Here is a 60,745-nt window from a genome sequence, read left to right on the forward strand (position 1 = left end):
AAAAGTACTGTCCCCCTTATCATGAGGACAAAAACATACAAAACTTAGCCTAGTGTCTAAGTGCACATTACTAGTGCTTAGTAAATGATATTATAGTCACCAAGGCAGCTTCACACACAATCAGATCAAGAATACAAACCTCCAAATGGGCTCCAGGTTGATGTCAAATGTCCCTCCTCCATGGGGATCCCAGATTAGCTGGTGGCTGGAGGATCCCAGGGAGCCCATGATTGACATTGAATGACAGGCTCTCTCAACTTTCCTTGTCCCCAAAACCTGTCTCTAGTCCACACTGCGCAAGTGCTAATGAACACAGAGAATGGAGCCCCCTGCTGACCTCTCTGGAGAACTTCAGGAACATCTGTGAAAAACCAGAAGCTCCTCCAAACCCCTTCTAAATTGGGCTACGTTGCCACACAGCATGGTATAATCAAAAAACCTTACTAGGGACTGCGGATATAGATCAGTTGGTAGAGTGCTTGCCTTGCATGCACAAGGCCCTGGGTTTGATCCCTAGCACCACAAAAAACAAACATCAACAACAACAACAAAAAAAAAAACCTAACTGAGCATGGTGGCCCACACCTGCAATCCCAGCAACTCAGGAGGCTGAGGCAGGAGGATCCTAAGTTGGAGGCCAGTCTGGGCAATTCAGCAAGACTGTCTCAAACGAAAAGAAAAAAGTCTGGGGATGTACTTCATGAAGTGTCCCTAGGTTCAATCCTCAGTACCAAACAAACAAACAAACAAAACCTAACTGGGGATTCCAATATTATACTACAATATGAATTTAATATTAATTCCAATATTATATTATTCCAATATAATATATGTTATGTTCTTATAACTTCAGAATATAGTTATAGGGGCCAGATATAGCTACTTAGTTAAACAAAAAAAAAGCCATACCAAGTCTAGGCCTTTCAGACACTGGACACCCACCTCCTCAGGGCAGTGAACCCTGAGAGAAGAGGAAATGGAGTGAACTCAACAGCCCAGCTGAGTGCCTAGAGAGCATTCCTAGGCTGCTGTAGCACTGGGAGAGGGACCAACCGAGTCCATTATTCTCCCTGAGTTGAAAAGATAGAAGTCAGAGGCGGCTGAATTCACAGAGCAGAGTAATGATTAATGAGAGAGAGCGAACTGCACACACCTCCAGGATGTCATCTGAGCTACGTACTTATTATGGTTTTGTTACCAAACAAAACCTAAGTAAACCCTCTAGCATCCCTTGCTCGTAATTGACTTAAAAAGCACTGATTTTGGAGGTCACACAGCTGGATAATACATTATTAGTCTCCCACGAGCTTTACTGTAGATCACACCTCTGATGTGTGGGTTATGATGATAATGGTTGCCTAGGTTACCCTCCAGGACCCAAGGCCACTTCTGCACAAAATACTGCCTCTTGGCTCCTGCCTACAGATGTCCTATGGGTGATTGCAAGAGGATGAAAATGCGTGGCAGCTCTGTCTTCACGTTGTGTCTGTCTCCTCTGTTGCCTTAGCCTTTGGGTCAGATTCGATTCAGTGGTGCACAGAGATGAGTTGATCCTTTGAGAAATTCTCTGTTCAAAGCTATTAATAGAGGGTTGACTTGACCTAGACCTGCCTAGTCCTCTGAAAGTGAAGATGCCTGCCTAACAGCAGACCATGAAAGGAGTGAAAAGAGGGGGCTCCTGATTTCCTGGAAGATCTCTGCCTATTCCCCCAGAGACATGGATATTCATGTCCTTTGTTAGCCTGTCTCTCTGTTACCCCTCAACTCCCTGGAGTTGAGAAGCTGATTTGTGAACAAAACCCTCTCTCCTCCATTCTTTGGCCTCCAAATAAAGACATTCTTCCTCCCAAGACACCTTGCTCAGACACTGGTTTTTCCACGGGATGAGCCTCTGAACCTGGGTTCACTACAGTTTGGATCTGGACTGTCTCCCAAAGGCTCATGTATTGGAGTCTTGGTCCCTAATGTGACAATCCTCTGAAGTGAGGCTTGGAGGAAGTGATTGGATCCTGAGTGCTCCGATCTCATCAGTGTTTAATTTATTGATGGATTCATAATCTTTTGTTGTTGGTGGTAGTGATACTAGGAATTAAACCTAAGGGTGCTTGGGGCTGGGGTTGTGGCTCAGTGGTAGAGCACTTGCCTCGCATGTGTGAGGCACTGGATTAGATCCTCAGCACCACATAAAATGAATAAATAAAGTGTTGTTTCTATCTACAACTAAAACAAAAACAAAAGAAACCTAAGGGTGTTCTACCACTGAGCTACATTCCCAACACTTTTTACTTTTTTATTCCAAGACAAGTTCTCACTAAGTTGCTGAGGCTGCCCTGGAACTTGCGATCCTCCTGCCTCAGACTCCCAAGTCACTGGGTTTATAGGCATGCACTACCTGGATTCATAATTCGATAGCATCATTGAGAGGTCATGAAAATTTTAGGAAGTGGGGCCTAGTTGGAGTAAGTAGGTCACTAGGGGTGTACCTTTGAAGGCTATATCATGTCCCTGGTCCCTTCAACACATGTTCTCACCCCACCACCACCTCTCTGCTTCCCAGATGCAATGAAGTGAGCTGCTTTACTCCAACACATACCCTTCTACCATGTCAGCCTCACCAGAGGCCCATAAATGTTCAGACCATGGACTGAAACCTCAGAAATGGTGAGCCAAAATAAACCTTTCTTTCTTTCAGTTGATTATTTCAGCTATATTGTCCCTGTGACAGAAAGTTAACACAAGGGTCAAAAAAACCCTAGTCTAAGGACAAATCTCATCCTGCCTAACAAAGGTTAAAAGCAAACCCTGGAAGGATCAAACTGGTGCCAAGACATGAAGAGTTCCCAACACCTCAGCCAAGTAACCTAACTGCTTCCCAGAACAAAGCTCACAATATTTAAAAGTGACAACTTTCATTTATGATTGAGTGAGGAGATCTACAAATCCTGTCCCCAAAAGCAACTACAGTCATGTGCATCACTGTCACAAGGGGCAAAAAAATTGCGACGGATGCAGTCGAGGGGGAGAAATAAAGAATGTCCACACGCTTCTGCTCTTTTCAAAGCTTTATTCACTCAAACCACTCAATACAATTTCACCCTATAGGTTCTTAATCAAGAAAATGACAATCCTTAATGCTAGACACTGCAATAGACATAATCAATTCATAGCAAACAATTCTAGATTAATTCTAAGTACTGCAAATACACTTAATAATGACAGGCTAATGACAAACATTCCTTCTGCGTGCTAAGTCTCAAGCCTTAGGCTCTAAGTCCAGCAGATGCACACTCACTCAGACCGCAGTGACCAGGTCTGGAACCAAGGCAGGCTTTTCCTGACATGGAGTGGATGACCAGTTGAGGAGAGGGTCATAGGGAGAAGTTGAGGCTCTCACCAGGGTCCAGATGAGGCGGTAGAGTTTGAGAGCAGTGAGGATCACACAGAGGATCAGGAAACGATGACAAGTGATGGGATATCAGTCCAGGCTCTCCAGCTCAAGTGCATCCTTGTTTCGGCTGGCTGAATTGGTTCATCAGCTCTATTATTTATACGAAATTTGGGGGCTTTTGATCCCCCCTTTCAATCCTTATCAGCTAACACCAGATTTCTCCATGACATCATTTACTCTGGGGTCAGAAACATCTGGTCTGTTGGTCTCCATCCTGATCTTCTCGCCTTTCCCTCTTATCAGGCAAGGACAGCCTGCCAGAGGCTTCATTCTGTTTATCAGGGTGAGGGGAAGTGACTTGTTTATGTCTGAGGCCATACTGGAGGGCTCCATTAGGTGTTTCTAGTGAGACTGCAGGTTTCAAACTGGAGTTTTTAAAATGGAGTTGCTTAGGCTCAGGCCTAAGGCCATCCTCACAATCATAATCAACCACAAACTGAATACACAACAGTGGTCTCATAAGATTATAATAGAGTTGAAAAATTCATATCGCTAGCCAGGTGTGGTGGTGCACGCCTGTAATCCCAATGATGCGGGAGGCTGAAGCAGGAGGATTACAAGTTCAAGGCCAGCCTCAGCTATTTAGTGAAGCTCTAAGCAACTTAGGTAGACCCTGTCTTAAAATTAAAGGGCTGGGTATGTAGCTTAGTGATAACATGCCTCTAGGTAAATCCCCAGTGCCAAAAAAAAAAAAAAAAAAATCTTATCACCTACCATTTTTACTGTACCTTTTCTATATTTAGTTATATTTATATACACAAGTACTTACCATTATGTTACAATTGCCTCCAGAGTTAAGTATTCAGTACAGTAACATGCTGGATAAGGTTGTAGCCTGGGAGCACTCAGCAGGCAAGTAACAGGTTACACCATCTGGGTTTGTGTAAGTACACTCAATAACCTTCACAAGACAATGAAATCACCTAATGATGCATTTCTCAGAATGTACCTCTGTTGTTAAGCAACACATGCTATAGAAAGTTAGACTAGGATTGTAGCTCAGTGGTAGAGCACTTCCCTAGTACGTGCAAGGCACTGGGTTTGGTCCCCAGCACTGCAATAAATAAATAAATAAAGCTGGACAGCCAGGTATAGTGGTACACGCCTATAAACCCCGAAACTTGGGAGACTGAGGTAGGAGGATTGTTAAGTTCTAGGCCTTTGGGGGGAAGATTCTTCTGCCCAGAGGAATCCAAGCCACCCTAAATAGCCACTCTAAATCTTAATATCTTAAATAATTAAACCACCCTAAATCTTTTTTTTTTTTTAAGAGCGAGAGAGAGAGAGAGAATTTTTTTTTAATATTTATTTTTCAGTTTTCGGTGGACACAACATCTTTATTTTATGTGTTGCTGAGGATTGAACCTAGCGCCCCACGCATGCCAGGAGAGCGAGTTACCGCTTGAGCCACATCCCCAGCCCCACCCTAAATCTTAATATCTCAAATAGTTAGCAAATAATAAAACACAAACACTCAGAAATATATTTACAAAAGCAAAGCCCCTAATAGATCTAGTCCACATGGGTTCTTGAATTAGACAAAGACAAAATGGCTCCGGTGGTTTATTTAAGGGGGTACATCAAAGGTAGGGGTAAGGTTTCAATGGCGGAGTGTTGCTTTGGGTTATCTTGCAGTCAGCAGGTTGATTGAAACTTGGCAGGCCACACCCATCTCAGATGCTGCATGGGATCTTAGGCAGAGCTTGAGGGGGAAGTTCACCTGCATCAGGCAGTCAATCCCTGTGAGGGGTGCCATGGGGAGTTCCCAGTGCCAGACTTCTGCCTCAGGAGGCTAAAAGGTGACAAAGTCCACACACAGCCCACAGAAGGCTCATGACACAGGCCAGCCTCAGCAACTTAGTGAGGCCCTAAGCAACTTAGCAAGACTCTGTCTCAAAATAAAAAGGGGTAGGAATGTGGCTCTGTGGTTGGATGTCACTGGGTTTAATCCCCATTACCAAAAATAAAAAATAAGCTAGACAAAATAGGTAAAACCGTTTCATTACTATGAATTGGACCAAAGGCATAAAACCATCTGAGAAGACTACATGCTTGATCTCTACTCAACTCTAAATAAAAGCAGAGGGAGTCTGGGGTGTCTCCCCTGGGCTCACTCCCTCTCTGCCTTTCCTGCCATAGTAGGTGCAGCGCTGACCTTGAGGATCAGCAGATTCACTGCTGAAGGTGGGGAACTCATTTGATCTGGAAATGTGGATAACACCCGTGTCCAGTGATGTCAGAGGAAATGATGAACTCGGGGACGAGAGTGAAGTGAGCCAGTGGGTTTGCTCAGTCAACTTGATGTGTTTGCGGTTGAGGCAAACACCTTCCTGGGCAAGTCTGTGTATTTTTGCAGCAGAGAGCAGAGAAAGCCCAGCTACCACATGGGGCTGACTGACCGTGAGACTGCCTACACAGAAAAGACCCTCAAGGGCCCAGCAGAAGTTCAGTTCAGACAGACTTGAAAATAGCCTGAACTAATCAGGTGTGTGGTACACACTTGTAATCCCAGCAACTGGGGAGGAGGCTGAGGCAAGAGAATCACCAGTTCAAGGCCAACCTTAACAACTTAACAAGGCCCTAAGCATCTTAGAGAGGCCCTGTCCGAAAATTAAAAAATAAAAATGGCTGGGATGTAGCTCAGTGGTAAAGGGCCCTTAGGTTCAATCCCTGATACCAAACAAACAAAACACACACACATACCAAAAAAAAAAAAAAAACCAGTCTGAACTTTGTGCTCTCCTACCCACATGTAGATCTGTTGGCAGAGGACAGAATTCTCACTAGCTCAGGGTTGTCAGTAAATGAATGACAATTATGCTACATCAACACGAGGTGTTCCTATAAATAGAAACTTAAAAAATTAAGTTTCTATTAAGTTTCTTTCTATTTTTTATTTTGAGACAGCCTCACTAAGCTCCAAGGTTCTCTCTAAGTTGTTGAGGCTGGCCTTGAATTTATGATCCTCCTGCCTCAGCCTTCCAAGACAGTAGGATTGGTAGCGTGGGGGATGATGCAGCAATGCCTACACATCTGGAAACCAAAACCATGGGGTGCTATGGCTGCTCTGATCCTGGGAATTCTAATGTGGTTAACAGGAAGCATGTCAATCCAAACTAAAAACATATGTTGTTACAATGTTCGGGAAATTTCCCAGAATGAGATTAAGAATATGACCAAAAAATGTCCTGAGATTTGTTTTAAGACTAACATTACCAAGAATATAAGTAAACACAAATACATAGTCCCAGACCAGGATTTCTGGGAAAAGCTTAGATTACAAGAACTTTTTGCTCCTCAGTTGATATTTTCTACTAGTTGTCCTGATCCAAAAGCGCAATCTGTGCATAAACCTAATTACAGGAAAAAAATTGTTGTGTGAACAGTGCAAGGCCCACCATTTATAGCTTATTTATTTAAAGGAAGACTATGGTACCCTCCTAGGGGCAGGGAAGCTAATAAGAATACACTCCCCGGGGCTGGGATTGTGGCTCAGTGGTCACCTAGCACGAGCAGGACCCAGATTCGATTCTCAGCACCACTGACGGACCCTCCCTTGCCATTTTTGGGGATGTATGATGAAAATGGAAGGTATGTAGTTAATGGAAATGGAAAATGGACTGACGTGCAGAATCTGCCCTTTAGTCAGAAGTTACAAAGGTTCAAAAATTGGTGTACCTTGACCAAAGAACAAAGAAACTCTTTAGCAGTTTAAAAGGTTAACCATGGTTTATAGAAGATCAAAAGGAAAAGCAAAAATAGAAGCGTGATCTATGTTCCATGTAAAAGTAGAATGCATGCTAGCGGTTGTGGAACTCCCAAGGAAAATATGCAAATCAGGAAAATCAGGCCACAAGGCCACATGTTAACCATCTGAAAAAGTGTATTTAAGAATAAAAGGCTCCACAGGGAGCAGCAGATCTTGCTGAAGACTGCTTGAAGTTACAACCACTTTCCTTGCGGACGCCACTCTTCCTTCAGGACTCCCTGAATCTTGCTAGGGCAGGACCCCGGCATAGGATTACTACAGGTATGCACCATCCGCAACTGGCTACCCCATCTCAAAATAAATAAATAGATAATTTTTTAAAATAAAATTAAGTCCTGACACAATGGCACATGCCTGTAATCCTGTGACCTGGGAAGCTGAAGGAGGAGAATTGCAAGTTTGAGGCCAGCTTGGCAGTTTAATAAAATTAAAAACAAACAAACAAACAAGACTGGGGAATGTAGCCCAGTGGCAGAGCACCCCTGAGTTCAATTCCTACAAAAAAAAAAAAAAAGAGGAGCAGAGACTCTAGTGATCACCAATGGGAAGGCAGATTTAATAAACGAAGAACAAAGGGGCTGGGATTGTGTCTCAGCAATAGAGCACTTGCCTAGCACAGGCAGGACCCAGGTTCGATCCTTAGCACCACATAAAAACAAAGGCATTGTGTTGTGTCCATCTACACCTAAAAAAAAAAGAACAAAGACAACAACCACCCAAGGGGAAGGGGGGTAATCATAAGTATCACATTTACCAAAGGCTTTCAAGCAATTATTTAAAATATGTTCACAGAACTAAAATCAATTGTGTTTAAGAATCAAAGTCTGGGAATGTAGCTCAGTGGGAAAACACTTGCCTCGAATGAGAGGCCATGAGTTTAATCCCCCGTATTGGGGGTGGGGGGAGTCAAAGGAGGAGGGACAGGGGTATATCTCAGTGGTAGATGAGATATACTTAACATGTATGAGGTCCTGGGTTGAATCCCTAGACCAACCTCAAACAGAAGGAGGAGGAAGAAGGGGAATGGGGAAGGAGAAGGAAAAGAAAGAGAAGAACGAAGGAGAAAGAGGAAGAGGAAGAGGCATAATAATGAAATTGAGATTCATACTATATGGGGTGGACCTTGAAAATATATTATGTTACGCCAGGCATGGTCTCAGGAACTCAGTAGGCTGAGGCAAGAAGATCAAATTCAAGACCAGCCTGAACAACTTTGCAAGACCCCGTATCAAAATTTAAAATAAAAAGAACTAGGGATGTGGCTCAGTGGTTAAGCAACCCCTGAGTTCGATCCCCAATACCAAAAAGAAAGAAAATATTATGTTAAGTGAAATAAGCCAAAATCAAAAAGGACAATATTGTTTGATTCCAGTTATATGAGGTATCTAGAATAGGAAAATTCATTGACACAGAAAAAATGGGGGTTACCATGAGCTGAAGGGAGGAAAAAAATAGGTAGAGTTTCTGGTTATAATAAAAAAAATTCTGAAAATGATAGTGTTACTGGGTGAACAACATTATGATTTTACTCAATGCTACATAAATGAACACTGAAAGATGGCTTTAAATGGTTTAAAAAAAAAAAAAAAGGTGAGGTGAGGTTGGGGGACTTGGGCAGAGAAGGATCCCAAAGCTGGAAAGTAAAATAATTACAGTAAATAAAATCACTAGAGGGGCCTAACAACAGAATTGAGGTGAAAGAAGAAAAAAAATCAGCGAACTTAAAGATGAATCAGTAGAAAATAGAAAACGATCTAATTTGAAGAACAGACACAGAAAAGGCAAAGAAAAATGAAGAGATGCCAGTCATGGTGATGCCTGTCTGTAATCCCAGTGACTCAGGAGACTGAGGCAGGAGGATCAAAAGTTTGCAAGCTTGAGGCTTAACAATTTACCAAGTCTGTTTCAAAAAAAAAAAAGGTCTTGGGATGTAATATAGTACCTCTATATTCAATTCCCAGTATCAGAAGAAGGAGAAGAAAGAGATCCCATCAGCTCAGGAAGCTGAGACAGGAGGATCGCAAGTTCAAAGCCAACCTCAGCAAAAGAGAGGTGCTAATCAATTCAGTTAGACTCTGTCTCTAAATAAAATATAAAATAGGTCTGGGGATGTGCCTCAGTGGTGGAGTGCCCCTGAGTTCAATCAGGGGGCTTTTAAAGAGGTGACTCAAAGACTATATTCCACATGTTCTCTGCTGGAGTTGTAATTCTCTTGCTAATTTGAGAGAGAGTCATTTCTGTGATCTTCTGGTACCATCCCCAAAGTCTGGATTACTTCATTCCTATGGTGGGTATGTACTCAAGGAGAGAAAAATCTGCCAATGATGCAGAAGAAAGGTAATTCTATTTCCTCTGAGATTAGTGAGGGGGAAAGATTAGGAGGGAACAGGAAGAGAGGAAAAGAAAGAAACCCGTCCATTTTAAAAATAAGTTGCAGTGTAGGGCTGGGGATATAGCTCAGTTGGTAGAGTGCTTGCCTCAAATGTACAAGGCCCTGGGTTTAATCCCCAGCACCACACAAATAATAAGTTGCACTGGCAAAGCTGCAAGGGCTATATTCAAAGCATAAAGTAGACCACTGTTACATTATCCCACTGTCTATTTCTACATTCCATTTCTATGGAAAAATGGATGACAATATCTCCAAACTGCTTCTGCTGAAAGGGGGCGAAGTTGGGGGAAGTAAACAAAAGTTCTTGTTCTCTATCAGGTGGGTATGGACAGTTAAGGGCATTCAGCATCAGAGCAGTCCAGAGATGCACAGTGGTAGATGGCAGGTGACTGGACAAGGCATACAGAGGGCAGGGATCATGCAAATGGCCAAGGTGTCATGACTTTACTGCATTCAGTTTCCTTTTTCTCAAAGTAGACCAAGATATTTCACGGGAAAGCAGGGAGGTGAAACTCCAAACCTTGGTACTTGTGTTCTGACAAAAGAAGATTTAAAGTCAAGACATCAAAAGTGGGCTGGGGATGTGGCTCAAGCAGTAGCGCGCTCGCCTGGCGTGCGTGCGGCCCGGGTTCGATCCTCAGCACCACATACAAACTAAGATGTTGTGTCCGCCGATAACTAAAAAATAAATATTAAAAAAAAAATCTCTCTCTCTCTCCCCCTCTCTCTTTAAAAAAAAAAAAAAATACACACTTAAAAAAAAAAAAAAGAAAAAAAGACACCAAAAGTCATGCAAGAGGCAGGGTGCCTGTAATCACAGTGGAGGCTGAGGCAGGAGGATAGCAGGTTCAAAGCCAGCCTCAGAAGAAGGAAGGGGCTAAGCAACTCAGTGAGACCCTGTCTCTAAATAAAAGACAAAATAGGGCTGGGGATGTGGCTCAGTGGTCAAGTACCCCTAAGTTCAATCAATCCCTGGTACCCCCCCCAAAAAAGCAAAAGTCATGCAAGAGAACTTTATTAGAAGTGAAAGTGAGGTGAAAATAAAGTAAAAGAAGAGAGAGACTTAAACAAAATCACTCTCGAGAGAGAATGGGCCATCTCCAAGCAGAGAATGATTAAGAATACAATGCTGTCTCCAATTTTATCACTGTTTGATGTTTACCAGAAGAACTGAGGACCACTTTCTGTATCTTCCTTCACATTGGGTGATGAGGGCTTTCTTTGTTTTTGCTTTTTAATATTTATTCTTTAGTTGGACCCAATATCTTTATTTTATTTATTTAATTTTATGTGATGCTGAGGATCGAACCCAGGGCCTCACACATGCTAGGTGGGCACTCTGCCTCTGAGCCACAATCCGGCCTGGGTGGTGGAGTTTTTGATCTTAGTTGGTCCTCTCTAAAACTGTTATGGTGGACATCCTATTTAGAGGGGCTTCATCTACAAGTCAATTCCATGTTAACGTAGACACTGGGGTCAATAGCTGGTCAGAAATTACCTTAGTGTGCTTGTGCTACTAAAGGAGTCTTTCCTCCCAGACAATTGGAGACACTTATAGCCATAATTCCTAGCTTTATGTCAACATCAATGGACCCTATCAAGAGTTAGTTCTATTAATCCTTTTCTCTTGACATATTTCCTGATTAGCTCCTTCTGCTTCTGTTTATTTTCTACAAATTAACTACTACACTTTGCTTTCTTATTTTCTTTAGAAGTATTTTAAAGAAGATCCTATAGTAATTTAAAGAACACTTGAGAACTTGCCTGCATTTCACTGCTCATTGCTAGCTACTACCTAACAGATGGAACAATCCAGGTAGTTCAGGGAAAGAAAACAGGAGTTCCCTGAAGCAAAAGGGACTTCAGCAGCTGATGGGACAGTCCCTCGGTCCCTCTCTTTACACACAGGAATAGCTCCTCTGATTCGACCTGAGTCACATTCACCCATCTCCTGACTTTTTGGCAATCAGTTCTCAAAAAGTTCACCTTACACCCTCAGCATGGAAGTGGGGTTCCTTGGAAAGCCAGGCTTACCCAAGCAAGCTGGAATGGGGACTGCTCTTGGGTCCCGTCTGGGTTGCCAAATTTGTTGTGGAAAGCTTGGTCCTTGTCCCCAATGCCAATTCAGTAATAAGGACATGATTTTGAGAAAAAGATTTATTGCTTTTGCTTAGCAAAAGAGAAACACGGTACTTCTGTCAGCAACTCAGGAGGCTGAGGCAGGAGGATCATGGATTCAAAGCCAGCCTTAGCAATTTAGTGAGGCCCTTAGCAACTCAGTGAGACCCTATCTCTAAATAAAATATATAAAAAGGGCTGGGGATGTGGCTCAGTGATTAAGTGCCCCTGGGTTCAATCCATGGTACCAAAAACAAACTTGTGATCCTCCTGCCTCAGCCTCCCTAGTTGCTGGGATTACTGGGATTACAGGTATGCATGCTATGTCCCAGGCTTGAAAGACTGATTTAAAAAAAAAAAGAAAGAAAAGCTTTGACCGAAATAAAATATTTGCAAAACAAATGGCTCCAGAGGTGGGTGTTTAGCTCAGAGGAAGAGTGCTTGCCCAGTAAGCCCAAGGCCCCAGAGTTCAGTCCTCCACCCTGGGGGGGAGGGGAACAAAACAGACTCATACATGGAATAAAGGGTCTCTCACAATTCAATAAGAAAATTACCCCCCAACACACTTTTTTAAAATATTTTTTTTTAGTTGTAGTTGGACACAATACCTTTCTTTATTTTATGTGGTGCTGAAGATCAAACCCAGAGCTTCCCATGTGCTAGGCAAGCACTCTACCACTGAGCCACAACCCCAGCCCCTCCCCACCATTTTTTCCATTGCTGGTGATCAAGCTTAGGACTTCACATATGCTGGACAAGTACTCTACCACTGAGTTACATCCCAACCCTCCAATTTTAAAACAGGCAAAAAAAAAAAAAAAATGAATTGACACTTCACCAAAAATTCTGACTTTGGAGTCACACAGATCTGGCCACTCCACTGGGAAGGGGTGGTGGATGTGTGGAAGGCATTAAGAACCTGGCAATAAAACAAAAAATCCCAGAGGCCCTCCTTTTTGGTCTGGCTCAAGAGGAAACTCCCCAACACATAGGAACAGGGGAGAATTGGCTCATTTCCTTATTCAGTCATCAGCACTAAATTTGTCCCAGGCTACTGGTGGAGACAGACAGGGAGAAGATACTTTAGGTGTTGGGTCACACATCTGTTTTACAGGGAAAATGGGAGATGCAATCATCAAGCTGGGAAGTAGGGAGCAGGAATCCCAGAAAGGGACTAAGCCACTGTAGGCAGTTAATTGGTCTTTCCCAAATAATCAGAAGAGAGAAAGAGATCTCTGGCTAGGCCTGGAGAACTAAAATCTTCCACCCATTCAGGACTAGGATGGAGCTGGCGTGTGATGGAAAAGGAAGAAGGAAAGCAATGGCGGATGGGACTGGAGGGCAGGCTTGGGCAAGGTTCTGGAAGAGCTTCCCAGTCAGCTTCCGGCTTTTTTCGTTTTTCTTTTCTCCTTTTCAGTACTAGGAATTGAACCCAGGGTTTCTTTCACACTTGCTAGGCAAGAGCTCAGCTACACCTTCAGCCCGGCTTATAGCTTTTAGACCTCAGCTTCAGAATAGTAGGGAGTCATTAAAAGTTTTAAGTGAAAAGCAAGGGAAACCACCTGTGATCCTCTTCTCAAAACCCAGATAAAATAAGAGAAAATATGACAAGCTGAAATTGTAGCAATAATCTACAAAATACCTAACTAGTACTCCTTAAAATATCAAGGTCAGCAAAAACAAGTCAAGACTAAGAAAATGTTTCTTAGAGGAGGCTGAGGCCACATAACAATTAAATGTAATGTGGTAATCTAGAAGGAATCCTAGAACAGAAAACAATAGAGAAAATCTAGTACTAGTGAAATAAAGTGTGAAGTTTAGTTAACAGTAATTTGCCATACCGTGGACAAGTATTAAACAATAAAAAAAAAAATGGAGTACTTTACATGCAACACCACAGATGAGCTTTGAAAACATTATGCTAACTGGACACAAAAGACCACATACTGTCTGAGTCCATTTATCTGCAATGCCCAGAATAAGCCAATCTAGAGACAGGAAGTAGATAGTGGTTGGAGGGTGCTGGAGGGTAAAGAGGGGAATAATGGGGAGGGACTACTGATGGGGCAGGTTTCTTTTATGGTACAAAATATAAAGTTCTAAATTTAGATTGTGGTGATGATTGCAAAACTCTGTAAATAGACAAAAAAGTCACTGAAGTGTGTGCTTTAAATGGGTAAATTCAACCTGGTTTGACAGCACACCTATAGATCTGGCTACTAAGAAGGCCAAGGCAGATGAATTTTAAGTCCCAGTGCACTTAGTGAAATCCTGTCTCAAAAATAGTAATATTGGGCTGGGAATAGATAGTTTCTGTAGCATGTGTGAGGCTCTGGTCTTGAACCCCAACAAGAACTCTCACAAAATAATGTTGGGTTTGTCTTAAGCAAACAATAATAATAATTATTATTATTATTATTATTACTGGTACCAGGGTTTGAACCCTGGGGTGCTTAACCACTCAGCCCATTTTACATTTTATTTTGAGAAAGGGCCTTGCTAAATTACTGAGATTGGCTTTGAATTTACAATCATCCCATCTCAGCCTCCTGACGCTGGGATTACAGGTGTGTGCCAATGTGCATGGCTCACAAAAAGATGTTAATAAGAAAAACTGAGTGAACTCTGGACTACTGTTGTAAATTTTCTGTAAATTGAGAAACTATTCTAAAATATAAAAAGCTTACTCAATAAATAGGAAGGCATCAAATTAAAAAGCTGCATAGTAAAGGAAACAGGAATGTGAAAAGAGAACCATAGAATGGGAGAAAATCTTTACTAGCTACTTTGCTGACAGAGGATTAATATCTAGAATATATAAAAAATTCAAAAAAGTTTACACCTGGGCTGGGGTTGTGGCTCAGTGATAGAGCACTCCCCTAGCACATTTGAGGCACTGGATTCGATTATCAGCACCAATAAAAAATAAATAAATAAAATTAAGCTGCAGGAATGGGAAGGACAGTAGAATGAGATGGATATTATAACCCTATAAATGTACAATTACACTACTGGAGTGACTCTGAACCATGTACAGACAGAGGAATGAGAAGTTGTGCTCCATTTGTGTCCAATATGGCAAAAGGTATTCTGCTGTCATGTATAACTAATTAGAATAAAAATAAATAAATAAATAAAATTAAGGAAAAAACAAAAAACTTTACACAAAAATCAAATAATCCAATTAATCAATAGGTGAATGGATTAAACATTTTCCCTAGTTCCCTAGTTGTTTTCTGTTCCAGGATTTCTTCTAGATTACCATAATACACTTTTCTCAAAAGAAGAAATACAAATGGCTAACAAATATATAAAAAAATGTTCAATATCACTAGCAATTACAGAAATGCAAATCAAAACTACACTGAGATTTCATCTCACACCAGTCAGAATGGCAGTCATCAAGAATACAAATAAAAGCTGGAGAGGATGTGGAAAAAAAGGAACACTTTTACACTGCTGGTGAGATTGTAAATTAATTAGTACAACCACTTTAGAAGACAGTATGGAGGTTCCTCAAAAGACTAGATGTGGAACCACCATATGACCCAGGTATACCACATCTTGGTATTTGTTATGATGAATTAAAGTCATCATACTACAGTAATACATGCATACCCATGTTTATAGCAGCACAATTCACAATAGCCAAACAAAGGAAGCAGCCTAGATGACCATCAACGTATGAACAGATAAAGAAAATTGTTTTCCCTCATATGCAGAAACTAAAAAAAAAAAGGAAAAGGTGAGGGAACATTTTATAAAAATCAAAGGGAGATCAGTTACAGAGAGGGACCAAGAGGTTGGAGGGAGGGAAGGAGGATGTAAGGGATAGTGGTCAAATTATATTGTTATAGGGTGTGCATGTATGAATATGTACAACCAAATGCACCAAACAAAAAATGGTAGCTAGGCATGACGGCATGTGCCTGTAGTCCCAGCTACTCAGGAGGCTGAGGTAAGAAGATCCTTTGAGCCAGAGTTCAAGATCAGCCTGGGCAAAGAGGGCCCCTTCTTAAAAACAAAACCCAAAACTTATTCAAATAAAATTATAGTCACATTGGATGCAGTGACACACACCTATAATCTCAGGAGGCTGAGGCAGGAGGATCAAGAATTCAAAGCCAGCCTCAGCAACTTAGCAAGATCCTAAGCAACTCGGCAAAACCTTGTCTCTAAATTAAATATTTTTTAAAAAGGCTGGGGATGTGGCTCAGTGGTTAAGCACCCCTGGGTTCAATCCCAGGTACGAAAGTAAGTAAAAATAAATAAATAAAATCATAGCCATTAACTAGCTATATACCTTTAATTAATTACACACATGCGGGGCTGGGGATGTGGCTCAAGCAGTAGCGCGCTCGCCTGGCATTCGTGCGGCCCAGGTTCGATCCTCAGCACCACATACTAAGATGTTATATCCGCCAAAAACTAAAAAATAAATATTAAAAATTCTCTCTCAAAAAAAAAAAAATTACACACATGCACACACACACACATTTTTGTTTAAAGCAAAGGGGTGCTCAGTGTGCACCTTGGGTTACAAGGCCCACATGGCAAGAAGCTTTCCCAATCCTAGATGCTAACAGAGTTGTATGGGGCCACAGGGAAAACTCAGTAACTATTAGATGGCTTCCCAGGAGAGGCATGCAGCTGGGTGGGTGCATGTTCATTTCCTATTGGGGCTGTATCAACTGACCACAAACTCAGAGGCTTAAAACAACACCAATTTATTCTTACAGTTCTAGAGGTCAGAAGTCCAGAGTGGTTTTCACAGGGCTAATGTCATGTCAGGGGGCTGCATCTCTTGGTGGAAGTTCTAGAGAAGAATGTTTTCTGCTTTTCCCAGCTTCTCCATGCCACCTGCATCCCTTGACAAATGGCCCTTTCTTCCATCTCTGCAGCCAGTGGCATGAAGTCCTCCCCTCTCTCTTGCTGACCCTCATGACTTCCCTCTTTTACTCATAAATTCCACTGTGATTACATTGGGCTCACCTCAATAATTCAGGGTAATCTCTCTTCTCCAAATTAACTTTATCACATGTCCAAGTCCCTTTGCCATGTAAGGTAGCATTCACAGGTTCTGGAGTTCAGGACACAGTTAACTTTGGGGGCCATTATTTTGCCCAATTCACATCAGTGAGGTGCATTCAGGAGGCTATAAGGGGAAGGGGGAGTCAATTTTGGATAGCTGGAGTCTGAGGTGCCTATAGACATCCAGAGAGAATCGCCCTTAATCTCCACATATTCATCAAATACTGACTAGGCACTTCTTAGGAGCCATTGGCCTGTAAAGGAGAATACTATTTCTTACAGTTTAAGAGACCTGCTTTTCGCTTCTGAAGATTTTTTAAATCAATTACCTTTTAATCAATGACACAACTGTAACTGGCATCTTTTCTTTCTTACTGACACTCAAAATATCCTACTGCCAATGGTTTCTTGGAGCCAAGGAAATTCTGATCTCAGCTGACACTGAAGGAGGCCTTATAGTATAAGTTGGAGGGCTTGAGAGAATATTAAGTGGGCTGTGGGTATGGCTCAGTGGCAGAGCATGTGCCTAGTAATGTGGCCCTGAGTTCAATGCCCCAGCCTCATAGGCAGAGGCAAGCCAGTATCCCCATCCAGTTTGGCCCCTATCTTTTCTAACTCTTAGCCAGGTTCTTGCTACCCTGGGGCTCCTTTTTATCCTGTGCTCTGGTGCTCAGATCCCTTGCAATTAACAGACTCCATCAGAGCCACACAATGCTCAGCTCTGCTGCCCCATCAGGGTGGAGGAACTGGCCTCTCTCCAAGTATGCCTCAGTCAGGCCTGGTGGTTGTCAGCTGAATGAAAACTTCTAAAAGACCAATCACCTAGGCTACAGGCCATCTCAGTCAGTATCTTGGAGAAGTGTTTTACAACTCCCCAATAAATTCCAATGGGCAGCCAAGGTGGAAAAATGGAAAATCAATCTAAGTTGGTTCAAGTGAGGTGAGGTATAAGGCAGCACTGGTGGGGGTGAGGTCATTATATCCAGGCAGTAGAGTGATACCTGTCTCCTCCCACCAGCCCAGTTATCTGTTTTCTCTAAGTACTAGTCCCGGGCAAGACATATGTGGGAGCCCAGGAAATGTAAGCTGTAGAGTCTCAAAGGCCAAGCAAAAAAGGCTTTGTGCCAAGAAAGGTCTGGGAAAAGAAGCCCATTGGGTCTAGGCCAGCTTTCTGGTTCACTGTATGACTTCCAGTAAGCTGTTGCCCCTCTCTGTGACTTTATAAAGCATGACCGGCCCAGGTGGACCTGAAAGGCCCTATAAGCGTCACACAGTACACAGTTCACACTTCACCCAAGTGCAGTGAGAACTGCTACAAAAGATAGAGGAATCAGATGAGGAAAGGTATTGGTGCTTACCTCTGGGACTCTGGATGATCCTGACCTACCCATCCCACTTCTGTCTGACATCTAAGGAGATTAAGTGGGAAGACAGTGTGTAAGACTTCCTGCTCACCTTCAATAGGGTTCCAAAGTCTTCCAGATATCCCCCCCTCCAGGCCTAAAATCTCTGGTTCTGGGGCTCTATGACCTGGGAGATGTAAGGACAGAGAATCTGAGGTCCTGAAAGTCAAAGACCTAAGAACAGGAGAACAAAACTCCCCAGAGAAGACAGGAGAATAGAGTGTGAGAGATTCTTACATGGTGAGCAGAGTCTGGATAGGCCACAGGACACCTGAGAGGTACCAGTTATGCCACTGAGGGTGGTAAACAAAGGTGAGGTGGTCTAAGATATCAGAAACTTCCAAGGAGGAACTTCACGGAAGGAAACACTCAAGGACTGAAGCAAGGCCAAAGAGGCTATGGAAAAGGCCCCTGGCTTTTGGCCATTAGCACAGCCAAGGCCCTAATGCACACTCAACACTTTTATTGGGAAAGGGAAACTGAAAAGCAGCCTTCAATATCCTCACTGCTTGAGGCAGCTGGGCCACCTCCACCAAGTCCAGGGAAAAAGGGACCACCAAATTGGCCCTCAGCAGGCTCAGGTGTAGAGGTCAAAGTCAATGCGTTTGGAGTTATAGAACTGACCACCAGGGGGGTCCAGCTTCCGACAATAAACACCATCCGGGAAGTAGCCTTCATTCACCCAGGTCTGCAGGAAGAGAGGGCAGAACTGGAGAATGTTGATAGGAGTCAGGGAAGGGAGGGACAAGGCAGAAGGAGGTAGGAGGGGCTTACCTGCATCTGGGCACTAGTAAAAGGCCCATATAGCTCGGCATCTCCTGTGTTCTCCCACTTATATTCCCACATCACATCCACCAGACCATCTCCTGGTGATTCTGCTTCTAAAATAACAGGCAAAGCCATTTGGGCCTCAAGTGCCCTGCCTCCTGCCCACAACACCCCTCCTCTGCCCTTCAAGCTCACCTCCTTTCTGGGTAGGGGTCGGGGTCTCGAGCTCTCCCTCTGTTACTTCCTCAGCAAACATGTCCAGGGAGGGTGTAGGTGTGGGGTCATGGGGACCCTGAGTCCGGCACCCCAACCCCTTTAGCCGCATAGCCAATCGCTCCCTTGTTTCCTGGTATACACCAAGGTTGCCTCGGGCCACCATCTGGTCAGCCAACCCAGAGAGCCGGTCTAGGCGCTGGGGGGAATTGGGCCTCCCAGGCCCCTTGCTGCCCCCTTTGCCTCCTCCCCGGGCCCCCAGACGCCTGAGTGCCCCAGCCACTGTCTCTCTTGGCAAGAGTAGCTCCAAAAGTCCCTCCAGGAGGGCTTGGGCACTCATTGGTGTTTGTCCCAGGCCATCCTCCTCCTCTGAGTCTGAGGCCTGGCGCTGATCAGGTGGCCGCTCCCTGATTTTCACCTGTAATAGAAATTATTACCCACCAACTGCCACTGGGGGCCCAGGCCCAGGACTTGCCACCCCCAGGCCTCAGCCATGCCAGCCCCTGGGCCACACCCAGTCAATGTTGTCCAGCCAGCTGTCACGGATCTGAGCATCCCGGTTCAAGAAGTAGTTGCCATCAGCATCAAAATGGCCTTCCTCCATCTCTTCCTGCAGGTTGAAAGGTGTGATCCGCACACCTCCTTCACTGGGGAGTGTGGCTGCTTCCTGACCTGAACCAAAGATACAATTGCTCTATGCTATGTGTGTAAAAGACAGGAGCGCCCTTTGCTCCACACTCCAAAAGCCCCTACTTGTCCCTCCAACACAGTCAATTCTTGGATATAGCTCACCTTCTACATCCTCGGAGGCCAGAATGTCATATTTGCTGGATCCCTCTTCATCATCGTCTTCCTCATCACTGTCCAAGGAGTGTTTGCCTTTGAAGCGGCTCCCAGGACCCCCTGCCCCAGCCACAGGGTCCACTAGCTGTAAGCAAGAATCAGCAAGTTAGAAATGCAGATTACTGGCTAATTACCCATATACTCCAGGATATGGTTCCAAGCTAAATATTTTCCAAACCTATACCTCAAGAATGTGGAAAAACTTTTTTTTTTTTTTGACATCTCTCACTCCCCAGTTCTTTCTCTTCAGGCTTTTAGTTCTTCTTTTTCCTTCATACCTCCCCAGAACACAAGAGTCTGGTCACCTCACCTTCTTCTTGGGAACACTGATTTCATCCTCCTCATCCTCATCGCCCACGCCCTGGAAGGTCACTTTCCTCTTTGGCATGATTGGGCAGAAGGACCTTTCTCCAGCTGAGCCAAAAGAAAGGATATGAAAGTAAGGGAACTGGGGGCGGGGGAAGCTCACCGCGAGTGGGCAAAAAAATAATTTTCAATGGCATATGCCAAGTCGCGTTTGGGAAGGGAGCGAGTACAGAATCAAGAGTTGAAAGGGAGCTGGCAGCCAGGACGTCCCCTTGAAATTTGGTTTGGCTTCTGAAAGAGTTAGTGAGGCAGAAACAGAAGGACAGAAGCGCTAAGGATGCCCCTGTGGACCCTATGGGGTCCCCCATGCCGGATGAAAGGAGCCAGGCTTCCCACGTCATCATCCCCATATCAGTCTAACGCGACCGGGCTCCACTGTCTGGAGACACCCGGTCCCCACACCCGCAGCGTCCACAGAGCCCGGGCGGGCCCAGGACCTGGCGCCCTAGTCGTCCCGTTCCTCCTTTCGCTGAACTCCTAATTCCACGCGGCGACTCCCCCACCAAAAACTAGTCGGCCAGCAGAGCCACAGGGATTCAGGCAGTCTCACCCGCTCGCGCTCACCTGGGAATCCAGGAGAAAAAGGAAAAAAAGGAAAGATGCTTTGGCCAGGGATACATCCGGGGTATCGGCCTCTATCACCCGGAAGAGGACTGCGGAAGGCGCCAGAGGCCGGAAGTGGCTTCACTCCAGTCAGTGGATTAACTGCAAGAGCGGGCGGAAGTGCGCGGTGAGCTAGGGAAGAAACCCTCGCTGTCTTCCCTGTCAGAAGTGACGTAATCCGCGTGGCTGTAAAGACCAGAACAGTGGATATAAGAACGCCTAAACCATGACCCGGCACGAGGGACGACCGGAAGAGACTTTGGTTCCTTCATACAACAGGAGAGCTCTGGAGAGAACGTAGAGCGCATTCTACTTAGAGGGGCGCCTACGGTCTGGATGGAGGGACAAGAGTCCGAGCAGGGACAGTGAGTTCCTGCTCCAGTTTAAATTTTTGCAGGCACAGTTCGAGTCGCCCTTCCCCCAGGACTCTGCGCCCCTCACCATTTCATTAGACACTCTGGCTTCCCACTCCTAATGTCCAGCTGTCAGTCTTCTCATAGTCTGAAAGCCGCGGCCTTGCTTTTGTCCGAGCGGAAGCCCTGCTCACCTAATGGCCCACCTGCGGGGTTTTAATGACCTCTGGGGTACTTATGAACCTAGCTCCCTCTAGGACCCAGGGGAAGTCTTTTGCCCCACCCCTATTCCTTGGACTAGTTCCTGGTTTCTTAGGTGAGAGAGCCATCATAGGAGAGGTGGCATTGGCACCGGTGCCCCGTTCCTGGACAGAAGTCCTCGTTGCTCTCCTCTCAGGTAGGCCTAGAAAAAGACAACAGTTGCTAACAGCAAGCCTGTAATTCCAGCGATGCTGGAGGCTGAGGCAGGATTACAAGTTGAAGACCAGCCTGGGCAAATTAGCGAGACCTTGTCTCAAAAAAAAAAAAAGTGGGGATGTAGCTCCATGATAGAGTGCCTTGGGTTCAATTCCCAGTAACTACAGCTGCAGGAAGAAGCTCATCCCACCCCTTAGCTAACAAGGCCCGGTCACATCTGCCCAGGTGATTGGAATCTGGCCCCAAGAAGAGGTGGGAGGGGTCTTGTCAGGACTACACCTGTTGCTATTGAGGACGGAGCCTCAATCTCCCTAGACCTAGATTGTCCAGACAGAGCCTTCTGCAACTAGAAAGCAGCATGAGGCTCCCTCCAGGCAAACCAGGTGGACCACTCCTCTCTCCCCAGGGTTTTCTCCGTATTGGATCACCATGAAACTACACCGAAAATCTGTGCTCAGTTTCTTCCATGAGTTCAGAACACAGGCACCAGACCAGGAGGGCATCTTGCTAAAGAAAGGAGCCCGAAACACCAGCTACCAGCGCCGCTGGTTTATCCTCCGGGGAAACCTCCTTTTCTACCTGGAACACCAGGCAGACCACACACCACTGGGCCTCATCCTGTTGGAGAACTGCCAAGTGGAGCCATGCCTTAAGGCCACTGAACCCTATGCCTTTACCATACTCACCCCAGGGATACAGAGTGCATGTGGGCGGGCCTACAAGCTAGCAGCAGAAAACCAGGAAGAGCTGGAGGCTTGGCTCTGTGCCCTGGCTGGGGTGAGCTGGAGGCGACTGGATGGGCTGCTATCCCTGTTGGAAGCCCAGTATCGGGAGTTGTGCCAGGCAGCTGGCCAAAAACCCAACTCACCCCTAAAGAACTGTGACTTTGTAGCTACTCTCAGTACCCCCTCCTGCTTCCAGGAATTGCACGAGCGCTTTGGGAAGGAGATCCGGATGCTGAAGGCAGTGCATAGAGGGCTCCAGGCCAGTGACAAAGGAGGCAGTAGAGCCCAAGCAAATCTGGAGCAGGAGCTTAACCAGTGTTTGTTGATCAGTGACTGAATGATGGACCAAAGGTCAGCAGACTGCTTCAGTAGAGACCCAGGTCCTGGCTCTCTACTGACTGCTTCAGTAGAAGACCAGGTCCTTCCTCCTTAATTCTTATCCCCCAAACCCCTTCATCAAATAACAAGGCGGGACACAGGCCCAGGTACAACAGCAGGTTCTTTTTCCGGTTCCTCAAAGCGTCGCACGGGATGGGAGATGAGACAGAAGAGAATGTAAACATTGGATTCCACCCCTTGGAGCTCAAGGGAAGACCCCTTACTCAAGAGCTTGAGGGTTGGAAGGGAATAAAATGAAGGAGGGGGATCCTGGTGGGACAAAGCAGAGGCCTGAGAATATAAAGCAAGGTGGGTAAGGGAGGAGAACAGGATGAGCGTGGGAGGGGAAGTGGGGGACATTTCCTATTTCAGTGCATATCCCCTTAAATAAATTGGAGTGCAGGAGAACTGAAAGACAAAAGACAAAGTGAGTACCCCCATCCTGGGCCAACCTGGTCCTCTGTACATAATTACAACACAGAGATGTTCAGAAGTAGAATGAGGAGAGTCTTGGCCCCCAGAAAGGAAGTGGGGGAGACAGGCAGGGCCAAAGAAGGGAAAAGGAACCCAGCTCCACCTCATGAGTAAAGGGAGCCACTGGAGTGTAAGAATCTGCAGACTGCCAACTGCTATTGCCAAGAATCACCCTGTGGTGACTAGAGGCCAATCAGGACAGCACCTGGGAGGGGACCTCAGAGGGAACTGGCAGGAGTGACAGAGACCCCAGCTGGGTCTAACTGGAGGCAAGAGTCTCCAGACTTGGTCACAGCTGCCCCATGCACTGTGGCTGTCCTGGCTGTGTAGGGATCAGCAGCTGGCAAGGAGATGGGAAGTCAAGCCACTTTCCTCATAAAGAGGGACACCTGCTGAGGGGCTTGGGGAGCACCCCAGGCCAGGCCTTCTCTTGGCTGAGGAGAAAAGAGAGGGGCCATGCAGTCCAGCCCCAGGCAGAGGTCAGAAGTAAGCATCCTGCCGGGCTTCAGCTGCTGAGGACCTGTCCCCACCATCCTGGGGTGCTGGGGGCCCATCTGCCTTTCGACGCAGTGAAATCTTCCGGCCTTGGCCCTTCTTCTCTTGCTTCTGCCTTTCCTTCTCCTGTTTCTGTTGCTCCTTCTCCTGTTTCTGCCTCTCCTTCTCCTGTTTCTGCTGTTCTTTCTCCTGCTCTTTTTCCCACTTCTGCCGCTCCTTCTCCTGCTTCTCCCGCTCTTTCTCCTGTCTCTGCCGCTCCTTCTCACGCTCTTTCTCCTGTTTCTGCCGCTCCTTCTCCTGCCGCCTGGTTTCCTTGCTGGGAGCCAGAGGGGTGCTGTTGCCAGTAGGTGAGGGAAGGGATGGATGCAGTCCCTCGGCAGTGACAACTGGCCCTGGGGCAGGCCCAGCACTGGCCCTGCGGGCAGGAGGGGGTGGGGAGGGGGCCCCTCCAGCTGCCCGGGAGCCTCGGCTCTTGAGGCCGGGGAGACTGAGTAGGCTGGAGGAGGGGCCCAAGGGTGGCTGTTGCCGCCTCCGCTCTTCATGGATGGCCCGGGAGCCATGTAGTCTCCGTGAAGGCCGATATTGTAGCTCTCCCCGGGTTTCCCTCCACTTCTTCAGCTGGGCTGCATTTTCTCGCTCAATTAGTGCTTCTGTCACTGGGAGGTTGGTTACCTAAACAAAGAAGAAATGCGTACCATAATGAAGATCATGGGAATGTGCTCAAGCAGGTGGGGTGTGCTGAGGCTCAATTCCTACCTCGTGTACCAAGAAGTCCTCTTGCATGCACTGTTGGGGCAGGTTGCGCAGTTGCTCCATGGTTTCATACATGCCTTGGCAAGAACGCAGCTTCTCCACTGAGCCTAGTGTGTGTCGCAGCAAGACCAGGGCCACCCGGAAGATGATCTTAACACCTGCAAGATCAGAGAGGAGAACATGGGGGGACCAGGCCTGGGATCTCAGCCTGTCTCAATTATGAGGGACTTACAGACCCTATCTCTGTCTACTGTCAACCTTATAGATGAGGAAATTGAGGTTCCAAGAAGGGAAATGAGTTGCAATGGGTATTATATTCCTGGGAGGGAGAGCAGGCTCTAGGTTGGTAACTTAACCAAGACCAGGCCTGTTTTTCCAGGCTGGGGCAACAAGTTCCTTTTGTCCATGGTCTGCCAGAAATGTAACAGGACCATCTGGTAGCCACCATGCAAACCCCAGTTCCCTCATAAGCTTGGATGGCCATGGAAGTACCTTCACAGAAAAACATGTCCCAGACGCGAAGCACTGAAGCCCAAGGCAGGGTGCGGGCAAAGATGCACATGAACCATTCTGTCATGTAGAGCACGGGGTCAATGCGCTGTCGCCGTAGGTGCCGATGTGCCAGTGGGGAAGCCCGGCGCAAGAGTGCAAAAAAGATTTCTCCATCCAGCTGAATGGCCTCCTAGAGGTGGGAAGAGCCATGAGAAGAAGTCCAGCCTGCTATGGCACCCTTGAAGTAGAATCAACCCTGACAGGGGATCCTCACCTTAGTGATAAGAGGCCCAGAGGAAAGGGATAGAAGGGCCAGGGTGTGGAAGGGCAAGGAGCTCCCTGCAGCCTTAAGGAAAAGTGACAGCCCTGATGCACCCAGCCTCCAGAAACTCACCAGCCCTGCACTGTAGTAACCAGGAAGATACTTGTCACAGATCTGCACCAGGCACCAAAACGCTTGCTGAGAAGGGCAAAAATAAGGAGGGAGGAGTGGGGCCTGAGAGGCATGGAGTAGGCAGCTCCCCCATCACCACTATAGGTCAAGATCCTCCCACCACCCAACCAGGACCACTGTGCTGACCTCAGCAGGCATGTGCATGAGCAGCACTGCAGCCACTGGGGCCTGGGCCTGGCAGTAGCCCTCATCAGGCCGGTAGATGGTGTAGGCCTTCAGAATTCGGTACAGGTCCTGTTGCCTGTGGGGATTGCAGAGGATGGCAGCTGCAGGAGTTGGAAGCTCTGTCCAAAACCAAACCTACTCCCAACAATCCCAGCCCAGACCTCTCCTACATCCAGTTCCAGATGAACCTTAGAGCTTTACCACCACATTCCTCTATCCACCTTCCAGGCCCTGCCTAACAAGCTTAAACCAAAGCTTCAGCCCACAATCAACATTCCAGGCACCAGCCTTCCACCCTCAGCTGCACACCCTACATGTTCTCTACTGATTCCCCAGCACAGGCTGTATTCTCTCCATCTGCCACCAATCAATTTTCAAGGTCATTTTCTCCAGGAAGCATTCAACATCCATAGAATCAGCCTTCCTCTAGCACTATCTGTTTTTTATCACCCCAGAACAGGAGCTCTCTTGAAGCAAGGCCTGCCTTATCCCATCACACTGGATGTCATCAACTCTCCTCTGCACACCCAGTAGGTCCTGGTTCTTGGTGCAGGCTTGGAAGCTAAGTGTGCCTCAGAACTTTCTCTTGTTTCTGCATCAAAAAATAATATCTCTATCCTATACCTGCTCCACTTTCTTACAGATGCCCCTTTGTATCTGGGAATTCCATCCCCTCACTGCTACATCAGAAAAGAGTCTTCCTTGTTCCCTATGGCTAAGTCACCAAGTCCGAGCAATGCTACATCCTGAATTCCATTCATGTCTGTTCTCTCTCTCTCCCTCCACCTCCACAGCCACTTCCAGCCTAGGCCTCCATCTCTTGCCCAGAAAAACGTAACAACCTCCCAGATCCTCTCACTGCCTCCAGTCTCACACATAGACCTAACACTGCCTATAATATCTTTGTCCCAAATCCAGTCATTCATGTATAACATTTGTCTTATCTGCATAGCACTCCTACTATTTAATATTTTTTCTCTACTTTGCAAAAGCAACCATGAAATGACAAGTTTGATATGGATATTTTACCTAATACATATTAAAATAAACACAGAACTTCCATAAGCTCCCACTCTATACCCACCCACCTGCCTGCTTCTGTGTCCCTGCCTTCTCCCCTGTTGCTATGGGTAAATTGTCTGTGATCCTGGCCAAGCACAGCCTTTCCAGTTGGGTTCTGGATCCCACCCCCACTCGCCTACACAAGCCATCAATCCAGCAACACTGCCATCTCTCCTGAATCATCAATTTTTCTCTCACTACTGAACCATTCCCATTGACATATCAACATGCTATTATTTCTTCTTGTTTAAAAACTGTCCCTTGACCACACTGTCCCTCCTAATAGCACACTGTTTTGGTTTTTTTTCCCCTTACCTGATCAGCAAGACAGACTGTCTTCAATTCCCACCTCCCACCCCCAATCCTCTCTGCAGGCTTTTACCCACTGCTGCATGAAAAACTGCTTCTATCAAGTCACTAATGACCTATATAGTATTAATGACCTGGATAGGTCAATTTTTAGGCTTGACTTACTTGACCCCTCGGCAGCATTCCCACAGCAGATCCTTGAAACCCTTCTTCACTTTGCTTCCAGGAATCACACTTTCCCAGTTTTCTTCCTGCCTCTCTAGCTTCATGTTCCGGTCTCCTTTACTGCTTCTTTCTCATCTTTCCATTTTCAAAAACACTGGAGCTTCTGAGCTCAATTCTTGGACCATTTCCTTTTGCATCTACACTTGCCGCCTTGGTGACCTCATCCAATCTCATGGGTAAGAGCCAGTCCCTCTCCATAAGGTGATACTCTCAATTTCCAATTTATCTCCAGTTTAAACTTCTCCTCTGAGGCCGGGCATGGTGGCCCACACCTTTAATAATCCCAGCAGCTTGGGAGGCTGAGGCAGGAGGACTGCAAGTTCAAAGCCAGTCTCAGCAATTTAGCAAGGCCCTAAGCAACTCAACAAGACCCTGTCTCTAAATTAAATATAAAAAAGGGCATTGGTTAAGCACCCCAGTACCAATAAGTAAATAAACTTCTCCCCTGAAATCCAGACTTGTATAGATTATAGATCCAATTTAAAACTCCATCTGGGTGTCCAATGAGTATTTTAAAATTAACATTCCAAAACTGAGCCCCTAACTGAGCCCCTAAACCTATGTTTCCTCCAGTTTTCCCCATCCATGCTAATCAATAGCAGTTTCATTCTTGGAGTCTCTCAGGCCAAAAACCAAGTGAGTACCCTTAACTCCTCTCTCACACATCACATTTAACCATTAACAAATCCTTTTGATTCTACCTTCAAAATAGATCCAGAATCCAACTACTTGTCCTCTTTACTTTCATTGCTACCATCCTATCTATCATCATCCCTCCTGAATTATAGAAATGGCCTCCTGGATGGTCTGGTTTTGCCCTTGTCTCTGTATGTTCTGTTCTCAACACAGCAACCAGAATGATCCTCTTAAAACATTTAAGTCAGACGTGATCACTTTTGTAACCCCACCTCCACTCACATTCTCTACTCTTCTTTCTTGCTTTAAATTCCTCTTTAATACCACCACTTCACATATAGTATACTTTCCTTCTTTTTCTGATATAGTGCCCATTCCCACTAGAACAAACATACCCCATGAGGACCAGAGTTTTTGCCTTTTAGTTCACCTCCATCATTTATGATTAGAACAATACAATAAATATTGTTTGCTTGTTTTAATTCAATAGGTATTGTTAAAAGATGACTTATAGCCAGGTGTGGTGGCATGTGCCTGTAACCCCAGCAACTCGGAAAGCTGTGGCAGGAGGATCACAAGTTCAAGGCCTGCCTCGGCAATTTAACGAGACCCTGTCTCAAAAAGGACTGGGGATACAGCTCAGTGGTTAAGCACCCCTGGGTTCTAACCTCAAAGAGAAAAAAAAAAAAAGATGTACTTATTGATAAAAAAAAAAGTTCATCTGAGAATCTCTTGCATCTCTTGCATACTACTAGGGAGCAGCATACATCATCTTGAGGAAGATAAGCCCACAGAACAAAAATCCAAGTGCTCTGGTCTAATACTAAGAACTTGGCTGTTGATGATCTGGCCGTAAACTTCTTTTTCAGCCTCAGTTCTACCCAATCCCACTGCCCAGACACAACTGATACAACCCCCCAAGCAGGAAACCCCCACCTCACATTTCCCATCTATCCTTCAAAACCAAGCTCAATGCAACCTCTTCAATGTGCCCTTGATGTGCACACAAACAAATACACAACAACATCAGACTTGAGTCTCCCTCCTGGAGGAGAGACTTCCTTTAACGTGACCTGACACCCAAAACATTAAAGATGACTCTTCTATAAGTCCTGGAGGGCAAGAACTGCTTTCAATCCAGTCTTATATCTACCTGGATCCTTCAACGAATATTTGTTGACTGATCCACATAGTCAGGCCACCTTACCCATGCCCCCCTCGAGCAGCAAACATCTCATGGAAAGGGAACTGGCGGTGCAGGTCTTTCTCAATCACATCCAGCCACTTGGGGTCCCCAGGGGCCCGTTCCAGCTCCTGTAGTGGGACAGCAGGGATTATCTCAGGATCTGGAGGAGCTGACACACCTTGCATAGCCACATGTCCCCATACCCTGGAGCTGCACGCACCTCAAATTTGCCCGGGTTCTGCTCCAGGAGTTCCTTGCTATTAGACAGGTATTGCCAGGCCTTGGCTCTGAGGGAGGAGGGGATCCCCTTCCGGCAGCGCAGTTTGACCTAAGGCACAGTGGCAGCCAGGGGGATAGCTTCAGAGGCTGGCACAGCCTCTGAGCTTTCCCCAGCAGTTCCTTAGACTCCCTGAGACAGTCCTCCAAATGTCAGATTTTACTCCACTGGACCTGGCCTGACCTTCTACTTAAGGCCTGACCTTCTACTTAAAGTTTTTCTTACCCCCATGGCCCACATACTACCTATCCCCAATGTGGTCCAGAGGGCACATATTATCAGTTTCCTGAGCTTCCAAGGAACACATGCCCTCCCCAACCCTTATATGTTACCCAGCCCACCACACAACCCTCTCAAACCTTCTGGAAACGCCGTGACAGCCACTTATCCCAGTTATTGAACATCTCCAGCCATTTGAGCTCCCGCTGCCGAGCCACATCCACAGGAATGGAGCTCTCTCTGCAGGATGGGGTAGGGGAGCATGGAAGGGGTCAGTAACAATAGTATAAAACCTGAGCTACTGGGAGAATTGAGCCAGTCACCTTACTAAGCTCAAATGATAAAATGGACTTCTTGTGAGCTACTAAAATCAGAATGTTTGGTCATTTGGCCATCCAAGGCCCTAGTCATACTAATAGGGATTGCTTCCCTATAGGATCTCTATACAGAGGTCATGTTCAAAGCCTATCCATTTTTGGCAGATCAAAATTTGAGGAACAAGTATAGAATATTTAAGTCACATTTTGCATAGCTTTACCACTTATTCATTGTGTGACCTTGGGCAAGTCACTTAATTTTTATAAGCCTCAATTTCCTCATTTATAAGGTAGAGAGAATAACAGTATCTACCTGAAGGAGTTTGTTGAAAGGTTATATGAAATAACACACAGCGAGAATCTAAATAATAGCAATTATTATCTATCAAATAAAAACACAAGATATGTACTTCTTTGTCTCCTTAGGAGCAACTGCCTGAATTTCATTCTTTCAGACTCTTGAGATCCCTTGGACCACCTGGGATTTCCTCTACCACCACCTCACTGAAATCTCCCCAGGTTCCCAAATAAAGTCCTCATTGCCTTGTTTGCTCACCATTGTCAGAGTTTAAAAGTGCCCATCTGTCTTGAAACAGTTACTTGTAGCAGCCAGTACCAGAAGATACTAGAAAGAACCCCAGTCTTAGAAAACAGACAGGCCTAAGCTCAAAACTTAGAAGCTGGGGAGTCTTGGCAATGAAAACCTGTTTAACCTGAGTCTCTTCCTCAGCTATAAAAAGGAATGCTACCAGCTACAAAGTTATGAGGAGACTATTGAGAAAAAATTTATATAAAGTATACTGTTAAAGGGTCTCATTATAGTTTCTTTTGTTCCAGAAGTTCCTAAACAGGGACATCTCTCATTAATTTCTATCGTAAGTCAGTTCCAAATTCTACTAAGAGCTGGGAAGAGGAGGATAACCTTTCTTCCCACAAGAACATCACAACTTAAGGGGAGATACGGAAATGCAATAACAAAGATGCACACAAGAGGCATATAATTGCAGTGGGAGCAGTGGATATCAGGGAAGGCTTCCTACAGGAGAGGACTTCTGAAGTAAATCATGATTGAATGGAAATGAGCAGGCAATGAAGGCTAGCAGATAGGACAACCTGAAAACAAATGACAAGAAGTTCAGCAGGACCACAGCACAAAGTGCCTGAGGAGGAGTGGTGGGAAATCAGAACAGAGAGGCTAGCGTGGCTGGACAATAAGGGGCCTATGTGTAGGCTGAAGAGCTTAGACTTTACCCTGTAGATGACAGGGAGCCATGAAAAACTTCAAGATAATGTGTGCCACAGCTAGCCTTGCCCCTCAAGAGAAAGATTTCTCTGGCATGAAAGAAGAGACTTTGGAAAGACAAAATTACAAAGCAGAGAAAGAGCAACTAGCACAGTGCCCAGCACACAAAAAGAACTCTCTAAAATTTAATTCAACCCAAATTCCTTAGGACAGCCTGGAAAGAACCATTGGTCACAGAGATCTACATTATTTGAGGGAGAGAATTTACTCACTGCTTTGTTTCTTCCTCTATAAGCTGAGTACAAACATGCACCCATAAGTGTTGGAAAGCACCAAAGTCAAACTTCAGTTACCTTCCCCTCATTGGACAAAGAATGTTGGTGCTTAATCAAAAGTTTCCTGATTTTTGTTAGCTTATAAATCCTGTTTGCAATACCCTCCCAAAAGCCTTCCCCCACCCCCAACCCACAGTCATGACTAAATCCAATTCATTCTTCATGATTCAGACCATTTTCAGCTGAATTCCCAGACGAGGTAAGAGACAAGGTAAGAGGCACCTTCCCCAGGTGCTTACAAAACCATATGATGAGCTCTAGGCTAAACCTGATTATATTGAAACCAACTGTTTAAGTTTTCATCTCTACCTCCAGATGAACTCTTTGAAAGGATTACTTTATCCTTAATATGCAGCACAGGGCCTTGCACCTGTGTGCTCAGGCAATACTGTAGGTGAACTGACCAGCAGGTTAAGGGGACACAGGAATAATGGGACAGGATACAGAGAGAGAAGGAAGAAGACAGAAGCCATCACACCCCCACCTCAGGAGTGACTCAGGCCCCTGGAAGGAACTAGGAAAGAGTAAGGCGGGCTGGGGAGATGAGGAAATGGGGAAGAGGCCTTCCCCACCCCTTTTCCTTCAGTAAAAACAAGACAGACTGTCCTGTTTCCCAGAGGGGCCCTGCCTTCAAGGTCTCCCCTCCATCCAGACTTCCCCACCTCACTATGCAGAAGGAGAAAATGCCTGCATCCCTCCAGACTCTGCCTATAAGTGACCAAAGGTCAATACCAAAATGCCCTGCCCAAGTAACTTTCCATAATATATAGTATGTAGCTGGAGTTTCAAATCAAGGAGCTGGGATGAGTTCAGGTATCATTTCATTCAACCCTTCTGAGGAGGAAACTGAGGCACAGAAACCAGGACACCACTAGCTCAAGGACACACAATGCACCAAAGCAAGGTCTAGGCTTAAACTCAGCTGTCCTGACCCCTGGGTCCAAAACTTGAATATGACAGTGTCACAGAAATCCCAGGATGCTCTAGGTGCCACAGCTCCCTTTAACCACCCCCTGGATCCTCAGAGGAGGCTGGGCAGCCAGAGCCAGGCCAAGGTGTATCATTTCCCCTCCCCCAACCTGTTTCCCCAGGTAGTCCCACAGGGTGCCCACTGAGTACTCACAGGCTGCCCGAGTACTGGCTGCCCCCAAGGAAGCCATACTTGTCCGTCTTGCGCAGGGCCAGCCCATTTATCTCCGAGTCTGAGCCCATGGAGCTCACATCATCTGCCAAGGACTCCAAGGTTCCAGACATTAGGCTCACAGAGTCCAAGTAGCTCAGGGTGTCCGGGGCCTGCCCTCGAGGCCCAGAGATGCCAGGTCCCAGGCTGGACGTGGAGCCCAGATCTTGAGAGTTTTCAGCAGGCTCCGGAGCTGGGGTCACTGTCACGACCGCTACCGGAGCTTCACACGTCCCCGGAGGGCCTGTACCAGGCCCTGAGGGGTCCTCAGGAGCCTGTCCTGCTGATGCTGATGTTGCTGTTGCACCTCCATGTCCACTTGTCACCTGTCCTGCTGCACCCCGTGCAGTCACTCCTGAGGCCACTGTGGTTCCTGGCTTAGGGGCAAGCGGGGGTTTGGCGGTCAGGGCCCCAGGTGCCGTTCTGGAAGGGGTCCTGGTGGGGGTCCCAGTGGAAGTTCCTGGTCCTGGAGCTGGTGAGGTTCGAGCGTCCTCCGTCTTCGGAGAGTCTGCACCTGAGGCCAAAGCCACGGACGTCTCGGCTCCTGCTACTGCAGCCGGCATGGGGAGCTCTGGGTCGGGGGGGACCTGCGTCTTCGGGGCTTCAGGTGAGGCCTCCAAAGTAAGCACCCCCACCGTGCTGCCTGCGACCTCTGGAGCCAAGATCGGGGCCGGCCCCGGGACCCAGGCGGGCCGCGCCTCCCCGGGGGCCACCAGGGTGACAGGGGCCGAAGTGGCCGTAGTCACTGGCGGTCCCGAAGCCACCACCACTACGGGCCCGGCCCGGGAACTCCGGGGCGGTGGCGATGGGGCCGCGGGGGCACCATGACGGCGCGGCGGGGCCACCAGGGGCGCCGGGCCCGTCTCCATAGCCGCGGGCCGCCCCTCACATCCCCCCCGCCGGGGAGGCCGCAGAAGGCGCCGCCCCTCAGGCCGCCGGAGCCGCCCGTAGGGAAAGGGGAGAGGGCGAAGGGCGCGGCTCGGCGCGCGCCGGAGGCGGGGCGGCGCGCGGGAAGCAGCCGGGAGAGCGAAGGCGGGGCAAGGGTCTGGGGGCGCCCAGCGCCGGGGTCTTGCTCGCGCCCTCTCACCCCCTCGCGCGCTCTCGCCGCCGCCCCCTCCCTCCCGCTAGGGGCGAGCTGCCGACGCCGCGCTTGCGCACACGATGCAGAGCCGGCGGAGCCGCTAGCGTCTCTGCTTTCCACGCCTGCGCGCGGGTCGGCCCATCGCGCCCCTTTTTTCTCCCGCCTCTTCAGAGGACTTGGACGAATAATAGGAGAGAAGGATCTGGGTTCCTGCCAATCGATGGAGGAGTGGGTGGAGTTGGAGGCGGGGAGGGGGTGGGTATTCTGGAAAGAGGAAACGGAGAAGGTAGACAGCTATAAGACCAATCAGAGGGTGAGTAAGGGAAATAGGAGGGACCAATGAAGTAACCAATAGAAAAGCGGGGACCTGAACCTCCTGGCCAATAAACATGGGTGAAGAGTGAACGACCACGGAAGGGCGGGGAAGGAGGCAGGGCTGTGAGGTATGAAGAGGGGCCCGACAGCGTTCTGGCTAATAGGAATGATCAAAAGGGAGCCAATGAAAAGAAGAGTAAGCGGTCAAATTGACAGTGACATCTATTTGGGCGGTGACAGACAGCATCCACAGTCAATAGAAAGAGCTGAGAAATTCTTTAGGTCTCCCAAAATGGTCAGGAAGGAATGAGAGTTGAGGGAAGGCGGGCCAAGCTTGCGATTTATTCGCCTCGTCAGCCAATAATTGTTTTCTTCCACTTTGCCAACAGTGAAGAAAGATAGATAGCTGTCTCAGCCAATGGTAGCATTGAAGGGGCAGGGATGTTTCCCAGCAGGCGGTACCAGCCTAGTGACAGTCGGTGACAACCGGAGACAAGCGCCAGAGGGGGGTAACAGTTGGTGACAGCGCAGAGAAGGGGCTGGGGGGGTATGAGTGTGGCTCTTAACAAATAAGAGTGCCACGCTGCCCTTCCTGTGTCCTTTCTGGGACCCCATTCTTCTTTGAGCTCTTGAGTTCTCCTCTCTGGTGGTCTCTGGGGCTCTGAGCCCCACCATGGATCCAATGCCCTGATCCAGTACTCTCCACCTCGCTATCTCTAATTCGAATATTCGGAGTTCCCAAATTTTCAAGAGGCCCATCTCTCTACACCTTCCATTTCCTGTAGGAATCCCAAGCCCTAACTCCCTCTCTTCAGCTCCAATCGATCTGAGCTCCTCCCCAGGCCCCAATTCCTCAGATCTCATCCCTCTGGGTACTCCCCCAAATCTATGAATCCCCAGTATCGTAATCTCCCCCTTATGTGTTCCCATTCTTTGAGGAATCCAGGACTCCAGTCCTACCCAATCCCTCTCCCTCATTGTCTCATCTGTGTTCTTCGTTTTCTGCTAAGAACCCCAATCTCATAAGCTTCTCTAAGTTGCCCTTAGACCACAAACATGAAGATCTAATCTTATGTTCTCCAACCTGCCAACTTCTAAATACCCACCCCTCTCTGACCACCATTCTCCTGAGCCCCAGAGTTAGATGGCCTCAATATCCAAACAGCATCTAATATCCTGAATTGCAGTCAGACCTAGCTCCCAATTTCCCAGTTCTTGTTTTCTGAGGCTCCTTACTCCTAACTCAGACCCAGATCCTGTGAACACCCTTTCAGTGTCTGATCTCCTTTATTTTATTTTATTTTATTTTATTTTGTGTGTGTGTGTGTGTGTGTGTGTGTGTGATGCTGGGGATTGAACCCAGGGCTTTGTGCATGCTAGGCAAGCAAGCACTCTACCAACTGAGCTATATCCCCAGCCCTCTGATCTCCTTCTTAACCTCCCAGGCTTGACTTAAGCTTCCTGAGTACTCCCCCCACCCTCACCAATCCCCTTTTTGGATTCCTCACCTCTCAGAATCTACTAATAAGTGGGCTCCTCCCTGGCCAGAACCCCCATGGTAACCATATAAGGTGTGTCAGCTGCCATCTGAAGCAGGGGAGGGAATGGTTCAGGAAGCCAAGGGCAGCTGCTAAGTTTAGGGTGGCTCCTTCTCCCTTCTTAGAGACAACAGGTGGTAGGCCCCGGTGCCCAGAAAAGAAAATGTCTTAGAGGCATTGGCATGGGGCTGGAGGAGGGGGGAAGGGCAGAGGCACCTTCCTCAGGACATCAAGTCCTAAAGAAGGAGGAAGAGTATGAGATGGGTATCCTTCCAAACCTGGGGCTTCCTCTACCACTATTTCCCCAGACATCCATCCACTGCATGGTGGGAACTGGGCACTGAGGCCTAGAAGTCTGGGAAAGGTCAGTCAGTCAAGGAGGTTCTTGCCTAGAACGAAGAAAGAAGCCACTGGCCATTCCAGTTGCCTAGGAGGAAATGAAAGTGGTAGGCAGCTTCCCTCTTGGTTTCTTTGACTCCCCTCCTCTGAGGACCAGCCTCTACACAGGTACCTAGAAAAATGATCTAGAGTCATACTAGACCACATCCTTCTGCTTCAAATCTTTCCATGCTCTCCATTCTTACCTGGCATTGAAGGTCCTCCAGTGCCTGGTCACCAACTCCTTGCATCCTCTGCTATAGCCTCATAACAACTGTGGCAACCTGAACATCTGATCTTTCACTGTCCAGACCGTTGCTTATGGCATGTCTCCTGTCTAGCCTGCCTACCCTTCCACTTTCACCTGACTAGTGCTTCTTCAGGCCTTTAGTAAGCCATTCCTATACTCTTAAGACAGGGTGCTATGCCCTCTACTTCTGGGCTCCTTACCAGATGATATGATATTCTTTGCATTTATTCCTATTGCTAGACTACAAATTCCACCAAGGCAGAGCCTAGTTGTTAATTTTAATGCAACATCTGTGGGATAAGAATTATGTTTCTTTCCATTTTATAGAGAGGAAACCAAGGCCCAGGGGGTTGACACACAAAGCCTGAGACCACAGAGAATCTTTCACAAACTTTCCCCTCTTCTTTTATTGATTGATTGATTTGTTTATTTGGTACCAAGGATTAAGCCAAGGGGTGCTATACAACTGAGTTATAATCACCGGCCCCTTTTATTTTTTCTTCTGAGACAGGGTCTTGCTAAGTAGTCCTAGCTGGCCTCAAGCTAGCAATTTTTCTACCTCAGCCTCCTGAGTAGCTGGGACTACAGGTGTGTGCCAGCATGCGCAGCATCCCCTCTTCATAAAAGGTTGTGAGAGAGCTTCCTGAGACTCCTGTTTCCACAGATGGCTCTCTCCCAACTTTAAGCTCTGCCATCACCCACATACACACACACACTTGACTATGAATCCCACGATAGGGGGTGAAGCAACAAGCATACCCCCAAAGCCCAGCACACTATTTGGCACATTGCAGATACTCAATACCTGCTTACTAGTTTTAGATTTGAGTCTACCCCATCCAAGGGCAGAGGGGTACAGGGGTACTCATTTCTCTCCCAGAACTGAGCCTTAGCTTGGGCCCACTATGAACTCTGGCACATTTCAGGCCCCTTCTGGGAGAAAGATCATCCCTTCCTGCCTAGGTCCTAAGGAGACCTGCATCCCAAGACCCACTCCCTCCTCCCTCTGTGTGCTCCAGCTGCTGCTGGCCCTCCAAGAAAGGAGAGTCTCTGAGCCGGGCTATTTTGGTATCTGGGGTGGGCACCCGCAGGGCTAAGGTTACCCTGGTATGCTAAGGGCTCCCTGGGGCAGGACTATATAACCCCAGAGGGACTACGCCAGGCTGACTCTCTGCTTCTTTCCAGCTGGAGCCACTGCCTTGCCCCCAGGAGACCTAAGACATGGTGAGTGAGAATCCCCAACCCCTGGCCAGATCCATTAGACTCAGGGCAGCCTCACCCTTTGGAAAACAGTAGCAATTTTCCAATCCAACAAAAGATAAAAAAAAAAAAAAAGAGTCCTCACTTCCTTGGTATCACTATTGAAAAACAGATAAAGTGATGGCCTAAAGGATCCAACCAATGCTAATCTGCCCAGATATTCCACTCTTAGGTTTCCAGGCCCTTTCAAAGCCAGCTCCATCACCTCCAGTACTCCATCTTCCTAAAGTTCTGGAACCAGCCAGATGAGGATTCTCACTCCCATTTTATAAATGAGAAAGTAGAGGTTCAGACAAAGAAAATGAGTGGATCAGGGCCAAACAGCAAACCAGGAATTGAAGGATGCAGGCTGGGGGTAGTCTGAAGTGAGAAAGCTTTTACCTATTCGGTAGCATGGAAGTATGGGGACCCAGGAGCTGCAGGTGGAAATTCAGGGGATACAACTAAAACAAGTCCCTCAGTCAAGAAGTCCCAAGGGAGGGAAAAGTTACTTTAGAAGAAGGGATTCAAGGATCTCTGAATCTAGCTGGGCATGGTGACACAAACCTGTAGTCTCAGCTACTTGGTAGGCTGAGGCAAGATTCCTTGAGCACAGGGTGTCAGCCTGGGTAACATACCCCTGTGTTATACATGCTTACTGGGTAACATACTCCATCTCAAATAGCCAAACAAAACAATAACAGTGAACACTGGGTCTAATCCATTGCCTACCAGAGAGGTCTAGGGACTGGCCAATGGACCTCCTTGTCCAAACTTCACCCCTCAGGCACCTAAGAAGGCCAAGAGAAGGGCAGCAGCAGAGGGGAGCTCCAATGTCTTCTCCATGTTTGACCAGACTCAGATCCAGGAGTTCAAGGAGGTGAGTGGGGAAGGCTGGAAGCTGAAAGCTGACCAAAGGCACCCCTGCCATCACCCACAACCCCCTCCCTGGAATGTGCACCTGTTAGGGGGAGGGAAAAGGTTTAGAATTCCTTCTTCCCCTCCCTGCTTGGGGTGGGAGAGAACAGCTGGCAGGAGGCCAGAATCTGATATGTCTGGGGTGGGGATGCTAAAGCCAGGCCATGAGGGAACTCATCTCTCCCGACCCTGCCCTCCACAGGCCTTCACTGTAATTGACCAGAACCGAGATGGCATTATTGACAAAGAGGATCTTCGGGACACTTTTGCAGCCATGGGTGAGTCCCACAAATACTCAAGATGGTGATGGGGGAGGGGAAATTTTCAATGACCTTGGGTTCCAACCCTATCAACTCCATCTTGGGCCTCAATCTATGTTGTAAAAAATGGGCAGGATGGTCTAATTTATGGGAATGTACAGCCCTTGCCCCAGGACCCAACTTCCACCCCTGCTTCCCCGAACCCCCTTCAGGCCGCCTCAATGTGAAGAATGAGGAGTTAGATGCCATGATGAAGGAAGCCAGTGGGCCCATCAACTTCACTGTCTTCCTGACCATGTTCGGGGAGAAGCTCAAAGGTCAGTGAGGTGTCCTGGGTCCACGGCCCCAGCTGCCCCTTCCCAGACCTCTAGGGACCCTCCAGGCTCATGTTCCCCCTGACCCCTCAGGTGCCGATCCTGAGGATGTGATCACTGGAGCCTTCAAGGTCCTGGACCCTGAGGGGAAGGGCACCATCAAGAAGCAGTTGTAAGTAGCCCCTTCCAGTTGCTCCCATCCAGAAAGCCAGGCACTGGCGGAGTAAGGGAAAAATAGGACTGGGCAATAGGATTACATTTCACAGCAAATAGTGGGGAAGGACAAAAGCAATCGAGGAGGCCAGAGTGTTCTGGAAACCAGTGAAAACGAGGATAAAGTGAGTGGGAGTGGACAGGAATCAGGGACCCAATCTTAACTCCTCCTGTCACCTTTCAGCCTGGAGGAGCTGCTTACCACCCAGTGTGACCGCTTCACTCCGGAGGAAGTGAGTTGGGGAGTGGGTGGGAGAGGCTACGGGACGGGGGAGGGGGAACACTGGGACCAGTTCGAGATGCCCGTGCGTTGTCCCGCAGATCAAGAATATGTGGGCAGCCTTCCCCCCTGACGTGGGCGGCAACGTAGACTACAAGAACATCTGCTACGTCATCACGCACGGTGACGCCAAGGACCAGGAGTAGAGGATGTTCTTAGGCTTCTGGTGGCCTAGGCTTCCAGCCAGTCCGTCCCACACCCCGATTCCCAATAAAATTCAACTGGTCTTTGTTTCTTATGGGCGGCGCCTTGTGTTTATGTGAGAGGGACTCAGGTAGGAGGCTGGGCGGAGACACTACCCACCAGGAAGTCCAACAAATGAATGAATGGGTCGGAGTCCGCGGGGGAAGGCTCCACCCCCTAGACCGGTTCCCGCCAGTGAGAAGACTTGCGTGGCGCCCGGGAAGCTAAGTTTTTATTGAAGACATAGTTTGAAGGGGGGCGACACCCCAAGGTGGGGAGAGGCTGGCAGGAACTGGGCTGGAGGCCCCTCCTGGAAGTGAGCCCAAGGCGAAGTGGGGGGCGGAGCTACAAACTCCGGGACTGGCTGAACCTTTAGCCGCGAGAACCTACACAAAGCAAGTGCAAGAGTGGGCGTGGGCCACTCGCTGAGGCTCCGGAATCAGAGGCTGGGCAGTCTAGGGCCCCGGGATTGGACAAGAAACGGACCGAAGGCGGAGCCGAAGTAAGGCCAGGCCGGGCGGAAGCCTCAGAGAGCGTCCGACTGTTCGCCCTGAGCCTGGCTCTGCTGCATCTGGGCCTGCATCTTCTCCAGCATCTCTTGCATGCGGCGCAGCTGTGTGGGGCAAGATTATTGGCAGTGAAACCCGGAGACGCCAGAGAGGGACCTTGTAGAGGATCTGGGGCTTTGGGTGGAGGGGAAGCGAGGTGCTTGCTCACCTCTTCGTCTTTCTCGCGGATCAACTTCTCCGTCTCGGCCAGAGGCAGCATGGGCAGCGGGATCTCTGTGGCGCTCTGGCGGGAAAGTTTACTAGCGGGTAGAGGGAAGAGAGACAGGAATCAGGGACGGGATCTGAAATTGTAGGTTAAGACCCGAGGAATTTGAGTCTAGGAGGCGGGGCCGTGTCTGGGAGGTTAGAGTCGGAGGCCAAGTGGGTGGAGAAAGAGAGCTGGGGGTGGGGTGGGGTGGGGCCATGGATAGGGAGGCGGGGTCAAGAGTGGGAACTGTGCAGTCTCGAACGCTGCCCCAGGAGTGGAGATTTGGAAGCATCAAAATCGTTGGTCCTGGTTCTCACCTGCGGCTGGTTCGATCACGAGCCCCAGGCCGGGCTAGGCTCTGTAGGCAGCGGGCCCGGTAGCCTTCGTAGAGCAGATCGTGTGTCACCTCTTTCAAGTCCTGCAGGTGTGTCTGCACCAACATCCGTCTCAGGTTCAGGAAGTCGCAGTGCTGTGGATTCTCCACTGGGGGGCGGATCGGTGAGCGTCAGGGAGTTTCCGGTCCAAACCCACCCTCAGTCACCTGGGAGTCCTGCTGCTGATCTAGCCAAGGATCCTCAGTTTGCAGCCCAAGTATCCCTCTTTTGACTCTTAGGAATTCCCAGGACTTAGAACCCGCCCCAACTTTACATATTGGGTGCAGCTTCTGCTTGCTGCTGGCCTCAGAACTTGTGCTTGGCCTTACCCTCCACGGTCCCCCAGGAGTAGCGGCGTCCCCTCACTGGTCTGGTCCCACCGTCTCTCACCACCTCGCATGAACCAACGACTGCGAAAGGGATGCTTCCCTAGAGGGCAGGGGTCAGGAGTCACCGTGGGCTGCTTGTGGGCAAAAACCTCAGCCTCCATCTCCACACCTAACCTCTGCTCTGCCCTTTCCTCCTCTTCCTCTCATACCTTCATCTCAGCATCCTGTCTCTTGAAGTCTTCATCCTCATCAGAGTCACATTCTGGGAACTGGTAAATATTGATCTCCTCCTCCTTCAATTGGTCCCGTATCTCAGAGGAGAAAGATGCAGAGTGAGTGAGATCCACAGGCCATGAATGACAGACATTGCATGGCCAGAGACAGTGAGATACAGAGACACCTGGCAGTCAGAGAGACAGAAAGATGGGAATGACAGAGATGGTGAGAGACAGACATACAAGATAACGTAAAAACAAAATCAAGTCACAGTAATGATAAATAGGATTCTAAGAGCAGACATAAACTGACCATGAAAGACCTGAGAGAAACAGTAGTTTAAGGCTCTGAAGAGCTTAGGATAGGAGATCATCAGCATCACAAGGCCAGAGGGATGTCAGGGGTCATCATGTCCATGCCTTTGCTCTTAGGCCTTTGCTAAGTATCTAGCCCTGGGGCTGTATATCCAGCCTGTCACCATCCAGGGATTGAACCCAGGGGTACTTCACCTTGCCAAGGTTATGGGGATGAGAAGTAGTTCCTTTGGCTTTGGAGTTGAGATCTTCCTGCTTCAGCCTCCAGTGTGACACCAAGCCCTGTTTCAGACTGGCTTGTGTGTGTGTGTGTGTGTGTGGTGTTGGAGATTAAACCCAGGGCCTGGTGCACGCAAGGCAAGCACTCTACTAACTGAGCTATATCCCGACCCCCTCAGGCTGTTTTAAACTTCTAAAGAACATGGCTACTTCTGGCAGCTTGCTGCCCACCTTTCCCGAAAACTCTCCCACAGTGTTCCAAAAAGACTACCCCAAGATCAAAGAAGTCAAAGCTGAGATCGGTCATGACTTTTGGCTTCACTTGGGGCCAAGGACACCACGCACACCTTCTGCTTGAGGGCCTGGGTTTCCTTGGGCATCAGGGCATCTGCTTTGCCGATGACTGGAATGATGTTGACTTTCTCGTGCACCGCCCGGAGGAAGGCCACATCTAGGGGCCGGAGCCTGCACACAAAAATTAATCAGGGCCCAGTCCTAGGGGACAAAGCCTCCCTGTTACCCTCCCCAAGGCCCCCAACCCTTAGGATCCCCCTTCAGACCCCCGGCCGAAGGGTGAGATGAAGTAGAGACAGCAGTGGACCCGGGAATCCTGGATGTTCTTCCTGTTCAAGCCACTCTCATCCCTGAGATATTGCTCAAATTGCTCCTCAATGAAGCGCACCACAGGCAGCCAGCTGGGGTATGGAGAGAAGACGTGTCAAAGATCAGAAGTCACAGGACAGGCAAGGAGACAAGGCTTGCTAAGGTTATGGGGATGAGAAGTAGTTCCTTTGGCTCCATCCATATATCGAGGGAAACTGGTGGGGGTGTTGGTGTGAAGTTAAGAAGCATATTTTGGGCCAGATGGCTTCCAGAAACAGGTGCCTCATTTTTGTCAGGGAACCAGGTCAGACCAGCCCTGCAACTGTCCCCTGGGTCTCCACACAGTAGCTGCTTTGAGAGGCTCAGCCCCTGTCCCTTTCCCTCCTCCTCACCATTCTGAGCAGTCCACAGAATCCCCAAAGCCAGGTGTGTCCACCAAGGTCAGCTTCACCTTGACGCCTCCCTCTTCAATCTCCACACCCCTGCGCTCAATGGTCAATGTTTGTGTCAATCGAGCTGTGGGGGCAAGGAGAGGACAGAGGATAGCATAGGGCTCAAAGCAAGACTAATTTCCTTTCCCAGTGTTACAGTTGCCCCATCCCCTTTTCAAGGGAGGAAACAGTCTCAGAAAAGCAGTGGGCACTGAGTGAACTTGAAGGAAGAATGCAACCTAGGGAAGGGGGTCAGGGGCACTGCCTGGAGATGGCAGCAGGATCTTACCACTAGCCTCTGGCACTTGCCGATCCTCATAGAGGTTGGTGAGGAACAGGCTGTTGATAAGGGTGGATTTCCCCAGACCTGACTCCCCTGTGGACAGGACAGGCCAACTGATGAGATGAGGGGACAGCCAGGGTCTTCTGAAGACACCTCCACCCCAAGTCTCTCTCTAGAGCCTCCAGACCTGCCACCATGAGTGTGAAGTCAAACCCCTTCTTGACGGACTTGCGGTGCAGCTGGTTGGGGAGCGCAGCAAAACCCACATACTCCTTGTCCTGTTGGGGGTGGGGGTGATATAACACTCCTGAGAGTGGAAGACAGGACCTCAGTATCACCTGAACCCAAAGACTTGGAAAAGTCAGCCTATTATGGATCCACCCGGGTCTGGGGACTGTGTGGGGGAAGGGGTTAGGCTGGGGATGCCTAGCTTCCTGGGCACAAGCACTCACCATGGCTCCGCTAGCTGTCTCTGCACCTGCTATCACTCCCCACTTCCTCTGGTAGGGCAGGAAGTTGAATGCAGCAAACAAGGGGGCGGGCAGTTGTAGGAAGCTGAGATGCTCAAACCAGCCCAGACCAGAGAGGTGCGGAAAGCCAAATCCAGGAATACCTGGACCCACAGCTTCAACCCCTCCGTTCTCTACATGCCTTTATTCCAAGCCCCTTTGTCACCAGGGTGCCAGGTGAGGTATGGGCAGAGAGGAAGGAAGCAGGCTGCTCTCTTTAGCAGGTGTGACAAAGTCTTGAATCAAGATAACAAAAATGTTCCTAGGGTTTCTGATGGACCAAAACCTATAATGGGATTAGAAGTAGAAGGGGCTATCAGACAATGGTGCACACCTGTAATCCCAGCGACTCAAAGGCTGAGGCAGAAGGGTAGGTAGCAAGTTCAAGGCCAATCTTGCAATTTAGCAAGACCCTCAGCAACTTAGTGAGACCCTGTCTCAAAAATAAAAAATAGGGCTATGGTTGTGGCTCAATGGTAGAGCAATTGCCTGGCATGTATGAGGCACTGGGTTCGATCCTCAGCACCACATAAAAATAAATAAATAAAGAGATTGTGTTCATCTACAACTAAAAATAATTTTGTGTGTGGTGCTAGGATACAACTAAAAATATTTTAAAATATAAAATAAAATAAGGGCTCCAGAAGAGCACTTGCCTTGCATGCTTGAAGCCCTGGATTTCATCCCCAAAACCATCAAAATAAATATTTTATATATATATATATATATATATATATATATATAATTTAAGATAAAAATTCCTGGGAATATAGATCAGTGGTAAAGCATTCCCACATTTAATACTCAATGAAAAAGGGGGGGGGATTACAAAGGGGCCCCAGCACCATAAAACAAACAATATTGAAAGTAAGGGGCCTTCAATTTTTTAGCTCATGTATTAGACTTTTTCCTCCTCCTGCAAAGCTGGAGATTGAACCCAGGACCTCACACACTAGGCAAGTACTCTTCCACTGAGCTAAAACCCCAGGCTGCCATGAACTTTTTGTTGTTTTTGGTGCTGTGGATCAAATTCAGTGCTAAACATTGAGCTATACCCCACCCCCCTAATAGATTTTCTTCTTAGTTGTTGATGTACCTTTTATTTAATATATTTATTTATATGTGGTGCTGAGAATCAAACCCAGTGCCTCACACATGCTAGGCAAGTGTTGTACCACTGAGCTACAACCCCAGCCCCCTTAATAACATTCTTAAGGACTAGGGCTCAGCAGTAGCACAGTTGCCTGGCATGTGTGAGGCACTGGGTGCGATTCTCAGCACCACATATAAATAAATAAATAAAATAAAATAAAGGTCTATCAATAACTTAAAAAATATTTTTAAAAAAATCTTAAAAAACACTCCAGGTCTTTGGACACCACTGTCAGAGAGAACTTACTTCAGAATTTTGGCCAAAGAACCCGTTGATCAAACCCTTCAGAGACTCCCCTAGTGACCTCAGAATCAAATTGGAGCTCTGGCCTGGCAGACAGTTTCTGCCACCAGTCCTCATCACTCCATCTCAGTGGCCCAAACATACTGGCCCTGCCCACATTTTCTGTACCAGGAAAACACCTCTTCCTCTTTCAAGGGGCTCTGCCTCCTGTACAAAATCTGCCCCAGCTACTCCAGACAGAGTACTTCCCCTCCTTTAGACTCCCCAGCACCTTTCAGAGGCCCCTAAAAACCCACATGTAAAGGCTGGGGCTGTAGCTCAGTGGCAGAGTGTTTGCCTAGCATGTGTGAGGCACTGGGTTCTATCCTTAGCATCACATTAAAATAAAGGCATGCTGTCCATCTACAACTATTTTTTTTAAATTTTTTTTAAAAAACCACCTGTGCTTACCTGTCTCTGCTCCCAACTAAGCTCTCTGAGGGCAGAGATCATGTCTTCCCAATTTCTGTATTCCCCAGTGTCTTTAAAAAGATACTGATGAATGATATACTAGATGCATGGATTCTTGAAAGAATGAATAAATGAAGGTTGTCAGAGGCAAAGGCTGGGAGATTGCAGGACACGTAAAAGGCACCTCACCTGGAAGTCAGAAAGAACTCCCCAAACCCCAATGCCTAATATTTACTTGCTGTACAAACTTGGGCAAGCTACTTAACCTCTCTGAACTCCAATTTCCTTGTGTAAAATGAATTACACATATTTAAGTTTTGCTATCAGAATGCCTGTGGGTGCTGGGGGTGTTGGGAGAGGTGTCACATGCCTGTAATCCCAGTAGCTTGGGAAGCTGAGGCAGGAGGATCAGGATCTTTAGTTCAAAGCCAGCCTAAGCAAAAGTGAGGTGCTAAGCAATTCAGTGAGACCCTATCTCTAAGTAAAATACAAAATAGTGCTGGGGATGTGGCTCAGTGGTTGAGTGCCCCTGAGTTCAATCCCTGGTACCAAAAAAAAAGATTCACCCAGATTGTCATGTATATATCTTTTTTATCTCTCTTTTTTTAATGGTCCTGAAACTCAGACTCAGAGTTCCACATGCTAGGCAAGTACTGAACCACATCCCCAGCTGCCATGTGTTTACTTTATCCTTATTTAAAGTTCATTTCTAACACTGTTTCCCTTATGTAACCATAGAAAAGTTGCTTCTCAGTCTGGGGGTGTACTCTGGTAGAATGCTTGCCTAGCATTGCTAGGTCCTAGGTTCAATCTCTTACGACACCAAAAAGAAAAAGAAAAAGAAAAAATTGCCTCTCTGGGTCTTTCTCTCACAGGAACTTCCTTGTAGATTTTTCAAGGTACATATGACTATAGAGACATGCAGTTATTTATAATTATGTGACCTTACTGGCTATGTGACCTTGGATGTCTTACTTTAACTTCTTGGTGACTCAGTTTCTTCATCTGTACAACAGTACTATTAATAATTCTCCCTTAAGCTGGGCTCAGTGGTGCATGTCTGTATTCACAGAAGCTCATTTGGGAGGCTGAGGCAGGAAGATTGTAATTTCAAGGCTACCCTCACAAATTAGCAAGACCCTGTCTCAAAATATAAAATTTAAAAAGTCTGGCTGGGGGCTGGGTTGTGACTCAGAGGTAGAGCACTCACCTACCATGCTTGAGGCACTGGGTTTGATCCTCAACACCACATAAAAATAAAAAATAAAGATATTGTGTCTCTCTATAACTAAAAACAAAAAGAAAAAAAAAAAGGTCTGGCTGGAAGCCAGGCTGATGGTGCACTCCTATAATCCCAGCGGTTCAGGAGGCTGAGACAGGAGAATTGAGAATTCAAAGCCAGCCTCAGCAATGGTGAGGTGCTAAGCAATTCAATGCAACTCTGTCTCTAAATAAAATACAAAATTGGGCTGGGGATGTGGCTCAGTGGTTGAGTACCCCTAAATTCAATCCCTGGTACCAATAAAGAAAAAGGTCTGGCTGGGTGCAGTGGTATATGCCTGTAATTCCTGCAGCTCAGGAGGATGAGGCAGGAGGATTAAGAGTTCAAAGCCAGCCTCAGCAATTTAGGGAGGCCCTGAGAAACTCAGTGAGACACCCTGTCTCTAAAAAAAATACAAAAACGGGCTGGGATGTTCCTCAGTGGTTAGGTACCCCTGAGTTCAATCCTCGGTACTCCCCTAAAAGGTCTAGGGATGTATCTCAGTGGTAAAGCACCCTGCGTTCGATTCCCAGTATCTAAATAAATAAACAAATAATTTCCCTCATGGGACATGACCAAGATTACAGCAAGCCGGACGTTGGTGGTACAGGCCTGTAAACCCAGTGACTTGGGAGACTGAGGCAAGAGAATCCCAAGTTCAAGGCTAGGCTTGAAAACTTAGCAAGACTCTATCAAAAAAAAAAAAAAAAAAAGCCACTGGGAATGTAGATCAGTGGTAAAGTGCTCTAAATTTAATCCCAAGTACTGCAAAAAAAAGAAAAGACAGACTACGGCACATGGGTTAATACGGGTTAATACACAAAACTCTTAGAATAGTGCTTTGGCATATGAGATGAGCTCATGCAGATGCTAGTTATTATTATTACATGAGCTGAGCAATATGGTAGTTCTGCCAGATAATATCCAGTGACTGCTCTTGTGGATTAGTTGCCAAGGATCCAGACAGGGTGAATTAAGTCAGCATTTCAGTCCTCTGGGGAGAGAGAGACAGCCACAAGTAGGTGTGACTCACAGCATTCATGCTAAAAGTGCCAGAAGAGAAACAGTATTTAGATATAAAGGGAAGAGATGATTATATCTTTCCCACTCTATCACAGCCCCTCCTCCTCCATTTCTCATCAGACTGAGCAGCCCCAAAGTCTTAGTTAAAACTCTGGGAGGCTAGGAATGTATTCAGTGGTAGAGCATTTGCCTAGCATCTGGGAGGCCCTGAGTTCCACCCCCAGCACCACAAAACAAAACAAAACAAAAAAACCCTACATCACTCTGAACTCCTCTCATCCTCACCCTCCACAAGTGTATCCAGTTGATTTCCATCAAAAAAATTGGTCTCCTTTTCTCCATACCTTCCAACCCCTGCCCTGGGTTCAGACTCTGATCTTCCCAGAATTATTATTTTTTTTAAATTAATTTTTAGTTTTCGGTGGACACAACATCTTTATTTTAATGTGCTGGTGAGGATCGAACCCAGCGCCCTGCACATGACAGGCAAGTGCACTACCGCTTGAGCCACATCCCCAGCCCTTCCCAGAATTATTGAATAGCCTTTAAATAGCATGCAAGCCACACATGGTGGCACATACTTGTTTAACTCAGGAGGGTGAGGCAAAAGGATTGCAAGTTTGTGGCCAACCTCATCAACTTAGCAAGACCCTGTGTCAAAATAAAAAAGGACTGGGGATATAGCTTGGAAAAGTGCCCAGTACCCAGAAAAAAATAGAAGACCAGTTTTTACCACTTTGTATGTATGTTCTGTGCTATTTTCGGGTGGCGGGGTGTGGGGATCCCAGGGATTGTACACAGGGTTGCTTAAGCACTGAGTCACATAGCACTGAGCACTGAGCCCTTTTTATTTTTTATTTAGAGACGGGATCTTGCTAAGTTGCTTAGGGCCTCGCTAAATTGCTGAGGCTGGCTTTGAACTTTTGATCCTCCCGCTTTAGCTTCTTGAGTCACTGGGATTACAGGCATGCACCCCATCGCACAGCTACTTCACATTCATTTTCTATGTAGCACTCTTCTTTTTGAAATCATTCTATGATTTGATAGACACCAACACAGTCATTATCTACTAAATTTTCCCATGTGATGCTTCTGTGTTGTTTTGGGTATGCAGAAATCCATTCTGAATGTATTCATAGCAGACCACAAATTTGGCAGAAACAATACTGGTGAATGAAAAGCAACACCCATGCTTCTTATCCTGCTTTAAACATAATTTTGTGTTTGTCTTTGTGGTATTAGGGATCAAACCTAGGGTCTCATGTGTGGTAGGCAAGTACTCTACCATTGAGCTGTACCCCTAGCTCTTATAATTATTTTCAAACAAGTCAGTTTGAAACTTAACTAGCTTCTTCAAGCAAATGCAACTTTAATTCATTAGGAGCTCCTGAGGCTAGGCATGGTGGCACACACTTGAAATCCCAGTGGCTCTGAGGCTGAGGCAGGAGGATCACAATTTCAAAGTCAGCCTCAGCAACTTAGTGAGGTCCTAAGCAACTCAGTGAGATCCTACCTCAAAGTAAAAGAGTTGGGGATGTGATTTTTTCCCCTGGTTCAATCCCTGGTGAAAGAAAGAAAGAGAAAGAGAGAAATAGAGAAAGAGAGAGAGAAAAAAGGGAGAAAGAGGGAAAGAGAGAAAGAAAGAGAGAGAAAGAGGGAAAGAGAGAGAGAGAGAGAGAGAGAGAGAGAGAGAACTCATGGAATTTCATCAGCTGGAAGGAATGCCAATACAGACAAATGACTTTTAAACCAAATTTTCCTTCCTTACCATATTACATGGCCTATCAATCTACCCATCTGACTTTTCTGCATTGGTATGAATGGAAAAAATGAACGTTATTGGTAACATCTTGAAATTCACTTTTAGAATGCTTGATCCCACCTAATTCCAAATCTGTCATTATGGTTTGGGATTTCAACTGAATTGGCTCACATGATTGTGGTGGCTGAGAAGTCCCACCACAGGCTGTCTGGAGACCCTAGGATTCCATTGGCATGGTTCAGTCTAGGTCCAGAGGCTTCATCTTGGAACCAGAGACCCTGACTCCCAATAGGAGGCTGAACACCTGAAAAATGCCTGAAGTGCTGGTGTTAAGTCCTAGGGTCCAAAGGTCAGCCAGTCTGGACTTCTAGGGTCTAGATAGCAGAAAAGAACTCTGTCCCAGCTCTGAGAGAGATCACTCACCTTCTGCATTTGTTTCCCTCCAGCCTATGTATGGGATGAGGCCTGCCCATTGAGGGCAGATCTTCCCCACTTAGTCCACTTGGGTTCACACATTTATCTTTGGAAACATCCTCACAGACACATCCAAAATAATGCTTTATTAGGTTTCTAGGTGTTTCTTCTGCCCAACATGATGCAGCTATCCTGCTTATAATATAAAACTGGGTGCAGTGGTGAATGTCTATAGTTCTACCTACCCAGTAGCCAGTACAATGAGGAGGAAGATAAGCTCCTTGGAGCCAAGTTTGGGACCAGCCTGGATAACACACTGAAATTTGGTCTCTTAGGAAAAAAAACAACACACTAATTCCTTCCCAGAAATCAGTTTTTTACTGCTTTTTTTTTTTTTTTTTAATGCAGTCCTAGAGATTGAATCCAGGGGCACTTTATCCTGGTTTTTTTTTTTTTTTTTTTTTTTTTGGTGCTGAGGACTGAACCCCTGGCCTTGTGCATGTGATGTAACTGCTCTATCAACTAAGTGTTTATGTATATCTTGAAACAGGATTTCACAAAATTGTCAGGCTGGCCTTGAACTCGCGATCCTGCTGCTCCAGTCTGCTGGGATTACAGGTGTCTGCCACCAGGTCTGGCTCTTTTTTTAATTGGCATTGCAGTTTTCACGATTTCCACTTTCTTTCATGATTTCAATATCTTGGATTTTAATCTTTTAGGATTGTGGTTTTCAGATTTTTAATTTTGTTTATTTATTTATTTTTGCATTGATGGGGATGGAATCCAGGGCTTCATGCATGCCAGGCAAACAGTTTACCACTAAGCTACATCCCCAGCCCTGATTTTTAGGATTTTAGACTTTAGGGATTTTGATCTTTTGTGACTTCAACAATCAGAAATATGGAGGTGGTTGTTGTCTTTGGGGATTATGATCAATATAGAGCCTCCATGTTTATCAGACAAAGACCCATGTATTAGAACTTTTCCAGCTCTCCTACACTATCTTGAACAGGTTGGTATAACTGTCACCCTTACAGTTCTCTAACACCCCCCTACCCCCCCTGTCCTGGGGATCCAATCTGATTGCATGCTAAGCAAACTCTCTTTATTTTTAAAGATTTGTGTGCTTGCCCATTTAAACTGATAGTACTCCAAGGACAGATCTGGAATTTGTCAACTGCTTATGCCAATCATCTAGTTGAGCACTAAGGTTCATGTGAAGAATATTAAAAAAACAAAAACGTGGTTACCCCTCCTCATCATTGGCAAGGGGCTGTAGACATCTTTCAGTCTCTCTTCCCACAAAAGCAGATCCCGGAAGCATGTTTCCAGGGTCCTGGGTCCCCTAACTAGAACACAGCCCCAGCCAGGGCCCCACCAGGATGGGAAAAGGGTTTATTTCTTCAGCCTTTTTCTGGGCTTAGCTTTTGCAGGGCTGTCAGCCTGTCCCCAGTCTTTCTAGCAGTTTCTTTCTTTGTGTCTCTGTCTTTGTCTCTGCCTGTTTCCACTGACTGCTGTCCTTTGTTTCTCTGACTCTGGGTCTGATTCCCTCCACGCTGCTTGCTTCTTTTTCTTATGGCTCCTAAGACTGCTTCAATGCCTTTATAGCTATCTCTTATATCTTTCTACATCTCGTTTCTGGTGGCAAATCTTTTGCCCCTGTATTTTTGATCAGCCGAGCCCTTTTTGATTCAAGGCTTTTACATTAAGACTGTGTGAGTCTGGTTCAGGGTCTATTTGGGAGCTGCAGGTCTGATTGCATCTGCCCCCTCTCCCTAGCAGCATTTACCAGACGTTCCCGTCTAGTCCCTGCTCCTGCCTCGGTCTCCCCTAGCCCAGCCCCCACCGCGGTCCTCGGCCTCTCGGACCAGCCGGGCTTTGTTTCCCGTGTCTCAATGCCCCGCCCCGCCCCGTCTGGGGTCTCCGCCGCCCTTTGTCTGCCTTGGTCTCTCCCCCACTCCTTTCCCTGGGCCCGTCTCCGGATTCCTCTTTCTTTGTCTCTCCCGGGCTAGGTTGGCTGGCGCTGCCCGGCAGCCCCCGAGGTCTGCGCCGGTGGCCAGAGACACAGAGACATTAAGGAAGAGTCTTCAGCCCTTATCACCCAGCTGCAGCCCAGGAGGCACACGGTTAATACCACCGAGTTCGGGCCACTATCTTCGGCTTAGAGTAGCCCACCCGGCTGCACGCAGCCACCCGCGGGTCACAGAGCTCCCGCCAACACCGGCATCCCTAACTGGCGTGCAGCTCCTCCCAGATCCTAGAGCGGCTCTGTACGCCCCAGCGCTTCCGCTTCCCGTCCCCGCCCCCGGCGGCCGCCCCCGGGACGCCTGAGACCGGGCCCCCTCCCGTGTTGGCGCGGATCCCGCATCTCGGAGCCGCCGGTGGCTCGGGTACCCGCACCCTGCAGAGGAACTTGGGAGGGCACCGGGTGGCTCAGCTGGAGGCGGCTGACGAGGTGAGAGGGACGACTGCGTGCTGGGAGGAGGAGCAGCAGGTGCAGGGGTGGCCGGTGGCGCCGGCGGGAGTTACCGGGAACCGCGCCCGGTGTCGGGTGCCCGCGCCGGCCGACAGAGGGCAGCGGCAAGGTCCGCGGGCCGCACATGGTTGTGGTGACCACAGGATTATGTGTCTGTCCCCTTGCCCAGGGCGGCGTACTGGCGATGGAACGCGCCGTAGAACCCTGGGGTTCGGATCTCCATGGCCCAGAGGAGAGGGAGCGGTTAAGAAGCGCCCGCACAGGTGAGAGCCGCGGCCGTGCGCTGCACAGACAGGTAATAGCTGGGTGGGGACTCCAGTGCTGGGATCTGCCCCACCGAGAAAAATTGGACGTAAGCTGTGTCTCCAAGGAAAGAGGGGGAGGGGAGCAAAAACCAAAGGAAGGAGCCAACGTTTCTGAGTACCTACTGTGTGCCAGGCCTTTATGGGCATCTTCTCAAGGACTCCTCCCCTCCCCCACAGTCTTCACCTCTGCCCTTTTCTCTCCAGTGATGCACTCTGCAGGCAAATTGATCCAATTCCAAATCTAATCCTGTCTTTCTACTCAAAAACCTTCCTAGCTCCCCCCTGGCTACTAATTAAAGCCTTATACTTAGCCTAGCGTTCAGTCCAAATCTTGCATGCTCAAACTAGTCCCAACAACCGTTTCCAGCTTTATCTTCCATTCCTCTCCACGATTTTCTCTTTGCTGTGAATGCCATTCTCTGTCTCCTTGTTTCTTCTGCTGTGACATCGCACAGCAATTGTAGAAGCCCTATAATTGTTCTGAACCCATAGTTATAATTATTGATACTTTATCTCTCCCACCACCCCTAAGCATCTTGAGAGATGTATGTGAGAAGACACAGGAAGACTGAAGTAATAAATTACAGAATAGGCTAATATAACAAAGTACAATAGAAAGAGCAAATACCAAGTTTTCCATATAAAGGCAATAAAACATGGTTGGGTTCAGACAGACCTGAGTTAAAAGCTGGCTTGGCTACTTTCTGACTTAGAACAAATCACTTATATTCTCTACATTTCCATGATTGTAAAATGGGGATAGTAACATAATAGTATTACCTTCTAGGATTGTTTGCAAGGATACAGTATTACTTAGTTATATATATTTGCATATAGTTAAATATATTGACATATATTTAGGACATAGTAAAAGGAAGTCATTACCATTGTTATTGAAAGGCACAAACAATAAGTGCTTCAAAAGTTCAGAGGAGAAAGAGATCCATTGTCAAGGAAGTCTTCCTGGAGAGGTGGTGGGGTGTGTAGCTCAGTGCTGTAGAAGGATTGCTGAAGGCTTTGGGTTTCATTCCCAACACTCCCCCGTCCCCGCACCACACACCAAAGAGGCTAAGTCAAAAGGTGAGAGCTACAATTCCTTTTTCTTTTCCTAGGTCTAGGGAGTGAGAATGTGGTGATTTCTCAGTCAGATGTGTTTGAACACACCCCACCAGAGGAGGATGACTTGGGGTTCAAGGAAGAAGACGATTTGGCCTCAGGTCATGAAGTAGGAAATGATTCTCTCAAACCTGAAGGTATCCAGACCTGGGATGACTTATGGGTTCAGAGAGAGGGACTAGGAAAGCCTCAGCCTCGGAATCGAGGCCCCCGGGTCCTGGGAGAACCACGCTGGGGCCAGGCTAGTAGTGATCGAACTGCGGTGTGCGGTGAGTGTGGCAAGAGCTTCCGGCAGATGTCAGATCTGGTAAAACACCAGCGGACTCACACAGGGGAGAAACCTTACAAGTGCGGGGTCTGTGGCAAGGGCTTTGGAGATAGCTCAGCCCGCATTAAACACCAGCGAACTCACAGTGGTGAGAAACCCTATAGGGCCCGGCCACCAGCCCAGGGTCCCCCAAAGATTCCTCGGCCTCGGATACCTGCTGGTGAGCGCCCCACTATCTGTGGTGAATGTGGCAAGAGCTTCCGGCAGAGTTCTGACCTGGTGAAACACCAGCGAACGCACACTGGTGAGAAGCCCTACAAGTGTGCCATCTGTGGCAAGGGCTTTGGTGACAGTTCTGCCCGCATAAAGCACCAGCGGACACACCGGGGGGAGCAAGCCCCCCGGCCAGTGGTGCCCCGCCGGCAGCCATCTCGAGCAGCCACAACAACTACACAGGGACCCAAGGCCCAGGACAAGCCATATATTTGCACTGATTGTGGCAAACGGTTTGTGCTAAGTTGCAGCCTCCTAAGCCACCAACGCAGTCACCTGGGGCCCAAACCTTTTGGCTGTGATGTGTGCGGAAAGGAGTTTGCCCGGGGCTCCGACCTGGTGAAACACCTGCGGGTGCACACAGGAGAGAAGCCCTACTTGTGCCCTGAATGTGGCAAGGGCTTTGCTGACAGCTCTGCCCGGGTTAAGCACCTCCGCACACACAGTGGCGAGAGACCTCATGCCTGCCCAGAATGTGACCGCACCTTCAGCCTCAGTTCCACACTTCTTCGCCACCGCCTCACTCACATGGAACCCCAAGACTTCAGCTTTCCAGCTTACCCTGTAGCCCCTTTGATCCCCAGCCCACCTCCACCTCCTCTTGGCACCAGCCCCCCACTGACACCTCGAAGCCCTTCACACCCTGGCGATGGGCCTTTTGGCCTGCCTGGCTTGGAGCCTGAGCCTGGAGGCCCACAGGCTGGGGAACCACCCCCACCACTGGCTGGTGACAAGCCCCACAAGTGTCCCGAGTGTGGCAAGGGCTTCCGCCGAAGCTCTGACCTGGTGAAACACCATCGAGTACACACTGGGGAGAAACCCTACCTCTGTCCTGAATGCGGCAAGGGTTTTGCTGACAGCTCAGCCAGAGTCAAGCACCTCCGAACCCACCGTGGTGAACGTGCCCGGCCACCACCACCATCTACTCTCCTACGGCCACATAACCCACCTGGCCCAGCACCCACGGCTCCTCGACCTCGAGTCCGGGCCCAGCCCTCTGGACCCAGCCAGCCCCACGTGTGTGGCTTCTGTGGGAAGGAATTCCCCCGGAGCTCAGATCTGGTCAAACATAGGCGCACACATACTGGGGAGAAGCCATACAAGTGTGCAGAGTGTGGCAAGGGTTTTGGTGACAGTTCTGCCCGTATCAAGCACCAGCGAGGGCACCTGGTTCTGAGGCCCTTTGGGATAGGGGATGGTCGGGCAAGGCCTCTCAAAGAGGAACCACCAGTGGGACTAGAATGATAGGGTCCAGGGAAGGTGGAAGCCCAGGAAACCAAAGGGAGGGTTATCTGCTGCTGAAGCAGAGTAGAAAGGGCCTGGGAGGTGGTGGGAGGGAAACGAAGGGTAAGAAATGGGAGAAAGGAATGAATAGATAGAAATTGGAGACCATAACATTGATGCTCAGGAAACTGTCCTGGCTTGGTGTTAGGACCTTGCCAGTATGGGCTACACCCTCAAATTCTAGAACACTGCCTAGCACACAGTAAGCACTCAGTAAATACTAATTTGAAATTTAGAAACTGGCCTTAGCCTGAAAACTCTTTAAAGAACCCCAAATTCCTGCTGCTTGACTGATAAGAACTACTCCTCCCAAACTTGCCATGGGAGACCAAACACCCTGAATCAGTTTGTTTGACCCTATGAGGTACAGCAAAGGGAAATCTGGAATTTACGGTGTCAAATGAAGCAGGGCATCTTGATCATCATGATGGGGACAGTATTGCTGTGTGGTAGGTAGATCCCACTCCTAACCTTGGGTCACTGGACATGGTCTTAGCCAGGAAGAGCACTCTTGGATAGAGCCCTTGAGGACCTGGACCCACCCTGACACTTGGTCACTGGTGAAATAGCAGGAGGAGTGTTCATGGCATCCAGCCTGAATGCCACATCCAGGTTCTGGTGGCCATTAGCAGAAACCAGCTGATTGGGCAAGGGCAGGACTAGAGAGAGGAGGAGCCCCAGAGGCTAGGGATGCTGCAAGGCCTGACAGCCACATTTTCATGTGTCTCCTTACTAATAAAACTGTTTCTTGTCTGAGGCTTGGACTCTGTAGGGGTGTGTGGTTGTGTATACACGTGTACGTACATGCAGGACAAGGGTTGAAAGAGTATAAATGTGACACCACAGGCAAAACCCTCAAAGGATTTGTAAACTTGTGCAGGTCCCTTGTGCTCTTTGTCCCATTAAATAGGTTATCCTGGCAGGGTCAGCCACTTTCTACCCTTCACAGTGGGTTTTAAAAGGGCCACCAGATTCAGATTCGTCAACAGATGCCAGAGGCCTAAGGTCTAACAGCCCATAGGCACAGCCTGGAACATGATCCTTAAAAGGAAAATTGTGCGACGCTGAGGGAGGGAGGGCAAGCTACGGGGAATGGGTGAGAAGTGGCTGTTAGCCTAAGTGTTGCAGACCCATGTAGCACAGAAAGTCCCAACACAGATGCACGGCCTATGGGGACACTGGGAAACTCCGCTTCCCTGGGGCCCTTTTATGTATCAAGAAACATCATCTGGTTGCAAAGTCCAAAGGGAGGGTTAAACAGGTTGCTTTCTAATCCCTTGCAAAGGACAACCGAATTTACCAGCACCCATCGCATCCTCAGGAGCAGGGCTCCGAAAGGAGAACGCCAATAGGAAGGAAAGAAATAGAGGAACTCCCCTGATTGGCTGGGAACTAAAAACATTACGCCCCTTCATCCTTCTAAGCAATATTTGATTGCTTTGCAAATTCTCCAGTCCGGTTCTCAGCTAATGGTCGAGCGGGAATACTCCTGGGTAGAAGTTCACGCGAGATTTTAGCCACCCGACACGCTGCCCTAGAAAGCAGTGAAAGCTTACTGTAAGAAGGACTCTACCGATCCTTCCACCCCTGCCAAGTAGTGCACACGCTGAATACCCAGAACTTTGCGTCCAGGGCGGGGATTCTAAGCAACTTCCGGCTAAATGTGCACCGGTATCCATTGGCCTGAATGGAGTCTTTCGGAGATTTTGGAAGATCATTCTTGCTGTTTTCCCTGCCTTTTTACTCTATCAGTTCGGCTTCCAAGCTAATTTCAGTGAACTTGGTAAAACTACATCTGGCCAATTTACATCCCCCGCCGCCTCCATGGAAAACATTTGCCCTATCTTCCCATTCCCTCTCTGTAAAGCTTAACACTTGATTGGCATTCACGGCTTAACATTTGTGTGGTTTCAGCTCTATGCCTTTTAAATTTTGTTTCCTTTGTTGGGGGATGTGGCTCAGTGGTAGGCTAGGTGCGGTGGCGGTGCCTGTAGACAGGATGTTCTCTTTTACCTAGGTGTTTGAAGCCAGCCTATGCAACAAAGCAAAATCCCATCTCTCAAAGAAAAAAAAAAATCAAATAATAATAAGAAAAACAAAACTATGGGAGATGATTTGTTTTATGAAGAACGCACGAAGTCCTTAGGGATTCAAGATGAAGTCAAGGGCTGGGTTGTGGCTCAGTGGTAGAACAGGTGTCTGGCATGTGTAAGACCCTGGGTTTGATCCTCAGCACCACATAAAATAAATAAAATAAAGGTCCATTGACAATTAAAAAAAATAATAATAAAAGAATGAAGTCAAGTTCCAAATTCAATTTTCTACTCCCAGTCCTAGGAAGGACCTAGCATCTATAGACTTCACCAAATGCTTTTATGAAGGGTATCCCTGAAACATGATCTGCTCTTCATAAGAGTTTACAATCCCATAAACTCCTTGCCATCGATTGCACTCCCTCTTTGAAGGCCCTTCACATTTATCCCCTTGGCATTTATCTCAGACAGGCCTGCACCCAATGCCTGTTCCTCTCAGGGAGTTGTTCACTCATTCCACTACTCTTCTGCCAGAAGATCTATTGTCCTTTTGCCTATTGTCCTTTTTGTGTGTTCATAGATGATTCATAATTATATCAATTTTGTTTTTAACAGTGCTGGGGATCAAACTCAGGGCCTTGCACATGCTAAGCATTTTTATCACAATCTATGTGACTGTGTGTGTGTTTTCGTTACTGGGGATTGAACCCAGGGTCTCACTAGGAAAGAACTCTGTCACTGAGCTACAGCTACAGCCCTATCACAATCTTCTACTCTATTTATGAGACTCTCAAGAGCAGAAACCACATGTGATTGCAAACAGATAACTGTACATGTTTGCAGAGCAATTGGATGGAGCCCCTTTTCCTTGTGTTAGTAATAGTAGGTGCCTCCTTTCACTTGCTGAGTCTCCTCACTGATTCTCTCTGCCTTTGTTGGAGATGCAGCTATAATCTGATCCCTACTTACTGCATCTTGTCTACTACATTTACCCTTACTAGTACACTCAGATCCAGTAACACAAGTCTTCTATTTCTGAGGCATGTAGAGTTCCTTTTCCTTTTCTTTCTTTTGGTGGTGCTGGGGATTGAACCTAGGGCCTTGTGCATGCAAGGCAGGCACTCTATCAACTGAGATATAGCCCCAGCTCCTCCTCTTTTTTGAGACAGGTCTTGCTATGTTGCCTATGTTGGCCTTGAACTCCTGTATTCAATCAATCCTTCTGCCTTAGCTTCCTGAGTGGATGGGGACTATAGGTGCATAACTCAGTACTTGACTTAAACATGCCAACTTTATGCTTCAAGGCCTCTACAGTTCTGTCTCAAACATTCCTCCAGATTTTCAAATGGTTAACCTTTCTAATCATTCCAGGTTCATATTATTTCTTCAGAGATGCCACATTAAAGAAACCCTCCAACCATAGCCACTCCCTATTGGATCATCTTGCCCTTATTTTTTCATAAATTATCATATTTATTTGCTTATTTATTTATTTTTTTTCATGGTGGAATCCAGAGCCTTACACCTGCTAGGTGAGGAGCTGTATGACTGAGCTACACTCCCTGTCATGTCACATGTTTATAATTTTTACACCTTTTTAAATGCCACATAAACCAGTTTGTTTTATTCACTATGCCTAGAATGATATCAGGCACACAGTAGAACTCATTAAATACTTGAATAGAAAATGAACACAAGGCTGGGCGTGGTGGTATAGGCCTGTAAACCCAGCAACTCGGGAAGCTGAGGCAGGATGATAGCAAGTTCAAGGCCAGCCTCAGCAATTTAGCAAGGCCTTAAGCAACTTATTGAGACACTGCCTGAAAACCGACAAATAAAAGGGCTTGGGGATGTGGTTCCATGGTAAAGCTGCCTCTGGGTTCAATCCCCAGTACCAAAAAAAAAAAAAAGGAAAAAAACACAAGGTAGTTTTGGAGGAATCTTGCATGTGATATTTGGACATTTTCCCTCTTCTCTCAGCTCTGTGGAAGAACTAAAATTTGAGTAGATGTTATTCCAGACTCCAAATTATGCCCCAGGCTTTGCAGATGGATGATCCAGTTGAGTCCTGCATCTGCCACGAATTTCCTTGGTATAATTTCATTCCCAAGATAGAGTTTAATGCAATAGAATAACAAGCTTGAACTCTGCTGCTTACGAGATGTGAGACTTCGAGCAAATTACTTAGGGCTGAGTTTTATCATTGGTCAAATGGAGATATTGATCCCCATAGGACTATTGTAAAGAAACAACATTGTAAATACTTACTGTATGTTATTTCTTTTCTTCCATTCTGAATCTTGGATGCCCCATTCATAAATTGGGAGAATTAGGTACGTACTGGCTTGTTCAAGAGAAGTGGGAAATTTCTGTATGTAATATTCCAACTTTTTCTTTTCTTTTTTACTGCTGGGGATTGAACCTAGTCATGCTATGCAAATGCTCTACCACTGAGCTCCGCTCCCTTATCCCCCCCCCCTTTTTTTTTTTTTTTTGGTTATAGGTGGACAGTGTCTTTATATTATTTTATGTGGTGCTGAGGATAGAACCCAGTGTCTCATGCATGGTAGGCGAGCCCTCTCTGAGCCACAGTCTCAGCCCCCATATCCCCAACATGTTAAATGTTGTAAATTAAAATTTATAAAAGATCTCTCTTCTGTTTTGAAACTAATTTTGTGTGTGTGTGTGTGTGTGTGTGTGTGAGAGAGAGAGAGATACTGGGGTTTGAATCCAAAGATCTTCTACCACTGAGCTACATCCAGAGCCCTTTTTATGTTTTGAGACAGTGTCTCACTAAGTTACCCATGCTGGCCTTGAACTTGAGATACTCCTGACTCAGCCTCAAGAGTCTCTGGGGTATAGGCCTGGGCCACCACGCTCACAAAACTAATTTTTAAAAGTTGCCAGGTGTGGTAGCATGGCCTATAATCCCAGCTGTTCAGAGGCTGAAATAGAAGGATCGTGAATTCAAGACCAGCCTCAGCAATTTTAGGGAGGCTCTAAACAACTTAGTGAGACCCTGTGTCAAAATA

At 47.4% G+C, this 60,745-nt stretch overlaps 6 protein-coding genes across 7 annotated transcripts; 3 read left to right on the plus strand and 3 right to left on the minus strand.

Annotated features, from left to right (window-relative positions):
• Nucleotides 1–16,438: 16,438 nt before the first annotated feature.
• Cd2bp2 (CD2 cytoplasmic tail binding protein 2) lies at nt 16,439–21,016 on the minus strand. Its single transcript, XM_076840992.2, has 7 exons — nt 20,916–21,016; nt 20,296–20,399; nt 19,935–20,070; nt 19,657–19,814; nt 19,125–19,560; nt 18,936–19,042; nt 16,439–18,849 (listed from the first exon to the last, which is right to left on the minus strand). Exons 2-7 carry the CDS (start codon nt 20,371–20,373, stop codon nt 18,739–18,741), a joined length of 1,026 nt encoding a protein of 341 aa, XP_076697107.2. The 5' UTR covers nt 20,374–20,399; nt 20,916–21,016; the 3' UTR covers nt 16,439–18,738.
• A 532-nt stretch (nt 21,017–21,548) lies between these two features.
• On the plus strand, nt 21,549–22,994 carry LOC143385495 (sesquipedalian-1-like). The gene is made up of 2 exons (XM_076840993.2): nt 21,549–21,704; nt 22,131–22,994. Exon 2 carries the CDS (start codon nt 22,154–22,156, stop codon nt 22,784–22,786), a length of 633 nt encoding a protein of 210 aa, XP_076697108.2. The 5' UTR covers nt 21,549–21,704; nt 22,131–22,153; the 3' UTR covers nt 22,787–22,994.
• Tbc1d10b (TBC1 domain family member 10B) lies at nt 22,936–33,768 on the minus strand. Its single transcript, XM_076840991.2, has 9 exons — nt 32,593–33,768; nt 29,715–29,814; nt 29,299–29,406; nt 29,100–29,206; nt 25,622–25,736; nt 25,436–25,501; nt 25,042–25,231; nt 24,553–24,707; nt 22,936–24,468 (listed from the first exon to the last, which is right to left on the minus strand). Exons 1-9 carry the CDS (start codon nt 33,516–33,518, stop codon nt 23,782–23,784), a joined length of 2,454 nt encoding a protein of 817 aa, XP_076697106.2. The 5' UTR covers nt 33,519–33,768; the 3' UTR covers nt 22,936–23,781.
• Nucleotides 33,769–37,327: 3,559 nt separating this feature from the next.
• On the plus strand, nt 37,328–39,673 carry Myl11 (myosin light chain 11). Its single transcript, XM_076840020.2, has 7 exons — nt 37,328–37,435; nt 38,238–38,330; nt 38,571–38,646; nt 38,841–38,945; nt 39,036–39,114; nt 39,340–39,388; nt 39,477–39,673. The coding sequence occupies exons 1-7, from the start codon at nt 37,433–37,435 to the stop codon at nt 39,579–39,581; spliced, it is 510 nt and encodes a 169-aa protein (XP_076696135.1). The 5' UTR covers nt 37,328–37,432; the 3' UTR covers nt 39,582–39,673.
• Nucleotides 39,674–39,841: 168 nt separating this feature from the next.
• Nucleotides 39,842–43,611, minus strand: Septin1 (septin 1). Of its 2 annotated transcripts, XM_076839958.2 has the most exons (12): nt 43,596–43,611; nt 43,331–43,421; nt 43,150–43,236; nt 42,822–42,945; nt 42,387–42,521; nt 42,174–42,291; nt 41,287–41,388; nt 41,078–41,177; nt 40,692–40,857; nt 40,336–40,426; nt 40,105–40,231; nt 39,842–40,004 (listed from the first exon to the last, which is right to left on the minus strand). In XM_076839958.2, the coding sequence occupies exons 1-11, from the start codon at nt 43,596–43,598 to the stop codon at nt 40,145–40,147; spliced, it is 1,104 nt and encodes a 367-aa protein (XP_076696073.2). In that variant the 5' UTR covers nt 43,599–43,611; the 3' UTR covers nt 39,842–40,004; nt 40,105–40,144. The 2 variants fall into 2 exon arrangements, with proteins under 2 accessions (XP_076696073.2, XP_076696072.2); XM_076839957.2 differs by having other exon boundaries at nt 39,842–40,231.
• Nucleotides 43,612–52,271: 8,660 nt separating this feature from the next.
• Nucleotides 52,272–56,444, plus strand: Znf48 (zinc finger protein 48). Its single transcript, XM_076840047.2, has 3 exons — nt 52,272–52,413; nt 52,604–52,697; nt 53,852–56,444. The coding sequence occupies exons 2-3, from the start codon at nt 52,619–52,621 to the stop codon at nt 55,639–55,641; spliced, it is 1,869 nt and encodes a 622-aa protein (XP_076696162.1). The 5' UTR covers nt 52,272–52,413; nt 52,604–52,618; the 3' UTR covers nt 55,642–56,444.
• The last annotated feature ends 4,301 nt before the right edge of the window (nt 56,445–60,745 follow it).

Source organism: Callospermophilus lateralis, chromosome 19 (genome assembly GCF_048772815.1).
Source record: "Callospermophilus lateralis isolate mCalLat2 chromosome 19, mCalLat2.hap1, whole genome shotgun sequence".
Lineage (NCBI taxonomy): Eukaryota > Metazoa > Chordata > Mammalia > Rodentia > Sciuridae > Callospermophilus > Callospermophilus lateralis.

Excerpts from the sequence above, each read along its gene's own strand:
- Znf48 (XM_076840047.2), top strand. The coding sequence starts at position 52,619 with ATGGAACGCGCCGTAGAACCCTGGGGTTCGGATCTCCATGGCCCAGAG. Across the intron at positions 52,698-53,851 it reads GTTAAGAAGCGCCCGCACAG|GTCTAGGGAGTGAGAATGTG; the intron begins GTGAGAGCCGCG and ends TTCTTTTCCTAG.
- Myl11 (XM_076840020.2), top strand. Across the intron at positions 39,115-39,339 it reads GGCACCATCAAGAAGCAGTT|CCTGGAGGAGCTGCTTACCA; the intron begins GTAAGTAGCCCC and ends GTCACCTTTCAG. Across the intron at positions 39,389-39,476 it reads ACCGCTTCACTCCGGAGGAA|ATCAAGAATATGTGGGCAGC; the intron begins GTGAGTTGGGGA and ends GTTGTCCCGCAG.
- Cd2bp2 (XM_076840992.2), bottom strand. The coding sequence starts at position 20,373 with ATGCCAAAGAGGAAAGTGACCTTCCAGGGCGTGGGCGATGAGGATGAG. Across the intron at positions 20,071-20,295 it reads TCAGTGTTCCCAAGAAGAAG|CTAGTGGACCCTGTGGCTGG; the intron begins GTGAGGTGACCA and ends TCTTGCTTACAG. Across the intron at positions 19,043-19,124 it reads GACCCCTACCCAGAAAGGAG|AAGCAGAATCACCAGGAGAT; the intron begins GTGAGCTTGAAG and ends CTGTTATTTTAG.
- Tbc1d10b (XM_076840991.2), bottom strand. The coding sequence starts at position 33,518 with ATGGAGACGGGCCCGGCGCCCCTGGTGGCCCCGCCGCGCCGTCATGGT. Across the intron at positions 29,815-32,592 it reads AGCCAGTACTCGGGCAGCCT|AGAGAGCTCCATTCCTGTGG; the intron begins GTGAGTACTCAG and ends CCCATCCTGCAG. Across the intron at positions 24,708-25,041 it reads GGACATGTTTTTCTGTGAAG|GTGTTAAGATCATCTTCCGG; the intron begins GTACTTCCATGG and ends CTGATCTTGCAG.
- LOC143385495 (XM_076840993.2), top strand. The coding sequence starts at position 22,154 with ATGAAACTACACCGAAAATCTGTGCTCAGTTTCTTCCATGAGTTCAGA.
- Septin1 (XM_076839958.2), bottom strand. Across the intron at positions 41,389-42,173 it reads CCCAGGCCCTCAAGCAGAAG|ATACGGGACCAATTGAAGGA; the intron begins GTGTGCGTGGTG and ends TTCTCCTCTGAG. Across the intron at positions 40,858-41,077 it reads CTCCTGGGGGACCGTGGAGG|TGGAGAATCCACAGCACTGC; the intron begins GTAAGGCCAAGC and ends TCCGCCCCCCAG.